The following is a 71,203-nucleotide window of genomic DNA, read 5'->3' as shown; positions in this document are numbered from 1 at the left end:
TGTGAGGGATGTGCTGGAATGATTTGATGTGTACACTGCGCTGTGTACCAGTCTGGTTCTGTAGCGGAGAGGTTGTGAGGGATGTGCTGGAATGATTGGAGCCACTGCGATGTGTAGCAGTCTGGATCTCTAGCGGAGAGGCTGTGAGGGATGTGCTGGAATGATTTGATGTGTACACTGCGATGTGTACCAGTCTGGATCTCTAGCGGAGAGGCTGTGAGGGATGTGCTGGAATGATTTGATGTGTACACTGCGATGTGTACCAGTCTGGTTCTGTAGCGGAGAGGCTGTGAGGGATGTGCTGGAATGATTTGATGTGTACACTGCGATGTGTACCAGTCTGGTTCTGTAGCGGAGAGGCTGTGAGGGATGTGCTGGAATGATTTGATGTGTACACTGCGATGTGTAGCAGTCTGGATCTCTAGCGGAGAGGCTGTGAGGGATGTGCTGGAATGATTTGATGTGTACACTGCGATGTGTACCAGTCTGGTTCTGTAGCGGAGAGGCTGTGAGGGATGTGCTGGAATGATTTGATGTGTACACTGCGATGTGTACCAGTCTGGATCTCTAGCGGAGAGGCTGTGAGGGATGTGACGTGCAGCTCCGTGTTCACCCACCCCCCACCCACCCGGCTCTCCCTTTTGATTCTCAGAACGTGGACTTGGCGTACCTGGCTAAAATAACCCACGGCTTCTCGGGCGCCGACCTGACCGAGATCTGCCAGCGGGCTTGCAAACTGGCGATTCGGGAGGCCATCGAGGCGGAGATCAAGCGGGAGCAGGAACACCAGAACCACCCGGACGTCGCCATGGTGAGTGACACCCACCCCACCGCCCCCCTCCCCAGCCGCCTGCACCGACACCCGGGGGGAATGGAAATTACCCCGTTCGCCACTGGGGCGTCCGTCACCTGGATTTCTAAACCCAGGCGGAGTCTGACACTTACCTGGGACCCGGGTATTGTTGGTGACGTTTGTGGATCTGTTAACAGGTTGGGACGAATGAGGGACCTCAACAGCAGCGGCAGCGTCTTGCATTTATGTAGCGCCTCTAACTCAGTCAAAGGCCCCGAGCCGCCTCGCAGGAGCATTGTCCAACAACACTTGATGCCAGCCACAGGCGACATGACTACAGGCGACCAAAAGCTTGGTTAGAGAGAGACAGACCCTGGTTAAATCCCACCCCCCCCGAGGAGAATGAGGGAGGGAATTCCAGAGCTCGGGGCCCAGACAGCTGAAGACATAGTCCTGATGTTCACCACCAGCTCGGACAGCATGTTCCTTTTCTCTCACACACACACACACACAATGTTTGAGCTGGACAGTGAGGGGGAGGGAGAAACCTAGCGGGTCAAACTAAGAGATACCCCCAGTCCTAGCGAAATTGTCGGCCAGTAGAAATTGCCAGTAGGGGAACAGGGGTTGGGAGTTGAGGTCTGTCCTTCACCAATTTGCTGACATTCAATGAAATGACCCTTTATAAAATTGGATGTTGCTCCCCACCACGACCCCCGACCCCTGACCCCCTTTGACCTACTTTCCATTGTAATTCCTGTCCTGACCATTCCCACCTGCTGAGCTGAGCTGAGCTGGGCGGGGGGGGAATCCTGTTCGAATATCCACCCCACATTCCCTGCTTTTTGTGTTTTAAAAACAGGAGGACGACTATGACCCCGTCCCTGAGATTCGCCGAGACCACTTCGAGGAGGCCATGAGGTTTGGACGCCGCTCGGTCAGCGACAACGACATCAGGAAATACGAGATGTTTGCCCAGACCCTCCAGCAGAGCCGAGGCTTCGGCAACTTCAGGTGTCCCTCGGAGCGCGTCGCAAACCACCCCCCCCCAACTCCCGCGCGCGGAGAAAGCTTTGCATTCGCCTAGCGCCGCCCGTGGACCCGACCAAGCGCTTTTGAAGCCTGTTGCAATACAGGAAATGAGGAGGCAGCCCCATTGTTGCGCACAGCAAGCTCCCACAAACAGCGAATGGTGACGCCGACCGGATAAATCATCTATTTCTTGGTCGAGGGGTAACTATTGGACGGTGGGGCCGGAGAGAATGCCTCCCCCTCTTCGAAATAGAGGAGTGGGCGGGGTCTCGCACGCCTACCTGAGAGGGCAGACCTCAGTTTAACGCCTCCAAATCCAAAAGACAGCACCTCCGGGGCTGCGGCACTCCCTCAGTGCAGCACTGAAGTGCCAGACTGGATTTTGTGCTCTAGAAACCTCTGGACTGGGCCTTGGACCCACAGTCTCCTGACTCAGCTGAGAGTGTGCCATTCACTGAGCCGGTGGTACCCGGGTCGCTTCTCCCGCCAGCTCCGACCTGTGGAACCTGTGCCGAAAGAGAAAGGCCGACTTGCATTTTTATGGCGCCTCTCACATCTTTGCACTATCTCGAACCAGCCAGTGTGTTTTTTTTGTTAATTCAAAGAGTAATCATTACCTTTACAATATGGGAGGAGATTTTCAAGGGGAACTTTCCGATGGGTCTGCTGTTCACAATCTGTCACTGAGTGACCATGTGTCTTAACATCACGGACATTAAGCCCATAGTCTCCATAACCCATAATCCAAAACCACATACATCCATATGTAGAGAACTCTGCAAACAAAAGGAATATGATCAAGCCCCATTGCGCCTTTTTTGAATTACAAGGGCCCCTCGTTGCTTTCTCTATGGCAACACCTCGGCCAAATAGACTCAACTCGCCAACCAATCAGTACCCTTTCCTCCTGTAGTATAACTTGTTGCGATCGTTTGAAATTTGGAATTCTTGCCTTTGTCCTGATGAGTGAAAGACGAAAAGCTTTGGCAACGTCTCTCTCTCTCTCTCTCTCGCTCTCTCTCGCTCTCGCACTCTCTCTCGCTCTCGCGCTCTCGTGCTCTATCTCGCTCTCGCGCTCTTTCTCTCTCCCTTCAACATTGTCCATAATCCTTCCCAAAGTCCCATCAATATCTGTTCCCTTTCCTCTTCCAGGTTTCCATCTGCCAATCCAAACAGTGGACAGGGGAGCAGTGACGGAGGGAGCGGAGGGAACCTGTATCGTGAAGAGGGAGATGATGATCTTTACAACTGAGCAGCGAGTCGAAGGTCAAAGATTACAGGTCACGGCTTGGGGACGGCGGCCTATACCCTGCACCTTGTACATCGCCAAGGACAGAACTGTTACCTTGAACCTTGCGGGGAAGCAGGACCTAATTTGTGGCAGTTTGGACTGCGAATTTACTTCAGCTTCACGGACTCTCTGACCCGTGCCCCAGTGTTTGGTTAATGGCGGGGATGGGTTGATAGCTCAACGCTTTGTACAGTACACTGGGCGTAAATGTGATGGTCCATTCACCGTTGGCTGTGTGTGGGCAATGGGTGCATGCTTGTGTGAGTGTGTGTGTGTGAGTGTGTGTGTTTGTGTGTGAGCACGCCTGTGTGTTCACCCTCGTACATTAAGACCGCCATCCACCCAAATTAGCCCGGCTTTTCACAACCAAAACCAAAAACCCCGGATTAAAAAAGGACCTTTCTGTTTATTAAGGTACTTCTGTGATTTACGAAATGGAGACTTTGGTGTTACACTGAGAGGAAAAGCTGATAGCCAAATCTATAACCCCCATTTCCTCACCCACCCCGATTCTGTAACTCTCAGAATTCGCACCCAGATGCCCCCCCCGCCCCCTGCTATTCAGCTGGTACAGACTGAAATATATTAAACACTCATCATGTCACAAGGTGTGTCTGGGGGATGATGGAAATGAGACCTCGTTTACCAGCTTTTCGATGTGGAACAAGTCTGTGCTCGCTGGCTTCTGGCCCCCTCCACCCGACCCCCACCCACCCACCCACCCGCCGCCTCAAATTTAAAATTCTCACCCTGTGCTTTCAAGTCCCTCCATGCCCTTGACCCCTCCCTATCTCTGCGATCTCCTTCAGCCCTGCAAACCCCGCCTGGGTACGGGGCACTCGAACAGCACCAGCCTGCCTGACAGCGCAAACCGTGCGCGGGGGAAATCCCAGGTAGGCCCGAGGCCTCGTTTTAAACTAGGCCCGGTGAACTGGCCTAATGGGATGTGGCCTCGCACCCTCCACAGTTCCCTACAGCCTCCAGCGATGGAAGCTCCTAACCTCCAGGACACTGCCGTGTATCCAGAAGAGATGGGGGGGAAAAGAGGTCCTCTTGACTGGGCGAAGAGGTCGAAGGAGTGACATGTTTGATGGAGCCTCCAGGAATATGTCCGAGCAGAGTTGGCAACCCAAGCCAACGGGTCTGATTTGAAAGTTTTCCTCGTATGTTTTCTTTTTTAAAAACCAGAAAGCTTTCTGCCTCTCTCCCTGTCCTTGTTCAGTGTTTAATGAGGGGAAACGGGCTGCCCATATTCCCCATCACCGCCTCTTCCCCGTGGACGCTGACACAGCTCCCGGGCCATAGGTGTCTGGTTTGGTTTTTGTGGAGCGATGGGGGGGGTGGGGGCAGATCTGAAGCTCGCTTTTCACTCGCCCGCGATTAAAAACAAACGGCCCTTCGAAAAACGGAAAGGATTTCCTGTCTCTTATAGATTTCGGGGATAAGCCTCGTGACGGTCAAAGAAAACACGGGAAATCGAGCGGGCGTTGTGACGGTCAGTCAAGTTGGGGGAAGGGATGGTGGGGGGTTCCTACCTGTTTGCTGCCCGTTTTAGGTCATTAAAGGTTTTCAAGGACTCAACACCCCGACAGAGTCAGAGAATGGCTAGGGGGAATAGGAGGCCATTCGGCCCATCAAGTCTGTGCCAGCTCTCTGCAGGAGCAACTTAGCTAGTCCCTCTCCCCTACCTTTTCCCCAATAAAACACAGAAGAGCACCAGAGATAGGAGCCGGAGTTGACCATATGACCTGTCGAGCTTGCTCCCCCATTCAATACAATCATGGCTGATCTTGGGCTTCAACTCCGCTTTCCCATCCACACCCCCCATACCCCTTGATTCCCTGAGAGACCAAAAATCTGTCTATCCCAGCCTTAAATATATTCAACGATGGAACGTCCACAACCCTCTGGGGTAGAGAATTCCAAAGACTCTCAACCTTTTTGAGTGAAGTAATTTCCCCTCATCTCAGTCCCAAGCGACCGGCCCCTTACCCTGAGAAGATTTGAAGAATCAATACTTTGTCAGTCTGATAGTGCAGGTATTCGGATTGTTTCCTGAGGGTGCTCTCTCTGAACGCTCAGTCCCTGCTGAGTCAACCGATCCCACCAACTGGGGCTCTTCCCATTGGTCTCAGTACCGCTGGATCAGGAAAGAGAAAAGTCCGTCCTGCTCTGGGCCGCACTCTAGTAAATCCTGTAAAGTTCACCCCCCCACCACGTTGGCTAAGACCCAGGCTGTGAAGCCTTCCACTGGCGAATTGCCTGCCCACTGCTTGTTGCCTGAGCTCCCCGTATTGGAGATTGGTGTTTACCTACTTGTTGGAAGGAAGCTGATGTTGGTGGAAACTCCAAACCAGTGGACGTTAATAGAGAAGGACTGAGATCTTGAAGATGGAATTCTCAAAGGCCAAGAAACTCTGTTGGTTCTTATATTTCTTACTCACTGGTTTGTCCAGTGTGGGCCTGGAGGCCTGTTTGACTGACAGATGAATCCTAAATCAGAACAGCAAAGTCTGTACCAAAAACTTGTGATTTATATAAATGAACGTGAATGTAAACATTAAATGGGCCCCTACCCCAATATTCCTCTCTAGCCAGGGGACATAACAAGCTTGACCTCTGCCCCCACAAACCTGAAAGAGTTGAAAAGGCCCTCATGCTGTTGTTGAGATGGTTACAGTTGATCTCCACTCATTACCTCAGGCGATGTCCTGCCTTGGCACTGTCTGCTGGAGTCACATTAACTCTGGCACCTTTTGGAAACATCTTTATCTCCTCACAGAAGGACGTTGAAAATCAGAAGTTTGACAGGGCAACAATTAGAGAGCCCGTTGATTTTCAGAAGCACATTTTTGAACAGTTTGTAAACTGTGACCTACCAAAAGTTAGGAATGGGCTGTACCAGCTGCTTCATGCTAACTCTTGATTAGACGCCCTGCTGTCCCTCCACTCCACTCCCTTTCACTCCCCTCCCCTCCCCTCCACTCCCCTCCCCTCCCCTCCACTCCCCTCCCCTCCACTCCCCTCCCCTCTCCTCCACTCCCCTCCCCTCCACTCCCCTCCTTTTCCTATCCCACCATTTCCTGTTCCTCCCTCCTCTTGCATCCCGTTTCCTCACCTCTTCACTTCTGCTTCCTCGTTCCCTCCTTCCAAATTTCCTGTCTCCCTCCCCACCCCACCCCTTTCCATATTTTTCCAACACTATCCTTCCTATTCTGCTCCCCATCCCTCCTTCCGTCCAATCTCTCCCCCCTCCACTCTCACTCTCTCTCTCTTTCTGTCACACACCCCTCCTCTCTATCTCTCTCCCCGCCACACACACATTATCTTTTTCTCTTACCCCTCCTCTCGATCTCCCTCTCTTACTGTCTCTCTCACCCCTCTACACACTCACTCTCTCACACCCTCCTTTCGGTCACTCTCCTCCACACACACACACACACACACACACACACTCTTTCTCTCCCTCTCTCTCTTACCATCCGCTCGCCCTCACACTCTCTCACCCCTCCTTTCTTTCACTCTTTCCTCCAGACACACTCTCTTTCTCTCTCTCACCCCTTCCACTTTCTCTCTCCATCATCCCAACCAGCACCCAGTTTATGAAGATTGTCTCTCTAGCTGTTAAATAACCTTTTCAATCAAACTAACCTGTATTGTGAAGTCTGAGAGTTTTATTACGCACGTTTGCAATTTAAAGTTTTAAGTTTAATTTCATTTTGGATTATGAGATGAAGTTGTATACATTTATAAAACGTATATAAAGTCCATAAATCACATCTTGCTGAGACACGTTAGATAAAAAAAGCTCATCTGCTGTGACTTAAAAGGACAATAAAGGTGCTGAACTTTACTTCAAAGTCACTCAGTAAACATAATCCAGCTTTGTGACTGTAAGATTAGCCCAACCCACGTGAACAACCCAGTGTTCATCGACCTTCCCATTGCTAAGGCCAAGTTTGTGTCCATCCAGGCAGCTTCTCAATCAGACCTGCTGTTCCCAGGCTGAGCCCCATTGGGACCTGTCGTTTGGTGTAGATCACCTGTTAAATTCAGCTGAACAGAGCCCTTTGAGTGGGAGATGTTAAGTCACACGAGTCTCTAAGGTTCAGGGACAGTGCTCAGAGGCAATAGCGAAAGATATAAACATCTAAATCTGACAGGCAGAGAAAGACCCTTAACTAACCCACAGAGCGATGGTCAGATCATTATAATTAAACACAATTACCCTCCGATAACCCCCTCCTCCTCTCACACCACCCTCCACTCACTCCTCCCACGTTCCCATTTCCCTCCCCCCTCCATACCTACCCCCCCAACCATCCTCCCATTGCTTCCTTGTTAAAGCCATTCCCTCTAACCACCCCCTCCTCTCCACAATACCCACTCATCCTCCCCTCCCCCCACACCTCACCTACCCTCTCAACTGCCCCCACGCCTCACCTAACCCCACACTTCACCTATCCTCCACCTGCCCCAAGCCTCACCTACCCCCCACCTGCCCCACACCTCACCTACCCTCTCGATGGCCCCCACGCCTCACCTACCCCCACACTTCACCTATCCCTGCCCCCCCGCCTCACCTACCCCTCACCTGCCCCCCGCCTCACCCACTCCCCACCTGCCCCACACCTCACCTACCCATCTCGACTGCCCCCACGCCTCACCTGCCCCCACACTTCACCTATCCCTGCCCCCCCGCCTCACCTACCCCTCACCTGCCCCCCGCCTCACCCACTCCCCACCTGCCCCACACCTCACCTACCCTCTCGACTGCCCCCACACCTCACCTGCCCCCACACTTCACCTATCCCTGCCCCCCCGCCTCACCTACCCCCCCACCTGCCCCCCGCCTCACCTACCTCCCCCCACTCTTTCCCTCCCTTGCCCCCTCCCCCACCAGCATGCAAGTTGAATATTAAATGCAAAGTGAGTGATGAACATCTATTTTTATTCAATTACATCTCAAAGCACTGACTAAAAAGGCCACAATACAAAAATAAGTAGCTCAAAAATTACAATAATTCTTAAATACATTCATTTAATACACATATCTTTAAAATTCTTACAGGTAAACTGCATTCCTGAACAAGTGCACAAAGAATAAACAGTACTGGGATCTTAGCAAATATATAATATATGTTTCACTCAAGTGCCACTGGCAAAGTAAAGTGCAATGAATTAAGGAGTTCACTATCAACAGTTGCTGTAGCTTAAGACGTAACCCCTTCAGATAACGTGTCACATTCTTGACAGGTACTGTTTTTTTGGAATCTTCTAGAAAGTAGTCAAGTGCATTTATATTTTTTGTTTTTTTTAAATCTAGCCCCTCCCAGAGGATGTTAAACTGCCTCCCCCCCCACCACCACCACCTTCCCCCTACCTCATGGAGTTGGGATGCGTGAGGCAATGTCAACGTTGTCACATTAGGAAAGGGAAGGGAGGAAGTAACATTTCTATAGCGCCTTCCACGTCCTCAGGAAGTCCCAAAGCACTTTACAGCCAAAGAGATACTTTTGACCTGTTGTACTGTAGGAACTGCAGCACTCAATTTGCACACAGAAAGCTCTCGCAAGCAGCAATGTGATAAATGACCAGACAATCTGTATTTGCAGACAATGGGTTCCGGGATAAGTATTGACCAGGACATCAGGGGAGGACTCCCCTGCTCTCCTTTGACATTGTGCCCTGGGATCTTTTACATCCACCAGAGAAGTCAGAGGAATACTTAATGTCGGATCCGAAAGGTAGCACCTCGGACAGCGCAGTATTCCCTCAGTGCTCTACTGGGAGTGTCAACCTGGATGTTTGTGCTTAAGGTTCTGGAGTGGGACTTGAACCCACTATCTTCTGAGTTAGAAGCAAAGTATGTTTTTTTTTTAGAGATTTAATGACAATTCCTATGCTCGTTGCCTGGGCTGAGCAGTTCTGTCAGGCAGCAATGTACAATTTACTCTCCAGCCTCAAGGGTCAGTGTCCTTTCTGGCGTATGGTGAAGGAAAACATTGCAGAGTGCTTGCTTCCCTCAAAATGTGAGGTACCAAACAGAAAGAGGGAGGAAAGAAACTGCACCGCAAACCTTAAAATTAACACGGGGTCAGGGATCTCTGACACCTACCGTGAGAAAGAGATGTTATTGTTTTGTGTCGAGGCCCTTTGCCAAAATGAGCCATTGGCCTAACTTTATCAGGCGCTGAGGGGCCTATTGTGCGCGCCGAGGAACTTTACACACAACCTACACCACAGAAAGAGGCCATTCAGCCCTTCTGCCCCATGCTGGTGTTTACGCTCCAAAGGATCATCCTCCCACTCTTTTTTTCACCTCACCCTGTCAGCACATCAGATTGGCCGAATTTGTCAATTGTGAGTTAAGCGTTTATCAAGTTTATTTAAAATTTATGTGGTCATAATAGTAATGATTCATTATAATTAATTATAATTATATTGATCTGAATCATCCATGAACCTGTAGGGGCTACGAGGATCAAGAGGGGGGAGGGGGACTTACTGGATTGTTCTGCGGAGAGCCAGCACAGGTTCAATGGGCTGAGAGGCCTCCTTCTGTGGTGAAAATTACTCTGACTCTGTCTCTAAATCCTCCTATTCCTTTCTCCCTCGTGTGTTCATCCAGTTTCCCCTTGGATGTATTTAAACTATTCACCTCAACCATTCCCTGTGATAGCGAGTTCCACATTCTCACCTCTCCGATTTTTCCCCTGAATTGGGTTTACTAGTGACTATCTTCAAATTGCTGGCTCCTGGTGTCGGACTTCCCTACAAGTGAAAAAACACCTTCCCTACATCTACCCTATTAAACTCCTTCATAAGATTAAAGACCTTGTGTCAAATCGCACCTCAGCCACCTTATTTACAGAGCTAAAGAGAAAGAAAAACCTGTGTTTGATATGTTGCATAGAGCAGGTTGTTTTTGGCCTGTGGTCTGTTCACACTGTTCCATTACTCCCAATGTAAATGGACACACGCGGTCAATGTTATTAACTGTGTGGGAGGGAGGGTGCATAGGAACAGGAGGAGGCCTCCCCAGCCCCTTCCACCATTCAGTTAGATCGTGGCTGACCTGTATCCTAACTCCAGTTGCCTGCCTCCCCTCCATAACTCTTAAAGGGATGTGGAGGAGGGTGTGCTTTATCATGGGAACGTTAGGCATATGATAGATAATTGGTAAAGGTGTTCCTTTTAATAAGGGTGAGAAGGTTGCTGTCCCTTATGCTATCATGCGCAAAAGCACCTCTTACTGAAGGTTTCTGCAAGTTAAAGGATCTAACGTCATTGGACCCAGGTAGCAGAACCAATGAATGAAGGTTACTAAAGCTGGTATTAGCAACAGGGTAACAAGGTAAGGTTTTAAGCTATTTGGATATATTATTGTGTTGCTTCAAACATTAACAGTACGTCTGGACATCACCTCTTACAAAACTACTCCAGGGAATTCACGGCCATTGTGATTGTTTCATTCGCCTGTGCAAGAGAGGGAATTCCCAAATTGTTCCTGGTTTTTATCTTCCTTCAAGAGATCTCCGTAAGATTAGTTGGAGTGGGGAGTGTGTGCGAATTGATGCATTAGGAGTCACAGTTATCTTCGGCAGACCCAGACACATCAAAGAGTTTTTAACCTGTCTGCACCCCATCCCAAACTCTACTCAGGTTTGGGTCACTGGGGACGCCTCAATGGAAGGACACGAACCAAGCTCATGGGCAGGTTCCCCAATGGAGAGGGTAACTTGGGCCCACACGCATCCATCTCCCAGTAGCCATGGTTACAGACCAGAGTGGAGCAAAGTCTGGCTAGGGCTCATTTGTTTAAGGGGAGAGTTTGCACAACGCAAAGAGGTGTCGGAACTAAAAAGCACCGGAACATATTTTTTTAAAAAAGTACTCATGAACATCTGAACAATTACCCAGCAACTGAAGGTGTACAACAGAGAGGGCAGAAGATTCAAGAACCACCACAGCAAAGGACAGAATTCCAACAAAACCTCAGAAACTAATGTAGCTCCAGCAATGAAACAGACCTGTTCAGTGCCCCTGCCTCAATGCAGGCTAATAGCTAAACCCAGGGGAGGGTTACTAACATTGGATGTAAAACCCCGGCGTTGCAACCTTTTGATTTTGGGGAACTCTAAGACAGCCACTGTTACATCGTCCCCTGAAAACGGACACAAAAGCCTGGGAATTCTTTGCCGCACAGTTACAACATTGAACAGCATTGCATGCAGAATGCCAATGTGATATTGTTAACTACTTTCTCCAGCTGGTGGAGGGTTTCGCTGTCCTGGCTGCAGTTACACGCTCTGCTACTTTCTGCTTTTCTTCCATGTGTTGGACAGTTTTTTTTTGTTTTGTTTTTACACTCGATGCTTATTCGTTACTCCCCACCCCCCCCCACCCCCCCCACCACCCTCTCCCCCTTTCACATGAGATCCTATGCGGACAGAGGTGGAGATGCCTGACAACTCTCCACCCCACCAAGTGAAACAGCCAGGAGAATGTTGCGTAGGGAATCGCACTGCAAGGCTGCCTTTTACTCCGGGGATTGGCTTTCCACGGGGAAAGCTGTTCCCTCGAACTGGACACCAGGCATAACATAGCCTGGCTGGTTTGAGGGGGGAACCTAGAACAACTTTGAGCTCTCAGCCTGTGAGCAGGTGGCCCCCCCTGCGCTCACTTTCCCATCAAGTTACTGGTGTTTAGGATCAGTCACTGATTCGAGGCCCTTCCCAAACTCTCACTAACACATAGTCGCCCTCCCCAAATCCCATTTAACACAAAAAGGAACCTTGTTGATGCTCGAGTGTTGCTCACATCCATTAAAGACAAAGGGATGGGTCACTTTGTTGCGATATTTAAACCAGATGGACTTTGACTTGGTTACGTGCACCACTCCATCTACTAGCCGCTGATGCTGCCCACTATAGATCGGATCCAGTCCTCTGTAACTTGAGGTACATCAAATCTACTTCAGACTGAATTTCTCAATCCACAAGATTGGATCCCAATGGGTTAAAGGGATCATTTGTTTATGAAAACTGCCTGGCGACAGCTGCAAAGACCCCCCCCACACCGTGAGGGATCAAGTCCTTTTCCAACCTAATCCCCTTCCTCTGGTGCCATCTCCGCATCTTGCTCGTCCAAAGCAGCCTTTGAAGGGTGGTCTTCTGGTCCAGCCCCTTGAACTAGGCCCCTCTGGATTCACGACCGATCCCAATCGAATATCCTTTCCAGCCCTCGTTCAAAACCTGTTGACCACACTGCGCTCAGAACTCTGAAAAGAGCTGACCTCCCAGCGATCAAACTTGCTCTTATTGAAGTCGGTCTTCCTTACGAACAGTTTGTAAACTTTCCTCAGCACCGCGCGTCGGAGCAGGATGTAGACCCAGGGATCGAGAATCTGATTCCAGGAAGCCATCCGGACCCCAAGGAAACTTGACCAGTCGTCATCCTTAACATTCTGGATTCGATTTAAGCCAACAATTACCTGGGGTCAAGCAAAGGGAATGCGTTATTGAATAGCATAGGAATTACCCAGAATGTATGGTACAGAAACAGGCCATTCGGCCCAACTATATGCTCCACACAAACCTCCTCCCGGTCTATCTTATAGATAATCTAAACTAAAGATGAAACTACTTATCATACAAGCCTAAAAATTACTGGGGCTGATGTTAGTCTATGAATATCCCATGTGTGGGTGTCTAACTAATCTCTTCACTATATTTTAACATTTAAAATAAACAAAACAATCTTCCCTGGCCTTTACGTCTCTCGTGGTTACTTGGCCGCCCATCTATCTCTGCAACTTCCTTCAGACCTACAACCCTCCAAGATCTCTATGTTGCTCTAATTCTGGCCTCTCGAGCATCCGCCAATTTCCATCGCTCATTGGCGGCCGTGCCTTCAGCTGCCTAGGCCCTAGGCTCTGAAATTCCCTCTTTTTTCCCTCTCTGCCTCTGTCTCTCTCACCTCCTTTAAGACAAGAACCTCCCTCTTTGGCCACCTGTCCCTATTATCGCCTTCTGTGACTCAGTGTCAATTTTAGTCTGATGAACCCTCTGATGTAGGGTTGTAGTACGTTTTGCTGCATTACAGGCGGTATACAAATGCAAGTTGTTGCAGTAATCTATTAAAGAGAGCCTGTTAGGTCACAAATTAACTTTGAGGTACTTTGCGGAGTGCGGTGTGACAATGTCAATGCTCACCAGCAGAGGGCTCCAGCAGATGCACGAGACCATCATTATCCCAATCAGCTGTACAACCATTTCAATGTCGTGGGATTTGGTCCTCCGGTTAAAATTCTGCTTTTTAATCCTGGCCTGGATGAGTGTCACTCCGCTGATGGTGTTGCAGATCAAAGATATTAAAAGGGCCATCACTCCCAGGAATGAGAAAAGCAGGGTAAAGGCGTAGTCCGTCCAGAGGGGGTTGGCGCCCACACTGATGAAGCACCATGTCCTTGGCCATTGGACATCATACCTTCCAAAGCTCATTAAGGGCAGAAAAGCGACAAAACCAGCCACCAGCCAGAGGCCGACGACCGTTAGCTTAGTCCTGGTGGAAGTCACCACCGCCGAATGGAGCAGGGGCCTAGTGACACCCACGCAGCGCTCGATTGCCATAATGCAACCCAGGAAGAGCGGGCACAAGCCGAAAAACACCAAGCACCCCCCTAAAAACTGGCACATAGGACCGTCACTGTTTATTCCCTCGGAGTAGAGCCGGAGGACCAGCGCGCCTGGGATGACGTGTCCGGCGAAGTCCGTCAGCACCAGGCTGCTGGCAAAGAGCAGGAAGGTGGCTTTAGACCTCCTTCGGAACCTGGCGTAAGACTTGATCAGGATTACAAGAGCGATGATGTTCGACAAAGCGCCCAGCGTCATGGAGAAGATGGGGATGGCGACAGACTTGGCCGATGGAGCAATCACCTCGGAGCACCGCAGAGTGCTGGCGTTCACCTGAGGGAGGCTGCTGTTGGCGTCAACAAAATCCTGATTGAGAACCGTCATGTTGGCACATAGAGACATGCTGCACCTCACCATGTCCATAACCCACGCAGGTCCATTTACATGCCTAGGGGGCAGAGAAAGGAATAGTGTCAGATTAATAAAATGCCAGCACAGGACAAAGTATAAGCTCAAGACATCAGCCACGCGATCAAAGGCATGGTTCGTTTGAGAACCAAACATTTACCTGACCCTTAAACTTTGACATCTGTACTTGGAGCAATGCATGAAAATGAGAGTCCCTACATGAGTCAGGGTGAATTTGGTTCCATTACACAGCGCACTCACTTCTGGCCAGTATCTGGCTCAGTATCAGCTGTGGCTCAGTGGGTAGCACTCTCCCACCGGACTCCAGCGATTGTGAGCTCCGTCTTACTCCCAGTGCAAAATCTAGACTGACACCTCCCCCCACCCCCGAAGGAGTGCTGCACTGTCAGAGGTGCTGTCTTTCAGATGTGATGCAGAATGGAGGCAACCTCTGGTGGATTCTAAAAGGCCCCAAGGTATTGTGTTGAAGGGGATTTCTCCCAGGTGTCCCGGCCAAATTTTATCCCCTCAAACAACAACTAAAAACAGATCATCTGTTCATTATCACATTGCTGTTTGTGGGAGCTTGCTGTGCACAAATTGGCTGCCGTGAATCTTACATTAGGACAATGGCTACACTTTGGAAGTATTTCATTGGCTGTAAAATGTTTTGGCATGTTGTGAAAGGTGCTATATAAATAGGAGTTCTTTCTTTTCTCTCTCTGTGGATGTTTGAGGAAACATTCTGGGGTTTATTTCAGTTATTTGTAATGTGAAGCCTGTTTGTCGAGTCTCTCCTTTGCAGCCTCTCTCAGTGCTATGGGCACGCCTATTGCTCAGCTCGTATTCCAGACAGCTCTGTGTGCACAGCTGCTTAAACCGAGGCTCAGCTTTGCTAATGTCACACAACTGGCGAACGAGCCAGAGACCAAACACAGAAGCTTTGTGTTAACACAGTGAGGCACTGTGATCCACCACGTGTTGTCTGAAATGGCGGCATGAGCGGGCTGAACAGTGGCATTCAAAATGGAATTGGAAAAACACTTGAGGGGGATAACGGGAAAGAGCAGGGAAGTGGGGCGAATTGGAAAGCTCTTTCAAAGAGCCATCCTAGGCACGACGGGCCGAATGGCCTCCTTTAATGCGGTATTCTCTTTTCCTGAGTGACTCTAATTCGTGTTGCTTTTTAAGTGACCTCCATTTGCCCTGTCCAATCCCAGACTGCATGACTGAGGGGGTCCTACAAGGGCGTACCCTTGTGAGAAAGAGGAAACTCTGATGGTGAGGTGGTGGTGCCATTGTGGCATTGTCACTGATTTGCAATCCAGAGACCCAGGGTAATGATCTGGGGACTCGGGTTTGAACCCCACCACAGCAGATGGTGAAATTTGAATTCAATAAAAATCTGGAATTAAAAGTCTAATGATGACCATGAAACCATTGTAAAAACCCACCGGGTCACTAACGTCCTTTTAGGGAAGGAAATCTGCCGTCCTTACCTGGTCTGGGCCTACATGTGACTCCAGACCCACAGCAATGTGGTTGACTCTTAAATACCCTCTGAACAAGGACAATTAGGGATGGGCAATAAATGCTGGCCTAGCCAGCGATGCCCACATCCCACGAATGTATCAAAAACCAATCCGATGGCCTACAGTAAAACATTATTTTTTTCTGATGAGAGAATGAGTTTATCCAGAGAATGACTAAAGCCACAGGAAGATCTCAAACTGCGACATTTTTAATTCATGCATGGAATGCGTGTATTGCTGGCTAGGCCAGTGTTTATTGCCCATCCTTAACTGCCCTCGAGAGGGCCATGTTGTAGTAGTAGGGTCTGGTACACATAGGGTTACGTGTACATTGTACACTTCTTTACTCCATTAGACCGATGGCAGAGGAGATAACTGCATGGCAAGCTATTAATGAATCATCTGCCAAATTTGGCGATATTTTAAAATCTTCCGATGTCTATTTCAACTTGGGATCCAATAAAATTCGGGAGAGAGCCAAATTTAATAAGAGATCCCAGCTCCCTGGGGAAGCTGCCAATTCCTTCATTAACCGACTCTATAGGATGGCAGGAGGATGTGATTATGGAGGATTTGAGGTCTGAGCTTATCCGAGACAGAGTCATGGTGAGTGTTACAGACAATTCACTCTCTGACCCCCCCACTACAAGCTTAAGATGATCTTACCCCTGACACGGCTATCCCAGCCAGCTAGACTGTCTGAGCTACATGGACAACACTGGACCATCCTGAGATGGGAGAGTACTGCATGGGGCAGAAGTCAACTGTCAGTTCACCATATCAGGTCACAGGAATGAAGGGATCATCCAAGTCAGGGAAAACAATTCCTGAACTGCCCGGCAGAGCTACCTTGCCAACGTTGTGGTGTGAACCCCACCTCGCTGGAGAGATCAGTGTCCGGAGAGTACTGCCCAATGCTCTCACTGTAACAGACAGGATAAACTGAGTAGGTCAAAACCCCAGCCCCACACAGAGAGCCCAAAGGTAATCCATGGTGGAGATCAAGAACCCAGAAGACGCTCGGTCGTTCCTCTTGGACATTAGAGGTTGTGGTCCTTCGTTTTGGAATGCTGGTAAATGGTCATCTAACCAGTTTTAAATCGGATTCAGATGCCAGTGTGACAGTCCCGTCAGACAAAGAACCCACGGCTCCTTTGGATTCAAATGGCAGACACCCCACTTTATAGAGCGTGGAATAGGGGGGGGTCCGACTCCTGGTCCTCAACACGTTCCTGGGACCACCGAGATATGGTGTCGAGCAAATCTCTGAGCGGGGGTGTGTGTGTCGTCTGCAATCAGGCTTTCTTTCTTCCGAGCGGAGACGTCTGCATAGCGCTCCATCTTCTCCAGCTGGTGGGAGATGTCGAGACTACCACAGTCGTTATCCGGCCAGAACAGCATGGTCCTGAGTCCAAAACACTATAAAGAGTATTCCGATTCCGATCGCGCCTGCAATCTCTCTTCTCTTTCTCCGGAACCGGTTTTCCCATCGTCATTCCAGATCCCGGAAAGTCCCCAGCGTTCAGACCAACCTCCCGTATAACGGGGTTACCATAGTTACCTCCGGTGGACGTGGTGCCAGAGAAGGATCAATAGTCTGAGGAGCCTCTACCTCCAGCCACGACAATGGTACAGTTGGTAGACACACCAACTACTGCACACACAGCAACTTCCAGGCAGCATGCCAAATCCACAAGGGATGCTGGAACCTGGTAGCCATCTCACGCCATCAACCACAAAAAGCAGAGGCTTCTCACCACAGGAATGCTTTACCTCAGCCTCAGGGAGCTTGCCAGGGCCCTAAATGGAAAAGAGAGAGGAGAAAACACGGCCAAGTAGGCAAATACCATTTCCGTCCACACGGTGAGCAATGATCAAGGCAAAGAGCAACCATACACCACCACGCCAGGCAGGCCAAGCCGGCCTGGTATAACCTCAAGCAATGGAAGAGAAGAATGGAAGCGATCCCAAATGCCAGTCCAACCTCCAAACCAACAACTAAGAACTGGAACTACCAGAGCCCACCACAGAATGGCGAACAAGATGTGGAAGGGTTATAAGGCCTCCAGACCGCCTGAACCTCTAACTTCAAGGGCTTGAGGCGGGTGGATAGGTAGCAGGAATATTGTGAATGCTAATACTGTAATAGCAAGCATGTTGGAATAGCATTAAGGTTGTAACACTAAGGACTTAAAACAATCTAAGACTTGAAGTAAACTGAAGTAACTCTATATTCATGGGGTAAAGACTTGGGGGGAGGTGGAGTGGAAGAGTCTGGTACATAAAGGGTTAATGTGGGACTGAGTACAGGACCACCCACACAGTGGTGTAAGAAAGCACATGACCCAGGTCCAGGGTCAGTCTAGAGATGGACAGATCAGGGTAAAGACCTCTATACTGCAGTCAGCTCCATACCTGTAACTGCCACTGTATATATGTACATAGTTATGAGTTGTTAATAAGGACTTGCTGTTAATATACTCCAGACTACAAAGCCTACTTCATGGCATCTGAAACAAGACTCTTCAGTGGTCAGCTACCTTCTTGAATACAAGAGGGTGTCTTGCTTGGCCATTTCAGAGGGCAGTTAGGAGTCAACCACATTGTTGTGGGACTGGAGTCACATGTAGGCCAGACCAGGTAAGGATGGCAGATTTCCTTCCATAAAGGGCATTAGTGAACCAGATGGGTTTATACAACAGTCCGATAGTTTCATTGTCACTATTACTGAAAACGGCTTTTCATGTTCCACGGTTATTTAATTGAATTTAAATTCCACAGCTGATGCAATGGGGTTTGAACTGCTGATCACTGGCTCAACACTCCAGCTCTCTGCTTTTACTAGTCCCAGTAACATCACCGCTCTGCTACCGTTCTCCAATTGTACCACCTGAACGGAGTTAACCGTGGTGACGGCAATGAGAGGTGAGCCTGGGTCAGAGAGAGAAAGCTGCACGTGGTCCTAAATCCTTATTATATCGTACAGGATGAGTGTGTGTGGAGTGACCCTTTCACCTAAAGTGAAACTCTTGGAACATGCCCATTCGTTGGTCCTTTTCCAACTGTTTTCCGCTTACCCAGTATCAATGGGGAATTAAACTCTCCACACACCTTTTCCCGTTTTCAAGCAGCCAAAGGATAATGGCTGCTCAGAAGAGGAGACTCCTGCACACGCTGACCTTAAATCGGTTTATAGTGTGCGGCTGGACATCTGTTAAACTTATCTCACAGTGACGGGAAGGTATATCCGGACGAAACCTGTTTTGAACTCCTGCTCGAGCTTGGCAGGGCTTCAGGAGGCGTTGGTGAAATCAAAAGCGACATTCCACAACAAAGTGTAGACAAGCATAAGTGGGATGTCACTGCTGCCGAAATACTGATGAGGATATTGGATAGGATTGCGCAGGATATAAAGCACAGAAACAGGCCACTCGGCCCAACCATTCCATGCTGGTGCATTTTCAGCATTTCCTGTTTTTGTTTCAGATTTCCAACGTCCGCGGTGTTTTGCTTCTATTTTAGTGTTTAATTCAGCCCACGCTGGTGTCAATGCTCCACTTGATCCTCCTCCCACCTTTTCTCATCTAAATCTACCATCCTAACCCTCTATTCTCTTCTTCCTCATACGCTCGCCTATCTTCCCTTTAAATCTATCTATACTGTTTACTTCAACCACTCCCTGTCTTAGGGAGTTCCACATTCTCACCCCTCTCTGGCTGAACAAGTTTTCTCCTGAATGGCCAATTGGTTTTCTAGGTGACTTATATTGACTTATATTCTAGTTCTGCTCTTACCCACAAGAGGAAACATTCTCTCCGTATCCACCCAATCAAAACCTTTCGGAATTTTAAAGACCTCTATTAGGTCACCCCTCAGTTGGCTTTTTTCAAGAGAAAAGGACCTGTCAGTCCTTCCCCAACATTTATACCCACACATTTCTGGTGATACTCTATTAAATCTGGCAATGTTAGGTTAAATACCTACTAGACAACCTTACTCCCTGTTAAAGACAACATTGTGTGGGTTGTAACCCAGCCTCCCGCAGGGAGTTAAAGTTCATCCCAAGATAATCTATTTATAGAAAAGGCTGAAATAAAAACAGAAAATGCTGGAAAGACTCAGCAGGTCTGGTAGCATCTGTGGAGAGAGAAACAGAGTTAACGTTTCAGGTCGACGGCCCTTTATCAGAGTTGTAAAACGTTAGAGACGCAACAGATTTAAATTGCAGGATGGGGTGAGGGGGCAGTGGATGGAGGAACGCTGAATATCCTGTAGGTGTCTGTGATCCCAGGCGGATCTGGGATCCGCGTGGAATAAGTCAGGGCCAGAGACACCTGCTGAGGAAGGAGATGTGGCCGTGAGAACGAGTTTGGGTAGGCACCCGATCAAACAGGAGGAGGGAAAGAGAAAGCAAAGGAGGTGAGCAAGGTTAAGGAGACAAACAGAAACCCTGTCGGAGGGAAGAACAGACTTTCTTCTGGGTGGGGAAGACTGGCGCGTGTATAAAGCTACCACTGCTTTCTCCTCTATACCCCAGCTAATACCCCATAGATCGTGTCATCATGCATGTCAGCATGTCACCACAGATCGTGTCATCATACATCACTCCCGCTCAGCCCCCATATTCCTCTCACATACTTTGCCTGTAGAATACAGTTCGCATTATTGGTCTTTCCTTTGACCGGTCACTTTACTTTGATTATGAGAGTTTAAAGATGTTCCTTTAATCAGTGTTATAATTAAGCAACAGATTAAAACCAGATAAGTGTGTGGTAAGGTCAGTTTGCAAGTTGCTATATGTAGCAACATAAGACCAGGAGGAGGCCATTCAGCCGCTCGATTCTGTTCTGCCATTCAATGATTGACCTGCATGACCTGCATCTCAACTCCAATGACCCACCCTGGTTTCGTAACCCTAAATCCCCCGACCCAACAACAATATGTCAATCTCAGTTTAATGTTTTCAATTGTCTCAAAAGCCTCAACAGCTTTTTGGGAGAGAGAAAGTTCTAGACTTCCCCTCCCCCTCCCCCTTGTGTGAAGAAATGCTTCCACACATCACCCCCGAATGATGTGTGTGTGTGTGTGTGTGTGTGTGTGCGTATGGGAGTGGGAGTGTGACTGAGTGAGTGTGTGGATATGTGAGTGTGACTGAGTGAGCATGAGTTAGTGCGTGCGTGCGGAGAATGGTAATAGGCTCAGCCATGATGCCTCCCTCAGTCAAATATCCCTGTTGAAAGTCTAGGGAAGGTTCATGGGCGAAGTGGTGTTGCCTTGAAGGGAGCCTGGTGACGAAATCGGTAACCTTGACTCCGGTTGAAGACAGGATAAAACTAGAGAGCAGCAAAAACATGGAATTAAATCTGAGTGCCACTAATGGCTGCACACGGTGATGGGCTGCAGATTTAATTCCCACCCAGGCTTGTTTCCAATTCCAATCCACCACCACAGGGAAGGCAGCAAACACAAAGCAGATCGGCAAGGACATGAAAAACATGGAACATTCAACACTGAAACAGGTCATTTGATCCAAGTGTTTCCCGGCAGTGCTTGTACTCCACACAGCCCCTTCCCACTCCTATTCATCTGACCCAACTCCGCATGAACAAGTCAAATCAAACACGATTCTCAAACTTTTTTGCCTGGAAGATTCTCTTTTCAAATAAATCAGTCACCGTGGACACCCTCATCAAAATGACAAAACTCTTTACTCTTACACTCCCGAATATAAAGTTCGCCAGTGTCCGACTGAAGCGATTGGCATGAGATGTCGTCTGATACATATTAATGTAATTAGCTGAAAGGTGATTTCACAGGTTCGACGACTTTGCCTGTTGAATACTTTGCCACGCGGCACCTCCCTTACTCTTCCTGGAATGGATTAAGCTGGGTGATTATCTACCGGCAGTGTTTACAGTATAACCGCTCCCCACAACCACCAGCGCCCCGCCTACTCACTGCACATCGCCAGAGTGTTCCAAGTTTCTCCTAAAAGCCACATTCCACTCGGTGTCCTGACAGCTAGCAGAGGGACTTCAGCCTGGACTGAGTTTGGCGTTGGGTCCCAGAGGTGAAAACATGGTGCATTAACCCACAGTATCAGCCACTCCGACTGAATCAGTCAGTAAAACAAGCAGGGACAATCTCTCGCGTGCGGGCAGTGACTGATTCAAGTTTGTACTTGATCGTTACATTCTACTGATGTTTTAGCAACAAGTCAACAACGGCTCTACTTCCTGTTCACTGCTTTTGCAGCAAGAATGAGGGAGCAGGAGCTGGCCATTCTGCCCCTCGAGCCTGTTCTGTCATTCAGTAAATTCATGGCTGATCTGGCTGTGGTCTCAGCTCCACTTTCCTGTCTGTCTCCCCATAATTCTTGACCCCTTTGTTAATCAAAACTCAGTCTTGAATGTATTAGGTGACCTAGCCTCCACTGCTCTCTGGGGAAGAGAACTCCAAGGACTAATGACCCTCTGAGAGAAAAAATTCCTCCTCATCTCCACCTTCAATGTGAGATGCCTTATTTTGAAACTGTGCCCCCTAGTTCTAGATTCCCCCATGAGGGGAAACATCCTCTCAGCATCCACCCTGTCAAGTCCCATCGGAATCTAATGTGTTTCAATAAGACCACCTCTCATTCTTCTAAACTCCAATGAGTATAGGCCCAACCTGCTTAACCTTTCCTTGTAAGGCCAAGTCCTTAATCCCAGCCATCAGCCTAGTGAACCTTCTCTGAACTCCCTCCAACACAACTACAAATGTCTTTAGGTTAAGAATCATAGACAATGCAGTAAAGAAGGAGGCCATTCAGCCCATCTTGCCTATGTTGGCTCTTTGAAAGGGCTATCCAACTCGTCTCATTCCCCACCCCCCCTGCTTTTTCCCCATAGCCCTGCACATTTTTGCTTTTTGATGTATTTATCCAACTCCCTTTGCAAAGTTATCATTGAATCTGTTTCTAACAGTTTCAAACAGAACATTCCAGATTGGAACTCGCTGCACTAAAAAAACACTTTCCTTATCTCCCCTTCGGCATTTTTGCCAATCACCTTAAAATTGTGTCCAATCATCTCGCCAGTGGAAATGGTGCTGCTTTATTTACTCTTTGTCCCTCTCTCTTTCTCCACTCTCTCTCTCTCTCCTTTCCCCACTCCCTCTTTCTCGTCTCTCTCTCTTTCTCCTCTTTTTCTCTCTCTCCTTTCCCCACTCCCTCTTTCTCCTCTCTCTCTCTTTCTCCTCTTTTTCTCTCTCTCCCTCTTTCTCCTCTCTCTCTCTTTCTCCTCTCTCTCTCTCACTTTCTCCTCTCTCTCTCACTTTCTCCTCTCTCTCTCTGCCTCTCTCTCGGCTCCATTTATATATTGGCACAAATTCCTGGTTATTTTATACAGGGTAATATTGACGTTAATATGCTGGTGTCAGTTAAAAACATTTTTAAAAGGGTATCAAACCCACGCTGGCTGTGTTTTCTCTTTCTGGAGACGTGGGGGGAGAGTTTGGAATGTTCCTGACAATGGGGAAGCGAGTGTGACGAGTTCAAAATTACATTAAGGCTAAATTTTGTCCTGAGCAAAGGTGGGGGATCATTTCTCTACAACGTTTTAATCATCTTCCCTGTGGAACTTGCTGTTCTGCAATAATCTAGGCTGACGCTCCCCCCACCCCACACCCCCTCCAGTGTAGCACTGAGGGAGTGCTGCACTGTCAGAGGTGCTGTCTTTCAGATGACACATTAAACTGAGACCCAGCCTGCCCTCTCAGATTGATGTAAAAAGATCCCTTGGCACTAATGTGAAGAAGAGCAGGAGAGGTCTTGCCAGTGTTCTGGCCAAACATTTATCCCCCAATCAACATCTAAATCAGGTTACCTGGTCTCATTATCACATTGCTGCTCATGGGAGCTTGCTGTGCGCAAATTGGCTGCTGCATTTCCTACAGTACAACATTGACTACACTACAGGGAGTACTTGAATAGATGTGAAGAACCTTTGGGTTGCTCTGAGGTTGTGAAAGGCACTATAGTAATGCAAGATTTCACTTCTGCTGTCCACCCTTTCGGAGACCCCTCCCACCTCCATTTCCCCTGACTCACATTTCACATTTCTGTCATTTCCAACACCTCACGGTTTGGATAAAACAGGAACTCGGCTTCTTTCTCCACAGAAGCTGCCTGTCCTGCTGAGTCTGTTCCTGATTTTCTTTCAGGTTATCCAGTATCTGTTTTATTTCACTCTTTTGCCCCATTTTATATAATCCCGGTCGTAACATTCCAACAATAAAGGGGGATCCTGATGAGAAGGTCCCCTCTGATAGTCTCTCTTAAAAAGGGGCACCTGAGGAGTGATGTTTTATTCAATATATGATTTGATTTTAAAGAGTTGCTGCCCTTAATTAAATAAATGTTTGGATAGCATTTTTTTTTTGTTTCGAGAAGGAGAGGCGTTTATTTTTTATTCGTTCTTGGGATACGTTGTGTCGTGGGCCGGGCCAGCATTTATTGCCCATCCCTTAATTGCCCTCGAGAAGGTGGTGGGTGAGCCGCCTTCTTGAACCGCTGCAGTCCGTGTGGTGTAGGTACACCCCCTGCTCACCGTATGTCGTGGTGAGGTAACTTGACGTGAATTAAATAATCCAATCTTCCAACACCTTGTGTTTCTCAGTGGACGAGGGGGAGAGTTGGCCAACTGCATTTGACAAAGGTACTGCCCGCTGGAGGGCTCTGGTCCACCCTGAGATAGTTTGACATGGCACAAACATGAAGCAACATTAGATACTTTCAAGATCTGTAATGCTCAGCAGCACAACCGGGGATGCACAGTCAGATAGCCTGTCAGGAATACCTTGCCCCTGCAAAGAGTGAGTTCATTAAATTTAATAAAAAGCCAATATTTTGAAGTTTAAAATTCCACATACAGACCGTGAGACAAAATAAAGAGGTGCTTGACACTGTGAGAAAGAACCCTTGAAAAGTGACCTCCAGGGAGGGAAACGTCAGTATTTTAACCGTTTGATCAGAGCTGAAAAGCCTCCGAGATCTCCTCTGGAGGGCAGAGGAGAGCGGGGTCGTCCTGGGTGCAGTTGGATGAGGGACGTCACAGAGCGGTTGCAGACAAGCGACACTGGGCGTGTGAGGATGGCACACAATAGCCCAACCCGCCCATTATCACTCTCCAGATATAATGAGGAATCGATTTTTCTGTTAGTAGGATGATAATGAAACGAAAAGCCATTAAGGGAGAAGGGAAGATTAAAAAGGGTTAGCTCACACTGGCGTCTGGGTTGTGCTCGAATGTGGACTAATCGCTCCCTCTCGATCTTGGCTGAACTGGGAGGTTTTCGAGTTCTGTCCATTAGTACCTTCTGCCCACAGACCACTGCCCCTAATTTAACTCTGACCAGTGACCTTCGGGTCTCCGGGACCAGGCGATGCACGAATCTCAAGTTCCACACTGATGCTGTGCGACTGGATTAGAAGCACAGAATCAGAGAATGGTTACAGCACAGAAAGAGGCCATTCGGCCCATCATTGTCTGCGCTGGCCCTCCAAAGGAGCAATTCGCCTGCTTGATTTAAAAAATATCGCTGTAGTCCAGCATTTGTCGATCTAGTTGCGCAATCTGCTTTCCGCAGCATAATGTTGCTTTGCCCCCAGCTTCAATGTAACAAGACTATCCCCCAGTCTCGCATTTGTTTTCCTTTGCAGGATATCTGGAACCCAGGCTGGCCCTGACCTGGGTCCCTGATGGGGAAACGGTTCCAATTCCAGCCTAAAAATCATTTAAACGACGATAAACAGAGAGTGGGCCAACAGCGCAGGGCGAGGCGGAACGAGAACAGAAAATGCTGGAAATACTCAGCAGATCAGGCAGCGTCTGTGGACGGTAGGAACAGCGTTAACCTTTCAGGTCGATGACCCTGCAGCAGTCGTGAAAAAAGTTGAGGGATGCAGCAAGTACAGGAGGCAGGAAAGAGGTGTTGGTGGGGGGGCGGTGGGAAGAGGGGTTAGAGGGGTTTGGGGGGTGGGTGTGGGAAGAGACGAGGAAAGGACGAAAGGGGAGATCTGTAATAGGGTAGAGGAGTGAGGAGAGATTGACCGAATGGATGGTGACCGGACAAATAAAGAAACAGATGATAGTTTCAGAAGAGGCGCAGTTTGAAAAATCCATTTTGTATGTGTCTGTATCTCTGAACGGACACAGATACATAAAGTAGCCACAAGACTGATTACTGAGCTGATCTCCCCTGTAAACCCTTCCAACTGAACAAACTTCATGGTTGTTTTGAATAAATAGTAAATTCTGCTGCTTCCCCTTTTCAGTTGGCAGTTCAGAATGTGCGCTGGGACACTTTGTTTTGTCTCTTGACATATTTAGGATCCCAAAATTTATTCCTTTTCTTTTTTTCCAGACAACATTCTGGCTAACCAGGGATTAGTGACTGATACTCAACTTGGCTCTCCTGTGGCCAAGTTAATTCCAGAAATAAAGTGAATTGTGAACCATACCCTGTCTGTGCTGGAGTGTGCAGCTGACAGACACAAGGGTCCTATCGTCATAGAATGCAGGGTCACTGATGGACAGGTTACTCTGAGACTTGGTCGTTGGTATGTGGAGCAGCCACACAATACCTGGGCACATGGGCATATGGCGCACTCCGTGTGGATGCGTGTATTCGTAAAGGTGTGTGTGTGTGTGTGTGCATACTTATGAGTGTGTGTTTGTGTACATGTGTGGATGTGGTACGTGGGATGTATGTGTGTGTCTGTCTGTGGGATGTCTGTGCGTGTGTGTTTGTGGGATGTACGTGTAAGCACGTGTGTGTGTGTGTCTGTCTCTGTGGGGTGTACATGTGTGTCTGGTATATGTGGGATGTATGTGCATGTGTGTATGTGTGCATCTGCGGACTGTATGTCTGTTGAGTGTGTGTGTGTGTGTCTGTAGGGTGTGCATGTGTGAGCCTATGTGTATGTTCTCCTCAGTCTCTGTCACTTGTCTTTTTCACTCTTCCTCTTTCTCTGGTATTGAGATTCACTCCTTTTTCTGTCCATCTCTTTTTTTGCTGTCTCTCTCTCTCTCTCTCTTTTCACATGCTTTTCTGTTTCCTGTTTCCATTGGTGTTTCTCTTGTGTCTCTCTTTTCATCATTCTTTCCTTGTCACTTCTTCCTTTCAAGTTGTTCACTCTCTATATATTTTTTTAAGTCTGACTCCACATTTCTCTGTATTTCCTCTTTCTTTTGTTCTGTTCATTCTGTTCATCGTTTTTCTAACACTCTGTTTCTCTTTTTACATCTTTGTCTCTCTTTTCCGTCACTATCTTTCCCTGTCTGTGAACCTCCGCTTTTATATCTGTGTCTCTCTATTAGATTTTCCTCGGGTTTGTCCCTTGCTGTTTTTATCTCAGTCACTCCCTCTCCCTGCTGTACCCACTGCTTTGCTTTAACCTACTAATGGATCCAAGAATTTTCTAGGCATGAAAATCTGAACATATGGATATGAATAAAAATCTGCTGCTGCTTACAATATTTGAGACAGTTTGGTGATCAGCAGCAACAACTTATATTTATATGGCACGTTTAACTTCATGAAAATTCCAACGTGCTTCACAGGACATGAAGAGTATGACACCGAGCTGCATAAATGAGACCAAGTGATAAAAAACTTGGCCAAAGAGGTAGGTTTTAAGGAGTGTCCGAAAGGAAGAAAGCGAGGTAGAGAGAGACGGAGAGATGTAGGGAAGGACTTCCAGAGCTTGGGGCCTAGGCAACTGAAGGCACGGCCACCAATAGTGGAGCGATTATGATTGGGGATGCACAAGAGGCCAGGATTGAAGGAGCGCAGAGATCTCGGTGGATGACAGAGATAGGGACAAAAAAGCAATGGAGGGATTTGGAAACAGGGATGGTCATTTTAAAATCAAGACGCTGCCTGACTGGGAGCCAATGTAAGCCATCGAGCACAGGGGCGATAGGGGAACGGGACTTAACCAAATTAAGGCATGGGCAGCAGGGCCTCAGACGACCTCAAGCTCATCTGATTCGTGACACTTTCGGATAACAAATATGCTGAAATTAACAGGCAGTCAAATTTCATCCTGCGGTCAGTCAACAGGAGGAGAGCTCTGTGATCCCACTTCCTTCCCCTGACAGATGTGAAGCACAAACACCACACCACAAAGATTTGCACAGAAACAAAACTTCCCTATCCCTGAAATGCTTTTTCACTCAACTTCATGGGTTGCAGAGAACTTCCTCTTATTCCTTTCAAAGATAACTCATCATATCAGCGAGTTCAGCCCTCTGGTGATGAAACAGCACCACCTCCCTGCCACAGGTAGACAGGCAGTGTGACTTGTTTACATTGAACATTTCTATTATAACTGTGTAACACAGGATTGAGCTACAGAGGCACCTATCAAGGAAGATGTGTCAGTTCCGAGGATAGGAATGCTGGTTAGCGAGTGAGAACAGATTCGTCAAATCTAAAAGGCATGTGGGATGACAGAAACAACTTGCATTTATATAGCATCTTTCACCTCCTCAGGAAAGCCTAAAGCACTTCACAGACAATTAAATACTTTTGAAGTGTAGTCGCCATTGCAATGTAGGAAAATGGCAATCAATTTGCATGCAGCAAGATTCCACAAACAGCAATTTGATAATGAACTATTACGAATATGTAATCTCATTCCGTCAGCTTTTAATTGTCATTGGAGATTTTTAAAGCATGTCAGATTTAAACATGTAACTTCTTATTGAGTAACTGAGAATCTTTTTTTTTTAAACTGATGTTGGTTGAAGGTTAAGTATTTTTCAAGGATATGGAGAAGAACTCCTCTTCCAATTGTGCCAAGGGGATATTTAACATCCACCTGAGAGGGCAAAGGGGGCCTCAGTTTAACATCTCATCTGAAGGACGGCACCTCCGACAGTGCAGCGCTCCCTCAGCACTGTAACAATCAGCCTGGATTACACACTAAGTCTCTGGAGTGAGACTTGATCCCACAACGTTCTGACTCGGGGGGCAAGGGTGCGACCCACTGAGCCGCAGCTGGCAGGCATCTTAAGGTTGAGCAATGCCTTCTCACTCTTTATATTTCTCCATGCCTACTTGCTGAGATGCTGCAGAGATTAAAAATGTAAACGCAACTTCTGACAAAGCCAGCACTGGCTCTCTATGCAAAACATTCCTTTTACCTGGTCACAGAGCAATTGGATTTTCCAGCGCTTCCTGTTTTTATTATGTGAGCGATGGATTTTAGCAGAAACTGGAAGCAAATCAGGAAAGAATCACGCACGGCAGCCCAGCTTTTAATCGTCCACTCAGCCCCTTTGCGCCTCTGTCGACTTTTTCAGATGATCTGTCTAATTAGCCCCAAGCCCCAGCTCTTTTCCCCGCAGCCCTCCAAATTTCCCCCTTCAAATATTTATCTAATTCCCCTTTTGAAAGTTACTATTGAGTCGGCTTCCACCGCCCTTACTGGCAGTGCATTCCAGATCATAACAACTCGCTGGGTAAAGAAATTCCCCTCTCTCCCTCTGATTCTTTTGCCAATGATCTTAAACCTGTGTCCCTCTGGTTACCGACCTCCCGCCACTGAAATCCTCTTAATTACTTGTGTTGTTTCACTTGAAAACTTACCTTTATCACTTTCCCTTTCCTTGATTGTCCAGCTGGCAGATGTAACAGGGCAGGAGCTGCCACAGAGAAGGTCGGTTCCCAAGGCTTCTTCGCCCTGTGAGGCAATGTCTTCCCTCTTTTGGAGATGCTCCCTCTGAGGGACGACAGGATGTCCCGCTGTGTCTCTGGGTGTGACGAGCTGCTCCTCTCCTGCAGTGCGGAGCTGGGGGTGGGGGGGGTGGTGGTGGAGAGAGGAGGGGAGTCAGAAACTGTCCCAGACAGTCAGGGCACTAGCTCCTGCCTGAGGGAACGGCTGCAGAGGTGGTGGCTTCAGACTGCAGACTTTGAGGCTGACCAGCCCTGTATCCCTCTGTCTTCCTCTCTCTCTCTCTCTGTCTCTCTCACACACCCACACACACAGTCAGCTACAATGAAGGAGTCCGAAAAGAAATACAAACCAGAAGGGGGAAAGTAACAAACGCTTCCTCCGCCAGGGAAGAAAACATTTGTGGTTCTTCTTCCCTTTGCCTTGCTGACTCTGAGGAGGCTTGAGGGAGAGAGAGCAGAGGAAACGGAAAAAAAAAAGCTTATTTCCTTCTCATTTTCCTGTAGAAAAATAAATCTAAGTCTGGAAGGAAAATCAGACCATCTGCCGTGGCTGTGAAACCTTCTCCAGTTCATGAGCCTGTCTGTGGTGTCAGTCTCTTCGTCTGGCTCCCTGAACACCAGCCTGGACAAGAAACAGTCTTTCAGCCTTTGACTTTTTCCGTCTCTCACTGTGCCTGTGAAGTGCTTTATAACCAAACCCTTTCTGCAGCTCCACCGCTGACAGCCAATAGAGGGGGGAAGAGCTCGGATCGCAGTGGGTAATGAAATATTGCAACCAGTCACATTTAGTTTGACTTCACTTTCAGATCAAGCAACTTTAATGAGTGGATAGGACCACGGTTCAGAAAGGGCTCCAAATTCATATTCACTCTCCGCCAGTCTGAAATTGTTCGTGTCCTTGATCGTCACAATAACCAGTTGGTCGCCTGTTTGCAGCCTCTCTACTTGTGCCTGTAACCTTCCTTGCGCTCCAGTTCACCACATCTGGAGCCAGGCTTGGTCTCGTAATGTCATGAGCGTCCCAGATAATGGGTTTTCTGTCAGTGCCTGGGGCAGAGGGGAGGCTGCAATTGAGCTCACTGCCCCTGTGTGCTGGGTGCCTCTTCCTGCAGTGCCCATATAGCGGAGGGGGGGGTGGGTGGCGGTGGGGTTTGGGGGCTCAGCTGGGATGCACCCCGCAGTCGAATAGCTTGCCACTGCTCACTGCTTGGAGGGCGGAACTGCACCCTCGAGACCTCTCGGTCTGTGCCAAGCCACCATTGTGTGGGGTTTGTTTATATTCCATCTCTGTGCACTAGCCCCTCCCCTGGGTTAGTAAACAAGACAGGGTTCCTGATGAAACCTGCTGGATACATGGTTGGGTGTATAGGCATGGGTGAGAAAGGCAAAAAAGTTATAGAGCGCATGGGTAAAAAGCCCACTGGCCTCAGCACAGACGTTGCTTAACCTAACCAGCTGAGTGTTTCTGTGTAACTCACCAAAACTGATTACCTGGTCATCATCGCATCGCTGTTTGTTGGAGCTTGCCGTGCGCAAGTTGGCTTCTGTATTTCCTACATTACAAACAGTGACTACACTTCAGAGAGTGCTGCATTGGCCTGAGGCGCTTTGAAGATATTCTGAGGTCGTGGAAGGTAAAAGGTGCTATATAAATGCAAGTCTTATTTTGTCTTTCTTTATCAGTGAACCACCAATGGTTGATGCGCTTTCAGGTTGTTAATGAATTCCAGTGAATGACTGAATACAATTTCTAGCAGAGCAATTGCCTGGTTCAGTGCTGGACTCTGGAAGTCAGAACTCCCCTTATGCAGCAGGCTGTGATGTCACCCTTCCAGTTAAACCTGTCTTGTCTGTGTTACCTACGGGTCAATCCAACCTACACCCCCCCTCCAGAATGATCAATTAACTTATCATCTTTCACTGCCAGAACTATTGCCTACTTGTTCTAATGGAGCACGTAGCCAGAGCAGAGGACAATGATTGCATTGTTCCCCAAATGTTCCCACTTTCCACTTTGTTGTCATATCTTTGAAATAATCCCTTACCCTTGGCATGACTTCATTTACCAGGTCAATCTCCTACCTCACTTTGCACCTTCCAACGTCTATAGTTTGCTGTGTAATGTCAATGTTTTCCGCTGGCTGCAAATATCTCAGTAACAATTTATGTTTATATCAAAGTGTCACAATGTGTGTCACAATAGACATGAGGGAAATGGCAAGTAGAAGGGAGGGATTAGGAGGCTAGGCTAAAGGGAAAAGATTGGAGGGGTTTTGTTTAAAAAGTTGGAAACAGTTGCTTGGAATGACAGGGATTACAGCACAGAGCAGGCCACTTGGCCCAATTGTTCTAGGTGCCTCGGACAAGCCTCTTCCCACCTTTTTCTTATGGTCCTGTTCCATGTAAATTCTCCTTCACCCTTAGCATCTCCTCAGGTCTGGGGTAGACCTCCCATTCTACACTTCATCTGATGTTGTTTCTTTTTTCATTCACAACTCACCTCCTGACTCCCCAAAGCCTGTCCACCATCTACAAGGCACAGGTCAGGAGTGTGATGGGATACTCCCCACTTGCCTGGACAATTGCAGCTCCAACAGCACTCAAGAAGCTTGACACTGTCCAGGACAAAGCAGCCCCGCTTTATTGGCACCACATCCACAAACATGCACTCCCTCCACCAGCGACGAGCAGTAGCAGCAGTGTGTACCATCTACAAGATGCACTGCAGAAACTTGTTAAGCCTCCTTCAAAAGCACCTTCCAAACTCACAACCACTACCACCTAGAAGGACAAGGGCAGCAGATAGATAGAACGTCACCTCCTGGAAATTCTCCAAACTACTCAGCATCCTGACTTGGAAATATATCACCATTCCTTCACTGTTGCTGGGTCAAAATCCTGGATCTCCCTCCCTAACAGCGCTGTGGGTGTACCTACACCACATGGACTGCAGCAGTTCAAGAAGGCAGCTCACCACCACCTTCTCAAGGGTAGTTAGGCATGGGCAATAAATGCTGGTCTAGCCAGCGAAGCCCACATTCCATGAATAAATAAAGGGTGCAGGTGCCAATGGCAAGGCCCAGCATTTATTAGCCACCTCTGAACGTCCTGGAGAAGGTGGTGGTGTGCTGGACCATTTGAGAGTTAACCACATTGCTGTGGGTCTGGAATCATATGCAGGCCAGACCAGGTAAGGACAGCAGATTTCCTTCCCTAAAGGGCATTAGTGACCCAAATAGGTTGTCATTACTGATTTTACTTAATGAATTGAATCACCAGATCATGGGCCTCTGGATTACCAGTAACATAACCACTATGGTACCGCAACTATTACTGTATTGTGTTGGCTTCTATTACCTTCCTTCTTTAGTTTTTGAGGCTTTATTATTATTTGTTCCCACATCCAATAATAAGAATAGATGAAAGATTTTGCATTTATAGAGGGCCCTTCATGCTCTTAGGAAGTTTTGCAAAGTTCTTTACAACCAATAATTTACTTCAGAAGTACTTTTTTAAGTAATACATTTGTAACAGTGTTTACTTTGTCCCATTCCTGCTTTTATGGTCTCCTCTCCCTTGGGAAAACGTGACATAGCACCATCAATGCTCATCATAGCACAGGAGGAGGCCATCTGGCACATCACACTGAGACCGACTCTTTGAAAAAGCTATCTGATTCGTCCCACTCCCCATGCTCTTTCCCCATTGCCCTATAAACTTTCCCACTTCAATTACTTTTACGAGTCCCTTTTGAAAGTTACCATTGAATCTGCTTCCACTGCCCTTTCAGGCAGCGCCTTCCACTTGTGCTGGGTTAAAAAGAAATTGTCGTCTCACTTCTGGTTCTTTTGCCAATTGCTGTAAATCTGTGTCCTCCATTTACTGACACTGACGCTGCTGGGAATAGAACCAGAACACTATCGTTGCTCCGTCACCATTCATGTTCCTCCATCCCACTATTGACTTCTTTCTTACCATGGTTACAGCTTGCTCTTCCGACATATTTGCCACCTCCCCAATTTTGCCTCTTCGCTTTGAGTGACAGCCTTTGCATCATCCTCACTTACTACCACTGCGTGCTTGCTACATGTCTCCAAAGTGTTTGCCCTCTTTAGGGGCTTCCAAAAACCCTTGGGCTTTTTTTTGTTGTCACTTCAGCCTGTAGATCAACAAACCCTTTAAACTCTTCCAACTCCATTCCGAAACCTGTCCAATTTGCCCCCCTACCCCGCCTCCTCCCTTTCCCTTAGCAGCAAGTTTTAGTTCTGCAGCTGCTGCACTACCAAATCTCTTTAACCTAACAATTAATTTTTATTCCAGTTAGTAACTTTTGCAATCCCACGGTTAGCATGAGATCATTACCACGCGCTAACTGACGGAGTCAAATGTTAAATCCAGTTTTCGTACAATGAGGAGAGAATGAGTCTGAAGCCAGCCTGTGCCTTAAGACAAAAGCAAAAAAACTGCGGATGCTGGAAATCCAAAACAAAAATAAAAATACCTGGAAAAACTCAGCAGGTCTGGCCTCATCTGCGGAGAGGAGCACGGTTAACGTTTCGAGTCCGTATGACTCTTCAACAGAACTAAGTAAAAATAGAAGAGAGGTGAAATATAAGCTGGTTTAAGGGGGTGGGACAGGTAGAGCTGGATAGAGGGCCAGTGATATGTGGAGATAACCAAAAGATGTCATAGACAAAAGGACAAAGAGGTGTTGAAGGTGGTGATATTATCTAAGGAATGTGCTAATTAAGGGTAGAAAGCAGGACAAGCAAGGTAAAGATAGCCCTAGTGGGGTTGGGGTGGGGGGAAGGGAAGGGATCGAAATAGGCTAAAAGGTAGAGATAAAACAATGGATGGAAATACATTTAAAAATAATGGAAATAGGTGGGAAAAGAAAAATCTATATAAATTATTGGGGGAAAAAGGGGGGGGGGAATCGGAAAGGGGGTGGGGATGGAGGAGAGAGTTCATGATCTAAAATTGTTGTACTCAATATTCAGTCTGGAAGACTGTGAAGTGCCTAGTCGGAAGATGAGGTGCTGTTCCTCCAGTTTGCGTTGAGCTTCACTGGAACATTGCAGCAGGCCAAGGACAGACATGTGGGCATGAGAGCAGGGTGGAGTATTGAAATGGCAAGTGACAGGGAGGTCTGGGTAATGCTTGTGGACAGAACAAAGGTGTTCTGCAAAGCGGTCACCCAGTCTGCGTTTGGTCTCTCCAATGTAGAGGAAACCGCATTGGGAGCAACGAATGCAGTAGACTAAATTGAGGGAAGTGCAAGTGAAATGCTGCTTCACTTGAAAGGAGTGTTTGGACCGTGGGACAGTGAGGAGAGGGGAAGTAAAGGGGCAGGTGTTGCACCTTCTGCGGTTGCATGGGAAGGTGCCGTGGGAGGGGGTTGAGGTGTAGGGGGTGATGGAGGAGTGGACCAGGGTGTCCCGGAGGGAACAATCCCTGCGGAATGCCGCCAGGGAGGGTGAAGGGAAGATGTGTTTGGTGGTGGCATCATGCTGGAGTTGGCGGAAATGGCGGAGGATGATCCTTTGAATGCGGAGGCTGGTGGGGTGATAAGTGAGGACAAGGGGGACCCAAACCCCTTAAACCAGCTTATATTTCACCTCTCTTCTATTTTTACTTAGCTCTGTTGAAGAGTCATACGGACTCGAAACGTTAACTGTGTTCCTCTCCACAGATGCTGCCAGACCTGCTGAGTTTTTCCAGGTATTTTTATTTTTGTTTTGTACCTTAAAACAGGTTTATTCCCAAGATGGCAGAGAAACGACACAGACTCTTCTGGTTTCTCCCTACCGCCCAGTGTGAACACTTTTCATACCCTTGCAAAGAAGCCCTAACTGGGGACAGCTGCTCTTAATTACCATCTCAAAACATGTACTTTGACTGCCGCACAATTCTAACATGAACATCAGGGAGTTTTCATTGTTTGCAAAGGTAAATATTGACTATTAAGTATGTGTTAAGGTTTTCACACAGCCTCTGCCAAGCAGTTCATTGGAAAATGGCATTCCCACAGCTTGGTGCTAAACGTGTTAGTGCTCTGTCATTACCCAAAGCCCACTTTGCACCTAATTCTGTCTCGTATTAACTCACTGCCCTCATCCTTAGTATTTCTTCCATTTCTTCAGGGTTGAGGTAGACCTTCTGCTCTACATGCTTCCCGATGCATCCTGCCACTAGGAAGAAACATTAGGCTGTGTGAATATTTCATTACACAGAATATACGGTAGAGAAACAGACCAGTTGTCCAACTGGTCCATGTTGGGGTTCATACTCTACACAAGCATCCTCCCAGCCCTCTCCATCTCATTTCATCAGCCTCATCCTCTATACACTTCTATTTGGGCATCTCACTTCCCCTTAAATGCATCTACACTATTCTCCTAGCACTATTTTAGATAGCGAGTTCCACATTCTCACCACCCTTGGGGTAAAGAAGTTTCTTTTGAATTTGTTGTTTGATTTGGGGGATATGATGTTAGCCAATTTCTGGCAGAGAGGCTTAGGGATGGAATTCCAGAGCTTAGGGCCCAGGTAGCTGAAGGGAGGGTCACCCATGAAAACTGGGGATCTGCAGAAGACCCGTCCCAAAGGAGGGGCTGTGGGGTTGGAGGAGGTTACAGGGACAGAGAGGAGTGAGGAATTTAAACACAGGGATGAAGATTCTAAAATCAAGGCATTGAGGAACTGGGAGCCAATATAGGGCAGCGAGAGAGATGATGGGTGTGAGTTAAGGGCAGCAGAGTTTTAGACAAGCTGAAGTTTATGGAATGGTAGAAGATGGGAGATTGGCCCTGAAAGCATTTGGAATGGTTGAGTGTGGAGGTAACAATTTGGATGAGGGTTTCAACAGCAGATGAGTTGAAGTCGCGATATAGATGAACAATATTATGGAAATTGAATTTCTTCATGATCACATATCTACAGGGCAGAATTGCCAATAATCTTCAGAAAGAACACATGGATGGAAAACAGAAATGTTTCAATGGAATATTAGGGTGAGGTTTTCTTGAGATTGGGATTAGTGCTGAGATAAACTGTCAAGAGTTTGGCTGCAATCTTACTGTCCAACACAATTGTTTTGAAAAGTGTTTTGCTCTTTGTAATTGGAAGGGTTTCACACTGTTAAATCATTTTAATGGAAACAATGCAAGCTACTGAGGCACCAGATGGATGCATTTTGAACCAGGAGGGTGACATAAAGCCAATTACTTCACAGTGGCAGAGGACAATTAAATAAATCAGTCTGAATTTTTTACCACAGAGGTGAGATTATTCTTTTTTTTTTAAAACCAGTGAAAGTTTGACTTGCCCTAGGAGTATTCTTGATGCCTGTACAGTGCTCAGATTGTTCTGTGCCCTCTGATATTGTTTGTTCTTATGTACCGGAGTGCACTGATGACTCATATCCACAACAGAGACTTGTGATTCAATATCTTGCTCCTCCTCATTGTCACCGCTGTGGTACCCAGCTTGCTTCTTCACATTAACAGCAATTGTGCAGTCCAACCAAAGGGAAATCAGGAGTCCGTCTTTGCAGTGGGAATGCCCAGCTCCCCCCCGACTTTGTTCCTCACCACCTGCAGTATAACTGTGAGCCAAAACCCTGCATTTGAATAGTTAAGAGGTGCACCAGAACACTCATTAAAGCTTTGCTGTAATAGATGCCAATCGGTGGCTCAGTGGGTAACACACTCACCTCTGAGTCAGAATGTTATGCGTTTGGATCCAGCTCAGGAATTCAAGTTCCCCACTCCTGGGACTTGAGCACATAACCTAGGTTGACACTGCAATGTAGTACTGAGGGAGTACTGCACTGTCAGGGGTGCTGTTGTTTGGATGAGATATTAAACTAGGGCCCCATCCACCATCTTGGGTGAACATCAAAGGACCTGTGGGATTCCTTAGGAGAAGATCGAGAGAATTATTCGCAGTCTCCGGGACAGTATTTATTCCTCAACCAATGTCACTAAAACCAGAGACAGGCAACAGTTTGTAAGGGCGGTAAGGTCCTATGATGATAGTTGGAGATATGATAGTGACCATGACAGTAAGTGTCATCTGCATAATATCGCATCTGATAATGCAGTGCCAAGAGTTTGATGACCTCACCAGGTCAGAAGGAGGCCATTCAACCCATCATGCCAGTAGTGGCTCTTTGAACGAGAGAAGCAATCAGCCCCATTCCCCATAACCCCACAAATTTTCACCCCATCGTGTATATAATCAACTCCCTTGTGAAAGCACACTATTGAATCTGCTTCCCCCACCCTTTCAGGCAGCGCTTCCCTGATCACAACAATTCATAAAAAGGATTCTCCTCGTCTCGTGTAAAGTTCTTGGATTCTATAATTATCTGTAGCTGGAAGAGAGAGGACGTGGGCAGGGTTGTCCGTGCAGAAAGTAGACAGAGACATCCTCTTTGACTTGGTTTTCCCGGCTTCTCTCTGATCTTTCTGATGCTTCTGGGCTCTTTTCACCTCTGGGGGCAACAAAAGAAGGGCCCACTCCATAAGACCAAGCCTATTAGCCCAGTTCCAGCCAGACAGGCAATTTTCAAATCACCACTTGTTTCAACATTCAAAAGAGGAGAAAGGCTTGCATTAATATAGCACTTTTCTCAACCACAGGACGTCTCAAAGCACTTTGCAGCCAGTGAAGCACTTTTGAAGTCCAGACACCATTTTAATGTGGGAAGAGGCCTCACATGTCACAGTGAGGTAATGACCAGATAATCTGTTTTTGGTGATGCTGTTTGAGGGTTGGGTATTGGCCAGGAGAGCTGGGAGGAGAACATCTCCGCTCTTCCTTGAAGCAGTATTGTGGGACTCTTTACGTCCACCCGAGATGAAAGGTGGAACCTCGGCTTTAGTGTTGCACCCGAGAAACGTCACCTTCGACAGTGCAGCACTCCTTCAGTACTGCAGGAGGAGGAGGTTGCTTCCCCTGGGACTGTACCCTCGCAAAGACTCACTTCTGGAAAAGAAATGGATCATGACCCATGAAGCTGTCGCTCTTCTGGTTTCCTTGTCACCTGCCTCCAGTTTCTGGTAGCCTGCGAGCTATCCTGGCCACGCGTGGAACAATCTGCAGTCATTAAAAACTGCAGTGAGTAATAGGCATTTTCATTGATTTTCTTGTCCAAGAAGATGTGGGGAGTTTCATCTGGTAATCCTCACTTTATACTTCTGAAAAGGGAGACATGTTGCCGAAGATGTTCATCTTGTACTCATCAGGACAAGTGCAAATTTCAAACTATCAAAACAATTTACACTACAGGAGAGAAGGAATGCCATTTGGTTGGCAAGTTGAGTCCGATGGATGAGGTGTATCCTCACTTTATCATCAGGCACCCAGGAGATGGCAAAAATGTGCAAACATTTTTGGGACCCTTAAAAAAAAGTTTACAAACCAAATCAGTGTTAACTTGTTAAAGCTCCAACTCAGAATGAAATAAAATCTATTTCCAGGAATATATTTGCGCAAACAAACTCCACCTGGTGTAAATCCAAGTGAAAGCGTCCAACTTACGGGAAATCTCAGGATCACTAACTAGTTTTGGAAAGAAATAATGATTAGGGATGAGGAATTCAGTGTAACTATCGCAGTCTACGCAATCTCTTCAGATCTTTAGCCATGCAGCAGTGCTAATAGTCATCGTTGGTATTCTTATTATGTTTGTTATTTGTTTTATGTGCATTTATGAACCTTGACGCAGTGAGCAGAGTTTCTACCTCTGGGCCAGAACGTTTGGGTTCGGGCTTTGATGGCCAAGGAAGTTGTGTCCACAGCGTGTTCGAACAGGTTGACTATCAGCCTGTGAGTCCCTCCAATACGCCTGATGGCAGGTGGCGAGAGCGGGAGAGTTACCTGGTCAGCCAGACTGCAGGAGACAACAGCAAACCACTGCAGCACTTTACCCAGCAGAATCATAGACTAACCCATGGTTGCCAGTGTCATCTTAGGGCATGGTAGCTGGACAAGGAGGAGTGGGGTGGGTGGGGGGGGGTGGTTGTGAATAAGTAATACAGCTCTGCCAGTTATTTAAGGGAGAGTACAGGCTGCAAGCCTGACAGAGAACACAATCAGGAAATAGTTTCACTTAAAAGCTAGAGTTGCAGGCCAAGTTGTTTTGAACCATAGTAACTGATACAATGCCCAAGTCGGGGATCTGCTTCATCAGTCATATTTACCAAGGCGAGATTACAGAAGTAAAAATGGAATTCAATGAACCTGGCAACTTGGAGTCTGCCCTGTGATTCTGTGATTGTGATTATGGGCTGACAGGGGGAAAGTTGCTTTTAAAACTCGACCGCTTTGTTAATGTTCCCTCTGGCAATGGGACCTTCAAGGCGGAGGGGGCAGATTGGGCGTTAGTTGGGCACGAGCGGTGGTCAGAGGTCCATGATCGACAGGAGGAGACTGGGCTGTGGGGGAAGGTGAGCTGGGTGGGCGTGGGCTTCAGAGGGAGAAATTGTGGGCATCCAAGTGGGGTCATTTCACTGTGATGAGGGAAGCAGTAGCCCGGGGCGAGGGGGGAAACACCAGTGATGATTGGCAGTGGGGATCTGGGTGCGGGGGTGTGTTTGTGACGCCCCCTCCCCCTGATGGGTCCAGTCATTGTGGTCTCGGGCCAGTGACCTGCTTCTCCCGGCTCCACATTCAGCCAGGTGTGCGGAGGAGCGGAGGACCCTGCCTGCCTGTCGGTGCCACACTCCGCTGCGTGAGGGCGAGCAAAGTGCCGGATCCTAACTTAAATAAATGGTTTTATCAATGAAACATTCCCAAAACGTCTGCTCCTGCTACGAGTGCGTCTGTGCAGTACAGCGGGCAGTGAACCTCCAGCCGAAATACACGTGCTCTTCCTGCTACCACACGGAGGTACTTGGCCGAAGTGAACTGGCTTAACTGTCTAGTGCCCAAAAATAGGGGCATTTCATTGCCCTATTTCTAGTTCTGAATGTCACTTGCAGGAAGGTAATAGTGTCTGGAGGAGTATTTCCTGGCTGAGATAGTGAGTACATGATTAGTTCCCGTGTGCCTTCCCCACATTTAGATCTGTAAATCGCCTACATTATTGTGTCTGGAGGTTGACCGCATCCCAAAACATAACGAAATGGCCTGACCGAATATTGGCGATTGACCATGATACCTGCACTCATCCACTTAGCGTATTTTTCCAGACTACAGTTTTGTAAAAGCGAATCTCCACGCTTCCTTCCAACGTGTGTGCGTGATTGGCTAGTCCATTTGCAGAGACAATATTCCTAGCCTCGATGAGGATTCCCCCACGTTGCCAAAGGAAACTTCAGCCAAGCACATCGAACCCATGCAAAGACACATGTGCAGTTTACAAAGCTTTGCCCAGCCAACTACGTCAGCTACATATAACACCAGGAATGTTCCTGAGTATTAGAATCTGGGCTCGCACTCCCAAATAGCAACACAGCAAGCTCCTGATTCTGGCCATGCATGTTTCCCTGACCTTCCCTACCCTACACGAGTTCAAACGGAAGACTGGCAGAGCCTGGATTTTCATCAGGGTCAGGAACGGGAAATGGGGCTTAGGATCCAGTGCCGCAACTCCTCCTGTGGCATTCTTTAGGCCAGCCCATTGCAATTTTCAGTGCTGCAGATCAAAGGCATTGCATGTGACATATTTATGGGCTTGTATTCCTTTGTGGATAGAAGATTAAAGGATGATCTGATTAAAGTATTTTAAATGGTAAAGAGGATTTGATAGGGTCGATTCAGAGAAACCGTTGCCTCTGGCGGGGGGAATTCAGGACAAGAGGATATAATCTTAAACTTAGAGCCAGACCATTGAGACAGCAGATTAAGGAGTTCTTCTTCGCACAGAAGCTGGTGGAAATCTGAAATAACTCTCCCCCAAAAGGCTGTGGATGAAGGGCGCAACTGGAGCTTTCAAGACTGTGATTGACAGATTTCTGTGAAGTTAGGGGCATTAAGAGAAATAGAGCAAAGGAGGGTAAGTGGAGTTTGAGGTGCAGGTCAGCCATGGTATATTTGAATGGCACAGCAGGGCTTTGAGGGGCTGAATGGTCTCGCCCTGCTCCAATTTCCTTCCCAATTCACTGTGAAGGGTTAAATAATCTTGTTCCGCTTGTGACCCAATGCTTTGGAGACGTATCCTAAGGCTTGACTGACATTGTTTACTGCAACATCACATTTTAATGGGCATTTTCAGTAAATGGTTATGAAAATGCATTCAAATGATTTTGAAATATTTTCTGTCAAATTCCTCAGATTGCTCACTTGGGACAAATCTGTTGCTATCCTTGTACTTACATTGGAGACAATTTATCTCCTGGCTATTTTTAACATGCATAGTCAATTCCTGCCAAATGAATAACCTGTAGGCAATGGTGCATTTATTTGTTCAGAATATAGCAAGCGGCACCAGTAGGAATGTTCTCTTGCACAATTAATAAGCTGCTGTTTAATTGGTTTTATCCTGTCGTAAATTTCAAACTTTTTGCTGTTTTCTTTTTATTCATTCACAGGATGTGGGCATCACTGGCTGGGCCAGCATTTATTGCCCATCCCTAATTGCCCTTGAGAAGGTGGTGAGCTGCCTTCTTGAACCGCTGCAGTCCATGTGGTGTAGGTGCACCCACAGCGCTGTTAGGGAGGGAGTTCCAGGATTTTGACCCAGCGACAGTGAAGGAACGGCCGATATATTTCCAAGTCAGGATGGTGAGTGGCTTGGAGGGGAACTTCCAGGTGGTGGTGTTCCCATCTATCTGCTGCCCTTGTCCCTCTAGGTGGTAGAGGTGGTGGGTTTGGAAGTTGCTGTCTAAGGAGCCTTGGTGAATTCCTGCAGTGCACCTTGTAGATTGTACACACTGCTGCTACTGTGTGTCAGTGGTGGAGAGGGAGTGAATGTTTGTGGATGGGGTGCCAATCAAGCGGGGCTGTTTTGTCCTGGATGGCGTCAAGCTTCTTGAGTGTTGTGGGAGCTGCACTCATCCAGGCAAGTGGAGAGTATTCCATCACACTCCTGACTTGTGCCTTGCAGATGGTGGACAGGCTTTGGGAGTTAGCACCGTGAGTTACTCGTCGCACGGACCCTAGCCTCTGACCTGTTCTAATGCCATTGAATGTCAAGGGGCGATGGTTAGATTCTCTCTTGTTGGAGATGGTCATTGCCTGGCACTTGTGTGGCACGAATGTTAGATGCTAAGGATAATGGGGAACGTTTCATGATGGGAGCAGATAGTTTACTCACCAATTATATACAACCTGTAAACTTTAATAAAGTCAAGGGTAGCAGACACTCGGGAACACCATAAGCTGGAAGTTCCCCTCCAAGCCACTCACCATCCTGCTTTGGAGATATATCGGCCGTTCCTTCACTGTCGCTGGGTCAAAATCCTGGAACCCCCTCCCTAACAGCACTGTGGGTGTACCTACACCACATGGACTGCAGCGGTTCAAGAAGGCAGCTCACCCACCACCTTCTCAGGCGCAATTAGGGATGGGCAATAAATGCTGGTCTCGTCTGCGACAGCCAAGAACGAATAAAATAAAGGCTCCTGACACTTTAAAGATCACTTCTTGTTCTTTTGCCTGTTTTTGTTCCAGTCTCGGTGACCTGCATTATCACATGGGATTATAATGTAGAATGTTACAGGACAGAAGGAGGCCATTCAGCCCATCGGACCTGTGCCGAATGTTCAAAAGAGCTATTCATTTCGTCTCATTCTCCCTGCTCTGACTGCATATCCTGGTAAACTTTTCCCCAAGTTCTCCAATTTCCTTTTTCAACGTTACAATTAAATCTGCTTCTTCCGTCCTTTGAGGCAGTTCATTCCAGGTCAGAGCAAGTCGCCGCTTCAGAAGGGATTCTCTTCATCTCGCCCCGGATTTCTTCGGCCAATTTCCTTAAATCTGCGTTCTCTGGTTTCTCTAAGCCAGATTTTCCTGACTCTATCAAACCCTTCCTGATCTTTGGACACCTCTATTAAATCTCTATTTTGGGTCTCGGTTCATCATGTCCCAAAGGAGTTCCAGGATCAAGGGCTTGAGCTGGAAGCAGTGAGGTTGCTTAACTTGTCCTGCGTACATATCGTAAATACATAATATCGAATATCAGAATGCGATTGCCATCTATTCTCGGACTGCACATGGCCTTTGAAGAGGTATCTAACACTGTGTTGACCTCTTCATGGTAATTCTATTTATAAATGGGTATGTGGCTGGGTTGCTAACCCTGCAGGGTTTGGCCTGGAGTCCCCAGGAACTGAAGATCAATCTCCAGGACACCGCTGTGTGCAACTCTAGAGAAAAATCATTGGAACATTTTAAAAAAAGATTTTTTTTTGTCATTTTCTTTGGACATTTCTCTTTACCAGCTACAAAAATATCGAAAATGGGAGGAAATAAAAGGCAGTTTGGCTGACAGTCAAGCATCATCCTTTGGGTAATGAGTCTTTTTGCTTTCCAATTGGCGTAGGGAGGCAGTGTGTCACAAGGACAGATGTGTTTTCCGACTAATGACTGGACCATGGGGGAAAGTCATGTGATGGAGCCTCCATCACCTTACATTGCAAATAGTACCCTTGATTTGACCTGTTGGTGACCTAACTGGTTGAAGGATGTGAGAGGGTGTTTAGGTTATTGTACTGGAATTCCCTTCCCCCTAGGGCCTGATTCATGCTACAAGCCTACAGATGTGATAGTTGCCCTCTGCTCTTTTGTCCGATTGGCCATTCCCTGTGGTATGAGCACGATGAGCACTCACCTCACCTGACCTCTGCTCAAGCAGGAGTCCTGGCTAATGATTCCCCCACAGGAGCATTGTTACTGGCTGGCTATCTACTGAAAACAAAGTGTACATCAAACTTCTTGCACATCATTCCCCACCATGAATAGAAACAGGAAGAGGCCATCCAGCCCTCAAGGCTGCTCCTCCATTCAATTCAATGATGACTGATCTACACCTTAACTCCATTTACCTATTTCAGCTCCCATATCTCTTGATGCTGTTACTTAACACAAATCCATCAGTCACAGTCTTCAAAGCTCCAATTATCCTCCAGAATCCACAGCCTTTTGCGGGAGACAACTCCAAATTTCCTCTACCCTTGTTGGGAATAAAAGTGTTAAAAACAAAAAAACTGCGGATGCTGGAAATCCAAAACAAAAAAAATAACAAATCCCTGGAAAAACTCAGCAGGTCTGGCAGCATCGGTGGAGAAGAGCACGGTTGTGACATTTCGAGTCCTCATGACCCTTCAACAGAGCTTGTATACTCTGTTCTGTTAGTTCTGTTGAAGGGTCATGAGGACTCGAAATGTCAACTGTACTCTTCTCCGCCGATGCTGCCAGACCTGCTGAGTTTTTCCCGGAATAAAAGTGTTTCCTGATTAGAGCCCCCACCCTAATTTTTGGATTACATCCCCTTTGCTCTTGATTTCCTCACCAATGGGAATAGTTTCTCCAAATCCGCTCTCCCAGCTCCTTGACATTTTAAACACCAGTCACTCCTTAATCTTCTATTCTAGGGAATATAAGCTAGGATCAGGCAATCTATCCTTACCCCGCAACATCCCGATGAGTCGGCACTGCTTCTGTCTCTCAATGGACATGGGGCTATCCCAGCATTAACAACAGTCCCAAAAGCTACCCATTAAAAGCACTTGATGGAGGGCTTTCCCTGTCACGATGGATTCTGGGATAGCTCAGCCTCCATAGCTGCTTCGTCACCAGACCGGCGATAGGAAATTAAGAGTGCACAGTTTCTTTAACCAGGCAGACCAGGCAGAAGAAAGAAATAACTTGCATTTCTCTAGCACCTTTCATCACCTCAGGATGTGCTTTTCAGCCAATGAAATACTTTGGAGCTGTGGTCACTGTTGTAACATGAGAAACGTGTCAACCAATTTGTGCACAGCAAAGTCCCACAAAGAGCAATGAAATACATGGCTAGATAATCCATTTTAAATACTGCCTAGGACCCAGGGAGAACTCCCCTGCTCTTCCTTGAAACAGTGCCAGGGGACCTTTTGCATCCAACTGAGAGGGTAGATAAAACTCAGTTTGACATCTGGTCTGAATGATAACATGTCTGGCAGCACAGCAGTACAAGTGACAGCCTGGATTTCATAGCCAAGTTTCTGGAGTGGGAGTTGAACCCACAGCCTTACTAATTGAGACACAAGCATACTAGCCACTGGACCAAGGCTAACAGACAAGAGAAACACAGAAAGGGGGAGAAACTGGGGAGGTGGAGGAGAGGAAGTGGAACACATCGCTGGCAGTCCACAGTCCAACAACCCCCTTCAAAGACAACTTGACAGACGGGCTGCTGACCCGTGACCTGAACACTTCCCACCGGCAACCTCCCCAGTGCCGACATTCTGGTCACTGCAGATGGGGTGGGGGTGGCGATGCCATAGTGGCATTGTCAGTGGACTAGTGACCCAGAGGCCCAGGGTAATGCTCTGGGGATCCGGGTTCAAATCCTGTCACAGCAGATGGTGGAAGTTGAATTCAATAAAAATCGGGAATTAAAAGTCTAATGATGACCATGAAACCATTGCCGAATGTTGTAAAAAAAACCCACCTGGCTCACTAACGCCCTTTAGGGAAGGAAACTGTTGCCTTTACCTGGTCTGGGCCTACATGTGACTCCAGACCCACAGCTCTTGGTGGTTGGCTCTTAAATGCCCTCTGAACAAGGGCAATTAGGGATGGGCAATAAATTCTGGCCTCTAGCCAGCGACACCCACACCCCATGAATGAATAAAAAAAAGCACTTGTGCAGCAAGCAATCTCATGCTCAGCCCATTCAGACCTGATGCCGCAGTCTGTGCTGAGCAACGCTTTAGCCGCCTGTGTGCTGTGTGAGTGCCGTGTTGTCACTGGGAGCTCTGTGCTGTACGAACTAGAGGATATCACTGCACACCATCAGGATTAATGAGCAGCAGGATGATGAATGTTGTCTGGTTAGACAGCCTGGCTCTCTGTTATCTCGCCAGTGACTAACGGCTCCACTATTTAAAGCTGTAATCCCTTACTGGAAGTGTTTCTCTGCAATGCTTATCATTGCAAGTTAATCATACAGCTCAGACATGTCAAAGAAACTGAGAAAGAGATCAAAGGTTATGATTGTGGCTTGGGGCTTCAGTACCAAGATCAATGTTAACTTGGAAAATATGCAAAGTAGATTTTAAATTCAATACATTATCATGGTACACTCCCTTTACTGTAATACATCTTTAAAAAGGACTTGCTGTTTATTGAGTGTCATAATAAATGAAAGGCTAGAGAATCTGGGATTGCTTCCTTAAAGCAGGGATATTGAAGGGGACATTTAATCGAGGTGCTCACAGTTATGAGGGGTTTTGATAGAGTTATGGGGGGAAATGGTTTCCAGTGGCAGGAGGGTTGGGAACCAGAGGGTACAAGTCCAATACAATTGGAAAAAGAAGCAGAGGGGAGATGAGGAAAGTACTCTTTTAAACACAGTGAGTTGTGACCTGGAACAAAGCCTGTAAGTGTGGTGGAGGCAGATTCAATGGTAACTTTCAAAAGGGGATTGGATAAATACTTTTTGCAGGGCCACAGGGAAAGAGCAGGGAAGTGGAACTGTTAGAAAGCTCTTTCAAAGAGTCAGCACAGGGTATGATGGGCTGAATGGCCTCCTTCTATACGGCACGATTCCATGATTGTCCAAATCAAACGTGTACAAACATTGGGCAGAATTTTTCATCCTGGGGACGGGTATGCGCCCTACCCGAACAGGGGTGAAATAGTGCATGATGGTATCGGGAGAGTGTCCCTACCCGAACGGGAGTGAAATAGTGCGTGATGGTGTCGGGCGAATGTCCCGACCCGAACGGGAGTGAAATAGTGCGTGATGGTGTCGGGAGAGTGTCCCGGCCCAAACGGGGGTGAAATAGTGCATGATGGTGTCAGGAGAGTGTCCCGACCTGAACGGGGCTGAAATAGTGCGTGATGGTGTCGAGTATGTACCCGACCCGAACGGGGGTGAAATAGTGCGCGATGGTGTCGGGCGAATGTCCCGACCCGATCGGGGGTGAACTAGTGCGTGATGGTGTCGGGAGAGTGTCCCAACCCGAACGGGAGTGAAATAGTGCGTGATGGCGTCGGGAGAGTGTCCCGACCCGAACGGGAGTGAAATAGTGCGTGATGGTGTCGGGTATGTACCCGACCCGAACAGGGGTGAAATAGTGCGGGATGGTGTCGGGAGAGTGTCCCTACCCGAACGGGAGTGAAATAGTGCGTGATGGTGTCGGGAGAGTGTCCCTACCCTTACGGGAGTGAAATAGTGCGTGATGGTGTCGGGCGAATGTCCCGACCCGAACGGGAGTGAAATAGTGCGTGATGGTGTCGGGAGAGTGTCCCGACCCGAACGGGAGTGAAATAGTGCGTGATGGTGTCGGGTATGTACCCGACCCGAACAGAGGTGAAATAGTGCGGGATGGTGTCGGGAGAGTGTCCCGACCCGAACGGGAGTGAAATAGTGCGTGATGGTGTCGGGAGAGTGTCCCAACCCGAACGGGAGAGAAATAGTGCGAGATGGTGTCGGGTATGCGCCCGACCCGAACGGGAGTGAAATAGTGCGTGATGGTGTCGGGCGAATGTCCCGACCCGAACGGGGGTGAAATAGTGCGTGATGGTGTCGGGAGAGTGTCCCGACCCGAACGGGAGTGAAATAGTGCGTGATGGTGTCGGGTATGTACCCGACCCGAACAGAGGTGAAATAGTGCGGGATGGTGTCGGGAGAGTGTCCCGACCCGAACGGGAGAGAAATAGTGCGAGATGGTGTCGGGTATGCGCCCGACCCGAACGGGAGTGAAATAGTGCACGATGGTGTCGGGAGAGTGTCCCGACCCGAACGGGAGAGAAATAGTGCATGATGGTTTCGGGCGAGTGTCCCAACCCGATCGAGGGTAAAATAGTGCGCGATGGTGTCGAGTATGTACCCGACCCGAACGGGGGTAAAATAGTGCGTGATGGTGTCGGGCGAGTGTCCCGACCCGAACGGGAGTGAAATAGTGCGTGATGGTGTCGGGCGAGTGTCCCGACCCGAACGGGAGTGAAATAGTGCGTGATGGTGTCGGGCGAGTGTCCCGACCCGAACAGGAGTGAAATAGTGCGTGATGGTGTCGGGAGAGTGTCCCGACCTGAATGGGGGTGAAATAGTGCGTGATGGTGTCGGGTATGCACCCGACCCGAATGGGGATCAAATAGTGCGTGATGGTGTCAGGCGAGTTTCCCGACCCAAACGGGGGTGAAATAGTGCGTCATGGTGTCGGGTATGTGCGCGACCCGAACGGGGGTGAAATAGTGCGTGATGGTGTCTGGCGAGTGTCCTGACCCGAACGGGGGTGAAATAGTGCGTGATGGTGTCGGGAGAGTGTCCCGACCCAAAGGGGGGGGAAATAGTGCGTGATGGTGTCCGGAGAGTGTCCTGACCTGAACTGGGGTGAAATAGTCCGTGATGGTGTCGGGTATGCACCCGACCCGAACGGGGGTGAAATAGGGCGTGATGGTGTCGGGAGAGTGTCCCGTCCCGAACGGGAGTGAAATAGTGCGTGATGGTGTCGGGAGAGTGTCCCGTCCCGAACGGGGGTGAAATAGTGCGTAATGGTGTCGGGTATTTACCCGACCGGGGGTGAAATAGTACATGATGGTGTCGGGCGAGTATCCCGACCCGAACGGGGGTGAAATAGTGTGTGATGGTGTCAGGTATGTACCCGACCCGAACGGGAGTGAAATAGTGCATGATGGTGTCGAGAGAATGTCCCGTCCCGAACGGGGGTGAAATAGTGCGTGATTGTGTCGGGAGAGTGTCCTGTCCCGAACGGGAGTGAAATAGTGCGTGATGGTGTCGGGAAGTGTCCTGACCCGAACGGGGGTGAAATAGTGCGTGATGGTGTCGGGTATGAACCCGAGCCGAACAGGATTGAAATAGTGCGTGATGGTGTCGGGAGTGTGTTCTGACCCGAACGGGGGTGAAATAGTGCGTGATGGTGTCGGGCGAGTGTCCCGACCTGAACGGAGGTGAAATAGTGCATGATGGTGTCGGGAGAGTGTCCCGACCCGAACGGGGGTGAAATAGTGCGTGATGGTGTCGGGAGAGTGTCCTGACCAGAACGGGGGTGAAATAGTGTGTGATAGTGTCGTGCATGTACCCGACCCGAACAGGATTGAAATATTGCGTGATGGTGTCGGGCCAGTGTCCCGACCCGAACGGGAGTGAAATAGTGCGTGATGGTGTCGGGAGAGTGTCCCGACCCGAACAGGAGTGAAATAGTGCGTGATGGTGTCGGGCGAGTGTCCCGACCCGAACAGGAGTGAAATAGTGCGTGATGGTGTCGGGCGAGTGTCCCGACCCGAACGGGAGTGAAATAGTGCGTGATGGTGTCGGGCGAGTGTCCCGACCCGAACAGGAGTGAAATAGTGCGTGATGGTGTCGGGAGAGTGTCCCGACCTGAATGGGGGTGAAATAGTGCGTGATGGTGTCGGGTATGCACCCGACCCGAATGGGGATCAAATAGTGCGTGATGGTGTCAGGCGAGTTTCCCGACCCAAACGGGGGTGAAATAGTGCGTCATGGTGTCGGGTATGTGCGCGACCCGAACGGGGGTGAAATAGTGCGTGATGGTGTCTGGCGAGTGTCCTGACCCGAACGGGGGTGAAATAGTGCGTGATGGTGTCGGGAGAGTGTCCCGACCCAAAGGGGGGGGAAATAGTGCGTGATGGTGTCCGGAGAGTGTCCTGACCTGAACTGGGGTGAAATAGTCCGTGATGGTGTCGGGTATGCACCCGACCCGAACGGGGGTGAAATAGGGCGTGATGGTGTCGGGAGAGTGTCCCGTCCCGAACGGGGGTGAAATAGTGCGTGATGGTGTCGGGTATGTACCGGACCGGAACGGGAGTGAAATAGTGTATGATGGTGTCGAGAGAATGTCCCATCCCGAACGGGGGTGAAATAGTGGGTGATTGTGTCGGGAGAGTGTCCCGTCCCGAACGGGGGTGAAATAGTGCGTGATGGTGTCGGGAGAGTGTCCCGTCCCGAACGGGGGTGAAATAGTGCGTAATGGTGTCGGGTATTTACCCGACCAGGGGTGAAATAGTACATGATGGTGTCGGGCGAGTATCCCGACCCGAACGGGGGTGAAATAGTGTGTGATGGTGTCAGGTATGTACCCGACCCGAACGGGAGTGAAATAGTGCATGATGGTGTCGAGAGAATGTCCCGTCCCGAACAGGGGTGAAATAGTGCGTGATTGTGTCGGGAGAGTGTCCTGTCCCGAACGGGAGTGAAATAGTGCGTGATGGTGTCGGGAAGTGTCCTGACCCGAACGGGGGTGAAATAGTGCGTGATGGTGTCGGGTATGAACCCGAGCCGAACAGGATTGAAATAGTGCGTGATGGTGTCGGGAGTGTGTTCTGACCCGAACGGGGGTGAAATAGTGTGTGATGGTGTCGGGCGAGTGTCCCGACCTGAACGGAGGTGAAATAGTGCATGATGGTGTCGGGAGAGTGTCCCGACCCGAACGGGGGTGAAATAGTGCGTGATGGTGTCGGGAGAGTGTCCTGACCAGAACGGGGGTGAAATAGTGTGTGATAGTGTCGTGCATGTACCCGACCCGAACAGGATTGAAATATTGCGTGATGGTGTCGGGCCAGTGTCCCGACCCGAACGGGGGTGAAATAGTGCGTGATGGTGTCGGGGGAGTGTCCTGACCCGAACGGGGGTGAAATAGTGCGTGATAGTGTCGAGTATGTACCCGACCCGAACGTCGGTGAAATAGTGCGTGATGATGTCGGGAGAGTGTCCCGACCCGAACGGGGCTGAAATAGTGCGTGATGGTGTCGTGAGAGTGTCCCGACCTGAACGGAGGTGAAATAGTGCGTGATGGTGTCGGGTATGTACCCGACCCGAACGTGGGTGAAATAGTGCGTGATGGTGTCGCGTATGTACCCGACCCGAACGGGGGTGAAATAGTGCGTGATGGTGTCGGGAGAGTGTCCCGACCCGAACGGGGGTGAAATAGTGCGTGATGGTGTCGGGCGAGCGTCCCGACCTGAACGGAGGTGAAATAGTGCGTGATGGTGTCGGGTATGGGCACGACCCGAAAGGGGGTGAAATAGTGCGTGATGGTGTCGGGAGAGTGTCCCGACCCGAACGGGGGCGAAATAGTGCGTGATGGTGTCAGGCGAGTGTCCGAGCTGAACGGAGGTGAAATAGTGCGCGATGGTGTCGGGTATGGGCACGACCCGAAAGGGGGTGAAATAGTGCGTGATGGTGTCGGGTATGCGCCCGACCCGAAGGGGGGTGAAATAGTGCGTGATGGTGTCGGGCGAGTGTCCTGACCCGTACGGGGCTGAAATAGTGCGTGATGGTGTCGGGAGAGTGTCCCGACCCGAACGGGGGTGAAATAGTGCGTGATGGTGTCAGGAGAGTGTCCCGACCCGAACGGGGGTGAAATAGTGCGTGATGGTGTCAGGAGGGTGTTCTGACCCGAACGGGGGTGAAATAGTGCGTGATGGTGTCGGGAGTGTGTTCTGACCCGAACGGGGGTGAAATAGTGCGTGATGGTGTCGGGAAGTGTCCCGACCCGAACGGGGGTGAAATAGTGCGTGATGGTGTCGGGTATGAACCCGACCCGAACAGGATTGAAATAGTGCGTGATGGTGTCGGGAGAGTGTCCTGACCAGAACGGGGGTGAAATAGTGTGTGATGGTGTCGTGCATGTACCCGACCCGAACAGGATTGAAATATTGCGTGATGGTGTCGGGCCAGTGTCCCGACCCGAACGGGGGTGAAATGGTGCGTGATGGTGTCGGGGGAGTGTCCTGACCCGAACGGGGGTGAAATAGTGCGTGATAGTGTCGAGTATGTACCCGACCCGAACGTCGGTGAAATAGTGCGTGATGGTGTCGGGAGAGTGTCCCGACCTGAACGGTGGTGAAATAGTGCGTGATGGTGTCGGGAGAGTGTCCCGACCCGAACGGGGCTGAAATAGTGCGTGATGGTGTCGTGAGAGTGTCCCGACCCGAACAGGGGTGAAATAGTGCGCGATGGTGTCGGGAGAGTGTCCTGAGCCGAACGGGAGTGAAAGAGTGCGTGATGGTGTCGGGAGAGTGTCCTGACCCGTGCGGGGGTGAAATAGTGCGTGATGGTTTCGGGAGAGTGTCCCGACCTGAACGGAGGTGAAATAGTGCGCGATGGTGTCGGGAGAGTGTCCTGACCCGAACGGGGGTGAAATAGTGCGTGATGGTTTCGGGAGAGTGTCCTGACCAGAACGGGGGTGAAATAGTGCGCGATGGTGTCGGGAGAGTGTCCCGACCCGAACGGGGCTGAAATAGTGCGTGATGGTGTCGGGAGAGTGTCCTGACCCGTGCGGAGGTGAAATAGTGTGTGATGGTTTCGGGAGAGTGTCCCGACCTGAACGGAGGTGAAATAGTGCGCGATGGTGTCGGGAGAGTGTCCTGACCCGAACGGGGGTGAAATAGTGCGTGATGGTTTCGGGAGAGTGTCCTGACCAGAACGGGGGTGAAATAGTGCGCGATGGTGTCGGGAGAGTGTCCCGACCCGAACGGGGCTGAAATAGTGCGTGATGGTGTCGGGAGAGTGTCCTGACCCGTGCGGGGGTGAAATAGTGCGTGATGGTGTCGGGCGAGTGTCCCGACCTGAACGGAGGTGAAATAGTGCGTGATGGTGTCGGGCGAGTGTCCTGACCCGAACGGGGGTGAAATAGTGCGTGATGGTTTCGGGAGAGTGTCCTGACCAGAACGGGGGTGAAATAGTGCGTGATGGTGTCGGGAGAGTGTCCCGACCCGAACGGGGCTGAAATAGTGCGTGATGGTGTCGGGCGAGTGTCCTGACCCGTACGGGGCTGAAATAGTGCGTGATGGTGTCGGGAGAGTGTCCTGACCCAAACAGGGGTGAAATAGTGCGCGATGGTGTCGTGTATGCGCCCGACCCGAACGGGGGTGAAATAGTGTGTGATGGTGTCGGGCGAGTGTCCCGACCCGAACGGGGGTGATATAGTGTGTGATGGTTTCAGGCGAGTGTCCCGACCCGAATGGGAGTGAAATAGTGTGTGATGGTTTCGGGAGAGCGTCCCGACCCGAACGGGGGTGAAATAGTGCGTGATGGTGTCGGGAGAGTGTCCTGACCAGAACGGGGGTGAAATAGTGTGTGATGGTGTCGGGTATGTACCCGACCCAAACAGGATTGAAATAGTGCGTGATGGTGTCGGGAGAGTGTTCTGACCCGAACGGGGGTGAAATAGTGCGTGATGGTGTCGTGCATGTACCCGACCCGAACAGGATTGAAATAGTGCGTGATGGTGTCGGGCCAATGTCCCGACCCGAACGTCGGTGAAATAGTGCGTGATGGTGTCGGGAGAGTGTCCCGACCCGAACGGGAGTGAAATAGTGCGAGATGGTGTCGGGAGAGTGTCCTGACCCCAACGGGGCTGAAATAGTGCGTGATGGTGTCGGGCGGGTGTCCTGACCCGTACGGGGCTGAAATAGTGCGTGATGGTGTCGGGTGTGTACCCGAACCGAACGTGGGTGAAATAGTGCGTGATGGTGTCGCGTATGTACCCGACCCGAACGGGGGTGAAATAGTGCGTGATGGTGTCGGGAGAGTGTCCCGACCCGAACGGGGGTGAAATAGTGCGTGATGGTGTCGGGTATGAACCCGACCCGAACGGGATTGAAATAGTGCGTGATGGTGTCGGGAGTGTGTTCTGACCCGAACGGGGTGAAATAGTGCGTGATGGTGTCGGGTATGGGCACGACCCGAAAGGGGGTGAAATAGTGCGTGATGGTGTCGGGTATGCGCCCGACCCGAAAGGGGGTGAAACAGTGCGTGATGGTGTCGGGCGAGTGTCCTGACCCGTACGGGGCTGAAATAGTGCGTGATGGTGTCGGGAGAGTGTCCCGACCCGAACGGGGGTGAAATAGTGCGTGATGGTGTCAGGAGAGTGTTCTGACCCGAACGGGGGTGAAATAGTGCGTGATGGTGTCGGGAGTGTGTTCTGACCCGAACGGGGGTGAAATAGTGCGTGATGGTGTCGGGAAGTGTCCCGACCCGAACGGGGGTGAAATAGTGCGTGATGGTGTCGGGTATGAACCCAACCCGAACAGGATTGAAATAGTGCGTGATGGTGTCGGGAGAGTGTCCTGACCAGAACGGGGGTGAAATAGTGTGTGATGGTGTCGTGCACGTACCCGACCCGAACAGGATTGAAATATTGCGTGATGGTGTCGGGCCAGTGTCCCGACCCGAACGGGGGTGAAAGAGTGCGTGATGGTGTCGGGGAAGTGTCCTGACCCGAACGGGGGTGAAATAGTGCGTGATAGTGTCGAGTATGTACCCGACCCGATCGTCGGTGAAATAGTGCGTGATGGTGTCGGGAGAGTGTCCCGACCTGAACGGTGGTGAAATAGTGCGTGATGGTGTCGGGAGAGTGTCCCGACCCGAACGGGGCTGAAATAGTGCATGATGGTGTCGTGAGAGTGTCCCGACCTGAACGGAGGTGAAATAGTGCGTGATGGTGTCGGGCGAGTGTCCTGACCCGAACGGGGGTGAAATAGTGCGTGATGGTTTCGGGAGAGTGTCCTGACCCGAACAGGGGTGAAATAGTGCGCGATGGTGTCGGGAGAGTGTCCTGAGCCGAACGGGAGTGAAATAGTGCGTGATGGTGTCGGGAGAGTGTCCTGACCCGTGCAGGGGTGAAATAGTGCGTGATGGTTTCGGGAGAGTGTCCCGACCTGAACGGAGGTGAAATAGTGCGCGATGGTGTCGGGAGAGTGTCCTGACCCGAACGGGGGTGAAATAGTGCGTGATGGTTTCGGGAGAGTGTCCTGACCAGAACGGGGGTGAAATAGTGCGCGATGGTGTTGGGAGAGTGTCCCGACCCGAACGGGGCTGAAATAGTGCGTGATGGTGTCGGGAGAGTGTCCTGACCCGTGCGGGGGTGAAATAGTGCGTGATGGTGTCGGGCGAGTGTCCCGACCTGAACGGAGGTGAAATAGTGCGTGATGGTGTCGGGCGAGTGTCCTGACCCGAACGGGGGTGAAATAGTGCGTGATGGTTTCGGGAGAGTGTCCTGACCAGAACGGGGGTGAAATAGTGCGCGATGGTGTCGGGAGAGTGTCCCGACCCGAACGGGGCTGAAATAGTGCGTGATGGTGTCGGGCGAGTGTCCTGACCCGTACGGGGCTGAAATAGTGCGTGATGGTGTCGGGAGAGTGTCCTGACCCAAACAGGGGTGAAATAGTGCGCGATGGTGTCGTGTATGCGCCCGACCCGAACGGGGGTGAAATAGTGTGTGATGGTGTCGGGCGAGTGTCCCGACCCGAACAGGGGTGATATAGTGTGTGATGGTTTCAGGCGAGTGTCCCGACCCGAATGGGAGTGAAATAGTGTGTGATGGTTTCGGGAGAGCGTCCCGACCCGAACGGGGGTGAAATAGTGCGTGATGGTGTCGGGAGAGTGTCCTGACCAGAACGGGGGTGAAATAGTGTGTGATGGTGTCGGGTATGTACCCGACCCAAACAGGATTGAAATAGTGCGTGATGGTGTCGGGAGAGTGTTCTGACCCGAACGGGGGTGAAATAGTGCGTGATGGTGTCGTGCATGTACCCGACCCGAACAGGATTGAAATAGTGCGTGATGGTGTCGGGCCAATGTCCCGACCCGAACGTCGGTGAAATAGTGCGTGATGGTGTCGGGAGAGTGTCCCGACCCGAACGGGAGTGAAATAGTGCGAGATGGTGTCGGGAGAGTGTCCTGACCCCAACGGGGCTGAAATAGTGCGTGATGGTGTCGGGCGGGTGTCCTGACCCGTACGGGGCTGAAATAGTGCGTGATGGTGTCGGGTGTGTACCCGAACCGAACGTGGGTGAAATAGTGCGTGATGGTGTCGCGTATGTACCCGACCCGAACGGGGGTGAAATAGTGCGTGATGGTGTCGGGAGAGTGTCCCGACCCGAACGGGGGTGAAATAGTGCGTGATGGTGTCGGGTATGAACGCGACCCGAACGGGATTGAAATAGTGCGTGATGGTGTCGGGAGTGTGTTCTGACCCGAACGGGGAGAAATAGTGCGTGATGGTGTCGGGCGAGTGTCCCGACCTGAACGGAGGTGAAATAGTGCGTGATGGTGTCGGGCGAGTGTCCTGACCCGTACGGGGCTGAAATAGTGCATGATGGTGTCGGGCGAGTGTCCCGACCCGAACGGGGGTGAAATAGTGCGTGATGGTGTCGGGAGAGTGTCCTGACCCGAACGGGGCTGAAATAGTGCGTGATGGTGTCGGGCGAGTGTCCTGACCCGAACGGGGGTGAAATAGTGCGCGATGCTGTCGGGTATGTACCCGACCCGAGAGGGGGTGAATAGTGCGTGATGGTGTCGGGCGAGTGTCCCGACCCGATCGGGAGTGAAATAGTGCGTGATTGTGTCGGGAGAGTGTCCCGACCCGAACGGGGGTGAAATAGTGCATGATGGTGTCGGGACAGTGTCCCGACCCGACCAGCGGTGAAATAGTGCGTGATGGTGTCGGGAGAGTGTCCCGACCCGAACGGGGGTGAAATAGTGCGTGATGGTGTCGGGAGAGTGTCCTGACCTGAACGGGAGTGAAATAGTGCGTGATGGTGTTGGGAGAGTGTCCCGACCTGAACGGGAGTGAAATAGTGCGTAATGGTGTCGGGCGAGTGTCCCGACCCGAACGGGGGTGAAATAGTGCGTGATGGTGTCGGGAAAGTGTCCCGACCCGAACAGGGGTGAAATAGTGCGTAATGGTGTCGGGCGAGTTTCCCGACCCGAACAGGGGTGATATAGTGTGTGATGGTGTTGGGCGAGTGTCCCGACTCGAACGAGGGTGAAATAGTGCGTGATGGTGTCGGGCGAGTGTCCCGACCCGAACGGGAGTGAAATAGTGCGTGATGGTGTCGGGAGAGTGTGCCGACCCGAACGGGGGTGAAATAGTGCGTGATGGTGTCGGGTATGCGCCCGACCCGAATGGGGGTGAAATAGTGCGTGATGGTGTCGGGAGAGTGTGCTGACCCGAACAGGAGTGAAATAGTGCGTGATGGTGTCGGGCGAGTGTCCCGACCCGAACGGGGGTGAAATAGTGTGTGATGGTGTCGGGAGAGTGTCCCGACCTGAACGGGGGTGAAATAGGGCGTGATGGTGTCGGGTATGCACCTGACCCGAACGGGGGTCAAATATTGCGTGATGGTGTCCGGAGAGTGTCCCGACCCGAACAGGAGTGAAATAGTGCGTGATGGTGTCGGGAGAGTGTGCCGACCCGAACGGGGGTGAAATAGTGCGTGATGGTGTCGGGTATGCGCCCGACCCGAATGGGGGTGAAATAGTGCGTGATGGTGTCGGGAGAGTGTGCTGACCCGAACAGGAGTGAAATAGTGCGTGATGGTGTCGGGCGAGTGTCCCGACCCGAACGGGGGTGAAATAGTGTGTGATGGTGTTGGGAGAGTGTCCCGACCTGAACGGGGGTGAAATAGGGCGTGATGGTGTCGGGTATGCACCTGACCCGAACGGGGGTCAAATATTGCGTGATGGTGTCCGGAGAGTGTCCCGACCCGAACAGGGGTGAAATAGTGCGTGATTGTGTCGGGCGAGTGTCCCGACCCGAACGGGAGTGAAATAGTGCGTGATGGTGTCGGGAGAGTGTGCCGACCCGAACGGGGGTGAAATAGTGCGTGATGGTGTCGGGCGAGTTCCTGACCCAAATGGGGGTGAAATAGTGTGTGATGGTGTCCGGAGAGTGTCCCGACCCGAACAGGGGTGAATAGTGCGTGATAGTGTCGGGTATGCGCCCGACCCGAACGGGAGTGAAATAGTGCGTGATGGTGTCGGGAGAGTGTCCCGACCCGAACGGGAGTGAAATAGTGCGTGATGGTTTTGGGCGAGTGTCCCGACCCGAACGGGGGTGAAATAGTGTGTGATGTTGTCGGGCGAGCGTCCCGACCCGAACGGGGGTGAAATAGTATGTGATGGTGTCGATAGAGTGTCCCGACCCGAACGGGGGTGAAAAAGTGCGTGATGGTTTCGGGCGAGTGTCCCGACCCGAACAGGGGTGAAATAGTGCGTGATGGTGTCGGATGAGTATCCTGACCCGAATGGGGGTGAAATAGTGTGTGATGGTGTCGGGCGTGTATCCCGACCCGAACGGGGGTGAAATAGTCCGTGATGGTTGTCGCGTATGTACCCGACCCGAACGGGGGTGAAATAGTGCGTGATGGTTTCGTGCATGTACCCGACCCGAACCGGATTGAAATAGTGCGTGATGGTGTCGGGAGAGTGTCCCGACCCGACCAGCGGTGAAATAGTGCGTGATGGTGTCGGGAGAGTGTCCCGACCCGAACGGGGGTGAAATAGTGCGTGATGGTGTCGGGAGAGTGTCCTGACCTGAACGGGAGTGAAATAGTGCGTGATGGTGTTGGGAGAGTGTCCCGACCCGAACGGGAGTGAAATAGTGCGTAATGGTGTTGGGCGAGTGTCCCGACCCGAACGGGGGTGAAATAGTGCGTGATGGTGTCGGGAAAGTGTCCCGACCCGAACAGGGGTGAAATAGTGCGTAATGGTGTCGGGCGAGTTTCCCGACCCGAACAGGGGTGATATAGTGTGTGATGGTTTCAGGCGAGTGTCCCGACCCGAATGGGAGTGAAATAGTGTGTGATGGTTTCGGGAGAGCGTCCCGACCCGAACGGGGGTGAAATAGTGCGTGATGGTGTCGGGAGAGTGTCCCGACCCGAACGGGGGTGAAATAGTGCGTGATGGTGTCGGGTATGAACCCGACCCGAACGGGATTGAAATAGTGCGTGATGGTGTCGGGAGTGTGTTCTGACCCGAACGGGGTGAAATAGTGCGTGATGGTGTCGGGCGAGTGTCCCGACCTGAACGGAGGTGAAATAGTGCGTGATGGTGTCGGGCGAGTGTCCTGACCCGTACGGGGCTGAAATAGTGCATGATGGTGTCGGGCGAGTGTCCCGACCCGAACGGGGGTGAAATAGTGCGTGATGGTGTCGGGAGAGTGTCCTGACCCGAACGGGGCTGAAATAGTGCGTGATGGTGTCGGGCGAGTGTCCTGACCCGAACGGGGGTGAAATAGTGCGCGATGCTGTCGGGTATGTACCCGACCCGAGAGGGGGTGAATAGTGCGTGATGGTGTCGGGCGAGTGTCCCGACCCGATCGGGAGTGAAATAGTGCGTGATTGTGTCGGGAGAGTGTCCCGACCCGAACGGGGGTGAAATAGTGCATGATGGTGTCGGGACAGTGTCCCGACCCGACCAGCGGTGAAATAGTGCGTGATGGTGTCGGGAGAGTGTCCCGACCCGAACGGGGGTGAAATAGTGCGTGATGGTGTCGGGAGAGTGTCCTGACCTGAACGGGAGTGAAATAGTGCGTGATGGTGTTGGGAGAGTGTCCCGACCTGAACGGGAGTGAAATAGTGCGTAATGGTGTCGGGCGAGTGTCCCGACCCGAACGGGGGTGAAATAGTGCGTGATGGTGTCGGGAAAGTGTCCCGACCCGAACAGGGGTGAAATAGTGCGTAATGGTGTCGGGCGAGTTTCCCGACCCGAACAGGGGTGATATAGTGTGTGATGGTTTCGGGAGAGTGTCCCGACCCGAACGGGGGTGAAATAGTGCGTGATGGTGTCGGGAGAGTGTCCTGACCCGAACGGGGGTGAAATAGTGCGTGATGGTGTCGGGTATGTACCCGACCCGAGCGGGATTGAAATAGTGCGTGATGGTGTCGGGAGAGTGTCCCGACCCGAACAGGGGTGAAATAGTGCGTGATGGTGTTGGGCGAGTGTCCCGACTCGAACGAGGGTGAAATAGTGCGTGATGGTGTCGGGCGAGTGTCCCGACCCGAACGGGAGTGAAATAGTGCGTGATGGTGTCGGGAGAGTGTGCCGACCCGAACGGGGGTGAAATAGTGCGTGATGGTGTCGGGTATGCGCCCGACCCGAATGGGGGTGAAATAGTGCGTGATGGTGTCGGGAGAGTGTGCTGACCCGAACAGGAGTGAAATAGTGCGTGATGGTGTCGGGCGAGTGTCCCGACCCGAACGGGGGTGAAATAGTGTGTGATGGTGTCGGGAGAGTGTCCCGACCCGAACGGGGGTGAAATAGGGCGTGATGGTGTCGGGTATGTACCTGACCCGAACGGGGGTCAAATATTGCGTGATGGTGTCGGGTATGTACCCGACCCGAGCGGGATTGAAATAGTGCGTGATGGTGTCGGGCGAGTGCCCTGACCTGAACGGAGGTGAAATAGTGCGTGATGGTGTCGGGCGAGTGTCCTGACCCGAACGGGGCTGAAATAGTGCAAGATGGTGTCGGGAGAGTGTCCTGACCCGAACGGGGCTGAAATAGTGCGTGATGGTGTCGGGCGAGTTCCTGACCCAAACGGGGGTGAAATAGTGTGTGATGGTGTCCGGAGAGTGTCCCGACCCGAACAGGGGTGAAATAGTGCGTGATTGTGTCGGGCGAGTGTCCCGACCCGAACGGGAGTGAAATAGTGCGTGATGGTGTCGGGCGAGTGTCCTGACCCGTACGGGACTGAAATAGTGCGTGATGGTGTCGGGAGAGTGTCCCGACCCGAACGGGGGTGAAATAGTGCGTGATGGTGTCAGGAGAGTGTTCTGACCCCAACGGGGGTGAAATAGTGCGTGATGGTGTCGGGAGTGTGTTCTGACCCGAACGGGGGTGAAATAGTGCGTGATGGTGTCGGGAAGTGTCCCGACCCGAACGGGGGTGAAATAGTGCGTGATGGTGTCGGGTATGAACCCGACCCGAACAGGATTGAAATAGTGCGTGATGGTGTCGGGAGAGTGTCCTGACCAGAACGGGGGTGAAATAGTGTGTGATGGTGTCGTGCACGTACCCGACCCGAACAGGATTGAAATATTGCGTGATGGTGTCGGGCCAGTGTCCCGACCCGAACGGGGGTGAAATAGTGCGTGATGGTGTCGGGAGAGTGTCCCGACCTGAACGGTGGTGAAATAGTGCGTGATGGTGTCGGGAGAGTGTCCCGACCCGACCGTGGCTGAAATAGTGCATGATGGTGTCGTGAGAGTGTCCCGACCTGAACGGAAGTGAAATAGTGCGTGATGGTGTCGGGCGAGTGTCCTGACCCGAACGGGGGTGAAATAGTGCGTGATGGTTTCGGGAGAGTGTCCTGACCCGAACAGGGGTGAAATAGTGCGCGATGGTGTCGGGAGAGTGTCCTGAGCCGAACGGGAGTGAAATAGTGCGTGATGGTGTCGGGAGAGTGTCCTGACCCATGCAGGGGTGAAATAGTGCGCGATGGTGTCGTGTATGCGCCCGACCCGAACGGGGGTGAAATAGTGTGTGATGGTGTCGGGCGAGTGTCCCGACCCGAACAGGGGTGATATAGTGTGTGATGGTTTCAGGCGAGTGTCCCGACCCGAATGGGAGTGAAATAGTGTGTGATGGTTTCGGGAGAGCGTCCCGACCCGAACGGGGGTGAAATAGTGCGTGATGGTGTCGGGAGAGTGTCCTGACCAGAACGGGGGTGAAATAGTGTGTGATGGTGTCGGGTATGTACCCGACCCAAACAGGATTGAAATAGTGCGTGATGGTGTCGGGAGAGTGTTCTGACCCGAACGGGGGTGAAATAGTGCGTGATGGTGTCGTGCATGTACCCGACCCGAACAGGATTGAAATAGTGCGTGATGGTGTCGGGCCAATGTCCCGACCCGAACGTCGGTGAAATAGTGCGTGATGGTGTCGGGAGAGTGTCCCGAACCGAACGGTAGTGAAATAGTGCGAGATGGTGTCGGGAGAGTGTCCTGACCCCAACGGGGCTGAAATAGTGCGTGATGGTGTCGGGCGGGTGTCCTGACCCGTACGGGGCTGAAATAGTGCGTGATGGTGTCGGGTGTGTACCCGAACCGAACGTGGGTGAAATAGTGCGTGATGGTGTCGCGTATGTACCCGACCCGAACGGGGGTGAAATAGTGCGTGATGGTGTCGGGAGAGTGTCCCGACCCGAACGGGGGTGAAATAGTGCGTGATGGTGTCGGGTATGAACCCGACCCGAACGGGATTGAAATAGTGCGTGATGGTGTCGGGAGTGTGTTCTGACCCGAACGGGGTGAAATAGTGCGTGATGGTGTCGGGCGAGTGTCCCGACCTGAACGGAGGTGAAATAGTGCGTGATGGTGTCGGGCGAGTGTCCTGACCCGTACGGGGCTGAAATAGTGCATGATGGTGTCGGGCGAGTGTCCCGACCCGAACGGGGGTGAAATAGTGCGTGATGGTGTCGGGAGAGTGTCCTGACCCGAACGGGGCTGAAATAGTGCGTGATGGTGTCGGGCGAGTGTCCTGACCCGAACGGGGGTGAAATAGTGCGCGATGCTGTCGGGTATGTACCCGACCCGAGAGGGGGTGAATAGTGCGTGATGGTGTCGGGCGAGTGTCCCGACCCGATCGGGAGTGAAATAGTGCGTGATTGTGTCGGGAGAGTGTCCCGACCCGAACGGGGGTGAAATAGTGCATGATGGTGTCGGGACAGTGTCCCGACCCGACCAGCGGTGAAATAGTGCGTGATGGTGTCGGGAGAGTGTCCCGACCCGAACGGGGGTGAAATAGTGCGTGATGGTGTCGGGAGAGTGTCCTGACCTGAACGGGAGTGAAATAGTGCGTGATGGTGTTGGGAGAGTGTCCCGACCTGAACGGGAGTGAAATAGTGCGTAATGGTGTCGGGCGAGTGTCCCGACCCGAACGGGGGTGAAATAGTGCGTGACGGTGTCGGGAAAGTGTCCCGACCCGAACAGGGGTGAAATAGTGCGTAATGGTGTCGGGCGAGTTTCCCGACCCGAACAGGGGTGATATAGTGTGTGATGGTTTCGGGAGAGTGTCCCGACCCGAACGGGGGTGAAATAGTGCGTGATGGTGTCGGGAGAGTGTCCTGACCCGAACGGGGGTGAAATAGTGCGTGATGGTGTCGGGTATGTACCCGACCCGAGCGGGATTGAAATAGTGCGTGATGGTGTCGGGAGAGTGTCCCGACCCGAACAGGGGTGAAATAGTGCGTGATGGTGTAGGGCGAGTGTCCCGACTCGAACGAGGGTGAAATAGTGCGTGATGGTGTCGGGCGAGTGTCCCGACCCGAACGGGAGTGAAATAGTGCGTGATGGTGTCGGGAGAGTGTGCCGACCCGAACGGGGGTGAAATAGTGCGTGATGGTGTCGGGTATGCGCCCGACCCGAATGGGGGTGAAATAGTGCGTGATGGTGTCGGGAGAGTGTGCTGACCCGAACAGGAGTGAAATAGTGCGTGATGGTGTCGGGCGAGTGTCCCGACCCGAACGGGAGTGAAATAGTGCGTGATGGTGTCGGGAGAGTGTGCCGACCCGAACGGGGGTGAAATAGTGCGTGATGGTGTCGGGTATGCGCCCGACCCGAATGGGGGTGAAATAGTGCGTGATGGTGTCGGGAGAGTGTGCTGACCCGAACAGGAGTGAAATAGTGCGTGATGGTGTCGGGCGAGTGTCCCGACCCGAACGGGGGTGAAATAGTGTGTGATGGTGTCGGGAGAGTGTCCCGACCCGAACGGGGGTGAAATAGGGCGTGATGGTGTCGGGTATGTACCCGACCCGAGCGGGATTGAAATAGTGCGTGATGGTGTCGGGCGAGTGTCCGGACCTGAACGGAGGTGAAATAGTGCGTGATGGTGTCGGGCGAGTGTCCTGACCCGAACGGGGCTGAAATAGTGCGAGATGGTGTCGGGAGAGTGTCCTGACCCGAACGGGGCTGAAATAGTGCGTGATGGTGTCGGGCGAGTTCCTGACCCAAACGGGGGTGAAATAGTGTGTGATGGTGTCCGGAGAGTGTCCCGACCCGAACAGGGGTGAAATAGTGCGTGATTGTGTCGGGCGAGTGTCCCGACCCGAACGGGAGTGAAATAGTGCGTGATGGTGTCGGGAGAGTGTGCCGACCCGAACGGGGGTGAAATAGTGCGTGATGGTGTCGGGCGAGTTCCTGACCCAAACGGGGGTGAAATAGTGTGTGATGGTGTCCGGAGATTGTCCCGACCCGAACAGGGGTGAAATAGTGCGTGATGGTGTCGGGTATGCGCCCGACCCGAACGGGAGTGAAATAGTGCGTGATGGTGTCGGGAGAGTGTCCCGACCCGAACGGGAGTGAAATAGTGCGTGATGGTTTCGGGCGAGTGTCCCGACCCGAACGGGGGTGAAATAGTGTGTGATGGTGTCGGGCGAGTGTCCCGACCCGAACGGGGGTGAAATAGTGTGTGATGGTGTCGATAGAGTGTCCCGACCCGAACGGGGGTGAAAAAGTGCGTGATGGTTTCGGGCGAGTGTCCCGACCCGAACAGGGGTGAAATAGTGCGTGATGGTGTCGGATGAGTATCCTGACCCGAATGGGGGTGAAATAGTGTGTGATGGTGTCGGGCGTGTATCCCGACCCGAACGGGGGTGAAATAGTCCGTGATGGTTGTCGCGTATGTACCCGACCCGAACGGGGGTGAAATAGTGCGTGATGGTTTCGTGCATGTACCCGACCCGAACCGGATTGAAATAGTGCGTGATGGTGTCGGGAGAGTGTCCCGACCCGACCAGCGGTGAAATAGTGCGTGATGGTGTCGGGAGAGTGTCCCGACCCGAACGGGGGTGAAATAGTGCGTGATGGTGTCGGGAGAGTGTCCTGACCTGAACAGGAGTGAAATAGTGCGTGATGGTGTTGGGAGAGTGTCCCGACCCGAACGGGAGTGAAATAGTGCGTAATGGTGTCGGGCGAGTGTCCCGACCCGAACGGGGGTGAAATAGTGCGTGATGGTGTCGGGAAAGTGTCCCGACCCGAACAGGGGTGAAATAGTGTGTAATTGTGTCGGGCGAGTTTCCCGACCCGAACAGGGGTGATATAGTGTGTGATGGTTTCGGGAGAGTGTCCCGACCCGAACGGGGGTGAAATAGTGCGTGATGGTGTCGGGAGAGTGTCCTGACCCGAACGGGGGCGAAATAGTGCGAGATGGTGTCGGGAGAGTGTCCTGACCCGAACGGGGCTGAAATAGTGCGTGATGGTGTCGGGCGAGTTCCTGACCCAAACGGGGGTGAAATAGTGTGTGATGGTGTCCGGAGAGTGTCCCGACCCGAACAGGGGTGAAATAGTGCGTGATTGTGTCGGGCGAGTGTCCCGACCCGAACGGGAGTGAAATAGTGCGTGATGGTGTCGGGAGAGTGTGCCGACCCGAACGTGGGTGAAATAGTGCGTGATGGTGTCGGGCGAGTTCCTGACCCAAATGGGGGTGAAATAGTGTGTGATGGTGTCCGGAGAGTGTCCCGACCCGAACAGGGGTGAAATAGTGCGTGATGGTGTCGGGTATGCGCCCGACCCGAACGGGAGTGAAATAGTGCGTGATGGTGTCGGGAGAGTGTCCCGACCCGAACGGGAGTGAAATAGTGCGTGATGGTTTCGGGCGAGTGTCCCGACCCGAACGGGGGTGAAATAGTGTGTGATGGTGTCGGGCGAGTGTCCCGACCCGAACGGGGGTGAAATAGTGTGTGATGGTGTCGGGAGAGTGTCCCGACCCGAACGGGGGTGAAAAAGTGCGTGATGGTTTCGGGCGAGTGTCCCGACCCGAACAGGGGTGAAATAGTGCGTGATGGTGTCGGATGAGTATCCTGACCCGAATGGGGGTGAAATAGTGTGTGATGGTGTCGGGCGTGTATCCCGACCCGAACGGGGGTGAAATAGTCCGTGATGGTTGTCGCGTATGTACCCGACCCGAACGGGGGTGAAATAGTGCGTGATGGTGTCGTGCATGTACCCGACCCGAACCGGATTGAAATAGTGCGTGATGGTGTCGGGTATGTACCCGACCCGAACGGGAGTGAAATAATGCGTGATGGTGTCGGGAATGTACCCGACCCGAACAGGTGTGAAATAGTGCGTGATGGTGTCGGGCGAGTGTCCCGACCCGAATGGGGGTGAAATAGTGCGTGATGGTGTCGGGAGTGTGTCCCGTCCCGAGCGGGGGTGAAATAGTGCCTGATGGTGTCGGGCGAATGTCCCGACCCGAACGGGGGTGAAATAATGCGTGATGGTGTCGAGAGAGTGTCCCGACCTGAACGGGGGTGAAATAGTGCGTGATGGTGTCTGGCGAGTGTCCCGACATACATTGTGCACTCTCACAATCTTTCGCTCGTCAGGCACCCTCGAGAGGCTGCAGTGCGCCCACCGACAATTATGAGACCTATTAAGGCCCTTATTCAATTGATTAAATTGAAGCTTTCACTGCCTGTCTAACCATCCGCTTGGCAGGCAGGTGGATCGGCCAGGCAGCCTCTGCATTTTTAATGGAACCTCATCCACTGGTGGGATGAGATTTCGAACCGTGACTAAAGAACAAATAACACATTTTTAACCTCCTTTTTTTTTACATGTCATGCGACAGAGTCACATGTGGCGACATGATTTCCTTATTTTTGAAATCTTTATTTTGCAGGTTAAAAAATATCGGCTCCCTGAGGCAGCTCTGTGCCTCCAGGGAGCTTTCACTGAGCGCACCCCTACGCATGTGCACACTGCAGCGCTCGCCCTCCTCCCACCCTCGCCCCAGCAGCGCTGAGGCTATTGGCGCGTGTTTCACACTGGATGGCCATTAATTGGCCAGCCCGGGTGAAACCGTGGTCTGAGCCAGGTTGTGGGTAGCAGTCAGTCTTGCGGCCGTTCCCAGGCCCACCCACCTGGCGAGGGGAACATTCTCCCTGTAGTTCCATTATGGCTGTACATACGACCTATTTCAACAAAGACTTCAATGTGTTTCTATGCAAGGCAGCAGGCAGAGTATATTTAAACACTCTCCATGAACTCTTAAACAAAGCTCATGATCAAAACTACAGCAAATCATTCAATAGGAGCAGGGTTATTCCTCCGGCAAAATGCAGTAAGTGGAGGATAGTTCGACAATGCAAACTGTGTGTGTAAAATCAATCCCAGTCACTTACAGCAGTGCATACTTGAGGGGGAAGTACCCAATCATTCTGACCCGCACCAGTGGTATTACCGTATGCAGCTTTGTAAAATTATATCTACTGGCGATACACCAGTGGCATTGCTCATTGGAGTGCTGCGGCTCCTTAGAACGGTTGCCGTGCTTGGTAACTAACCCAGCCATACCCTTTTAAGGTCACTGCTCAAATACCTCCAGCAGGAGAATGATCTAAACAGGACCGAGGACAATCAGAGTTTAATTGCTGCATGGTGAGGCAAGTTCACCTATTGGAAGGTTCTTGCAAGCCAGGGTTTTAAGCAGGAGATCTCTATTGCCTTGCAGAAGAAAATGCAACAGTAACATAAAACGAGATTCATACCCCACCCAATTTTTGTTTTATTCATTCTCGGGTTGTGGACATTGCTGGCAATATCAGTATCTATTGCCAATCCCTATTCATCTCTTAAGAAGGTGGTAATGGTGGTGAGCCGTCTTCTTGGATCACTGTAGTTGTGCAGTTAGGTGCATCCACAGTGCTGTTAAATTGGGAATACCACCATATCTTTCTATTGGGCTGGGAACTGGCATTAAAAGGGTGTGTAGGGGTGGATTCATGATCAGCAGGATTGAACATAACAACAAGACTTACATTTATATTGCGCCTTTAATATAGTAAAACTGCACCAAGGTGCTTCACAAGAATGTTATTAAACAAAACTTGATGCTGAGAAGATATTAGGACAGGGAACTAAAAAGTGAGTAAAAGATATAGATTTCAAAGCATGTCTTCAAGGAGGAGGGAGGGGTAGAGGGATGGTGAGGCTTAGGGAGGGAATACCTAGGCTTAAGGCCTAGGCAACTGAAAGTATGCCCGGCGATGGTGCAATAATGGAAATCAGGGATGTTCAAGAGGCTAGAATTAGAGAAGCACATAGATGGGCAGAGTCGTAGGGGCTGTAGGAGGTTACAAAAACAGGGAGAGTTGTAGGGTCTGGAGAAGGTTACGGAGATAGGGAGTGTTGTAGGGGCTGGAGGAGGTTACAAAAACAGGGAGGGGTGTAGGATCTGGAGAAGGTTACAGAGATAGGGAGTGTTGTAGGGGCTGGAGGAGGTTACGGAGATAGGGAGTGTTGTAGGGGCTGGATGAGGTTACAGAGATAGGGAGGGTTGTAGGGGCTGGAGGAGGTTACAGAGATAGGGAGGGCTGTAGGGACTGGAGGAGGTTACGGAGATAGGGAGTGTTGTAGGGGCTGGAGGAGGTTACAGAGATAGGGAGGGGTGTAGGGGCTGGAGGAGGTTACAGAGATAGGGAGGGTTGTAGGGGCTGGAGGAGGTTACAGAGATAGGGAGGGGTGTTGGGGCTGGAGGAGGTTACAGAGATAGGGAGGGGTGTTGGGGCTGGAGGAGGTTACAGAGATAGGGAAAGGTGAGGCCATAGAGGATTTGAAAACAAAGTCGAGTATTTTTAAACAACAACATCTTAGCATGTAACTCTGAGCCAGGAGTGCCATGATCACAGAGAGTGGTAAACCTAGTTGGATTGGTTGCATGATAACATTCTGTAAAATAAACACTCAGCTTCAATATTAATATAATACAGATCTTAAAATAAGCCACAGGCATGAGTCAGGCTAACATAATCTGATGTTTTCTCTGGTCTCGGAATGATGTGGCCAACATTTTTCTGTGGTTTACTTTTCCTGTGCAAGTCAGTTTAATTACATTACAAACAGATTATATTTACATCTCTTCGAGGAACTTCATACCCCAACTTTGCATTGAAATATGACTTCTCCTTTCTTGCATTTTTGGCTGGGATTTTTGGGCCCGATTATGAAGAAGAGGAAGGGAGCTCTGGAAAATTTTTATTCCTAAAGCAATATCACCAAAACAACCGATCTGGTTATTATCCCCTGAGGTTTATGGGAGCTTGCTGTGCGCAAATTGGCTGCAGTGTATTCTAAATTACACACTTCAGAAACACATCATTGACGGTAAAGCACTTTGCCACGTTCTAAGGCCATGAAAGGGGTTACATACAACTGGAAGTTTTTATTTTTATATTCCCATCTCTTTCCATTATGTGGAGTTTTGAAGGATATGGTGCGTGTTTTACTCCGGAATGCCAGTTGGTGTAAGGATAGTACTGCAGCCAACCTTTATTCAGCATTACATTTATTTACAGAGTGCAACATTACAAGCATACTACTCCTATCTCAGCCACACCCCATTTTCAGTGGCAGGCTCTTTGTTTGTGCCCAAATGAACCCCAAATTAATGCCTGCCACCTGTATACAAACGATGTATGATGAACTGGACCAGCGAAACAAATACTGTGGCTACGAGAGCAGGTCAGAGGCTAGGGATCCTGCAGCAAGTAACTCACCCCATGACTCCCCAAAACCTGTCCACTATCTACAAGGCACAAGTCAGGAATGTGATGGAATACTCTCCACTTGTCTGGATGAGTGCAGCTCCCACAACACTCAAGAAGCTTGACACCATCCAGGACAAAGCAGCCCCGCTTGATTGGCACCACATCCACAAATATTCACTCCCTCGACCACCAACGCACAGTAGGCACAACGTACACAGTCTGTACCATCTACAAGATGCACTGCAGGAACTCACTGAGCCTCCTTAGACACCAGCTTCCAAACCCACAGCCACTACCAGCAAATACATGGGAACATCACCACCTGGAAGTTGCCCTCCAAGCCACTCACCATCCTGACTTGGAAATACATCACCGTTCCTTCACTGTCGCTGGGTTAAAATTGAAGAACTCCCTCCCTAACTGCACTGTGGGTGTACCAAAACTACATGGGCTGCAGCGGTTCAATAAGACAGCTCACCACCACCACCTTCTCAAAGGCAATTAGGGATGGGCAATAAATGCTGGCCCAGCCAGTGACCTGTGAAAGAATGAATTAAAAAAGCCTACCAAGCAATCAGAAAAGGTGATCAATGCTAAATTTATTATAGCATTTAAAGGGTTGCTGGATAATTATTACAGATGAGAGTTGAAAGCAGGATAATGGTGCAGGATATAATTCACCTCCAGTACAGAAAAGCGGGAACATTTCTGTTGGTGAATCACCATTTTATTAATGCTTATCCAGTTACGCAAAGAGGCGAGAGTTATGTTTTCCTTCTCCAATTTATCACCACTGAATAATTGTATTGTCATGACTTTTCTTTCCATTCTTTATTGGATTCTTTCTCCAAACATATAAAAGCAATTTATTATCATCCTAAAAATTCTTAAACTCATTTATCTTCAGCCTCTTCGCATGAGTAATGAAATACCAGGGACAATTTATAGGCCGCAACAAGACTCTTTTGGGGTAGAACTGTCTCCAGGAATAGATTGTTTGGGTAATACATTCAACAGGGGTGTAAATTGGATTGCTGATTCATTATCACTTCTTTTACATTTTTACACAGGGCCCAATTTTACCCTTCATGGAACTTAGAAGCACCATTGCGTTCACTTTCATCATGAAAAATTACAGCTCACTCAGACACTACCAATGTCTATCACTTAGAGACAACTAGACTCACACACTATCAATGTTACCAGTTAGAGACAACTAGACTCACACACTACCAATGTCTATCACTTAGAGACAACTAGACTCACACACTATCAATGTTACCAGTTAGAGACAACTAGACTCACACACTATCAATGTCTATCACTTAGAGACAACTAGACTCACACACTATCAATGTCTATCACTTAGAGAC

General features: G+C 50.2%; 2 protein-coding genes across 3 annotated transcripts in view; one reads left to right on the top strand and one right to left on the bottom strand.

The window, feature by feature from the left end:
• LOC144668905 (transitional endoplasmic reticulum ATPase-like) overlaps positions 1 to 3,719 on the top strand; it is a 4,165-nt gene extending 446 nt beyond the window's left edge. The window contains exons 1-3 of the mRNA XM_078531375.1: positions 1 to 811; positions 1,656 to 1,807; positions 2,978 to 3,719. The exon at positions 1 to 811 is cut by the window's left edge and continues 446 nt beyond it. Of these exons, the coding sequence (XP_078387501.1) occupies positions 809 to 811; positions 1,656 to 1,807; positions 2,978 to 3,077 (255 nt within the window). The 5' untranslated portion in view covers positions 1 to 808 and the 3' untranslated portion in view covers positions 3,078 to 3,719. The remainder of the gene's footprint in view (positions 812 to 1,655; positions 1,808 to 2,977) is intronic.
• An 8,537-nt stretch (positions 3,720 to 12,256) lies between these two features.
• Positions 12,257 to 29,464, bottom strand: LOC144668904 (prostaglandin E2 receptor EP1 subtype-like). 2 transcript variants are annotated; one of them, XM_078531373.1, is made up of 3 exons: positions 29,329 to 29,464; positions 13,334 to 14,201; positions 12,257 to 12,612 (listed from the first exon to the last, which is right to left on the bottom strand). In XM_078531373.1, exons 2-3 carry the CDS (start codon positions 14,174 to 14,176, stop codon positions 12,367 to 12,369), a joined length of 1,089 nt encoding a protein of 362 aa, XP_078387499.1. In that variant the 5' UTR covers positions 14,177 to 14,201; positions 29,329 to 29,464; the 3' UTR covers positions 12,257 to 12,366. The 2 variants fall into 2 exon arrangements, with proteins under 2 accessions (XP_078387499.1, XP_078387500.1); XM_078531374.1 differs by lacking the exon at positions 29,329 to 29,464 and adding an exon at positions 21,652 to 21,809.
• Between the last annotated feature and the right edge of the window lie 41,739 nt (positions 29,465 to 71,203).

Source organism: Cetorhinus maximus, chromosome 28, assembly GCF_964194155.1.
Source record: "Cetorhinus maximus chromosome 28, sCetMax3.hap1.1, whole genome shotgun sequence".
Classification (NCBI taxonomy): Eukaryota; Metazoa; Chordata; class Chondrichthyes; order Lamniformes; family Cetorhinidae; genus Cetorhinus; species Cetorhinus maximus.
Note: the sequence above shows the minus strand (reverse complement) of the source record. Positions and strands in the feature narration are given on the sequence as shown.

What these genes read in the sequence shown, in the direction of transcription:
- LOC144668904 (XM_078531373.1), bottom strand. Translation starts at nt 14,176, where the DNA reads ATGGACATGGTGAGGTGCAGCATGTCTCTATGTGCCAACATGACGGTT. An exon ending in TCTGCTGGAGCCCTCTGCTG is followed by an intron (nt 12,613 to 13,333) that starts GTGAGCATTGAC and finishes GCTTGACCCCAG; the next exon opens with GTAATTGTTGGCTTAAATCG.